The following is a 72089-nucleotide window of genomic DNA, read 5'->3' on the forward strand; positions in this document are numbered from 1 at the left end:
ATCTCTACATAGGTAGGTTCACAGGCATGGGTGAGCTTATGAGTGTTAAGGAGCTGATTTCCCCAAAACATCAGAGCAAATTCATTAACTCCTTGTCTGCTATCACATACATTTGAGCTCAGTCTGAACTCCTCAAAAATTCCAATTAGACTAAAGCACACAGGTTAACTTATACCATTCCGGTGAGATAGGACTGATTCTTATCTGAAGGATTGTCTCATTAACCTTCCTGGACCCTAAGATCATCCTCAGATGGCCTTCTCCGGCTTCCTGGAGGTAGTTTGCACATTTTTGCACATGCATATTGGCACAAATTCAGAAACAAAACAAATCTGATTCCATCAGTGTGTGGACGATGGAACAAAAAGGCGCCTGATAGTCTGAAAATATTGATACAATGGATTTTATGCAATTTGTAGGTCCCTAATTCACGCACGCACATGAGCACACACACACACACACACACACACACATACGTCTATAAGCTTGGGGGTTTTGTTGGTAGTGGTATCCTTAGCAAAGGAAACCCTTCCCTTATCTCCAATACCTCATCAGAGAGTTAAAGAAAGCCTGGGGTAAGAACATAAGAACAAAAGAAGAGCCATGCTGGATCAGACCAAGGCTCCATTCAGTTTGCAAAGTGGCCAACCAGCCAACCAGCTGTCAACCAGGAAACCATAAGCAGGACACGAGTGCAACAGCCACCTAGTTCTCTAGCCAGTGCTAGCAAGGAAATCATAGAATCGTAGGTTTGGAAGGGGCCTACAAAGCCATTGAGTCCAACCCACTGCTCAATGCAGGCACCCAAGTCACAACATCCCTGACTCATCCCAGCCGGGATACTCATTTTACTGACCTCGGAAGGATGGAGGGCTGAGTGGACCTGAGCCGGCTACCCGGGACCTGGCTTCCGCTGGGATCGAACTCAGGTCGTGGGGAGAGTTTCGGTTGCAAAACTGCCGCCTACCACTCTGCACCACACAAGGCTCTTCTAAATCCAACATTAGTTACATTAAAATTACATTTTTTATTACTTGAAGAGTGGAACTGTTGTATTTGTTTATTTTCCCCCACCCCCAAATCCTCTATATTAATTGGTTTTCTCAATTGGCATAGGGAGAGCTTCAGCACCCCTGCTGTGAACACCTTTGGCATGTTAACAAAGTGGTCACACAGCAAAAGCAGGATAATGAGCTTGGGGAGAATTTTGGGGGAGGAACGGAGCGCCTCCCTCCCACAGCGAATGAGCCCGGACGAAACGGTGAGTCAGTTTTGTACATCCCTACCATTAAAACATCTTGAGGCAGTGAATTCCATAAGTAACTGCATGCTGCATAAGGAGTTATTTACGTAGCCTATCACGGCTAACACAGGGACACCATTTGTGTCCCTATCTTTTGCCGTGATAGGCTACGTAAATATATACGTAGCGTATCACAGCAATAGGCAGGAACGCAAATGGCGGCCGCCATAGCAACCGCCATTTGCGTCCCTGTCTGTTGCTATGATAGGCTACATATATATTTATGTAGCCTATCACGGCAAAAGACAGGAGCGCAAATGGCAGCGGCTATGGCAGCTGCCATTTGCGTCCCTGCGCAGCCAGAGGCCAGATGTCCAGCTGCGGGCGGCCCTGGCCAGCAGCTCCGCAGAGTTGCTGCAGAGCGGAGCCAGCCAGGGGGAATTTGGGGGGGAGGAACGGAGCGCCTCCCCCCCACAGCGAATGAGCCGGGATGAAACGGTGAGTCAGTTTTGTACATCCCTACCATTAACACATCTTGAGGCAGTGAATTCCATAAGTAACTGCATGTTGCATGAGGAGTTACTTGAATTATCAGAAAGGATGAAACTTCAGGGTTCCAATACAGTATTAGACTGAGGCAATCGTAATTAGGGTCAGCAATTAATATGAACAATAAACATGCCTAGGAAATTCATAACATGTGCAAGATAGAGACCATCCTGCCAAAGCATGCTCAAATCCATCTTGCACCTTCTTTATTTTTTTATTTTGATGTAATATTACTACTACTATGTTTTAGGAACTAAGGAAGAGAGTGTCTCCCCAGCCCCCCTATTAAAAGTAACCCTTTATCCACCAGATTATATTATGTATGTACATTATTGCTGTTCTTTCAGGAAAGAAGGAAGAAGATGACAAATATTACACTTTCCACTGAGTTCATTCTTCTGGGATTTCCTGAATGATGTGGGGAAAACAAGGAGTGAGAACAATCCCCACCCAAAGGATTAGACTGGTGGTCATGCGTCTGACCACCAGTCTAATCCTTTGGGTCATGTGGTCATGTGGGTCATGTGGTCATGTGTCTGACCCCTTCATGGATCACTGCCTTGTTGTGGCGAAGGGGCTTGCGTAACTCAGTGAAGCCATAAGCTATGCCGTGCAGGGCCACCCAAGACGGACAGGTCATGGCAGAGAGTTCTGACAAAATGTGGTCCACTGGAGAAGGAAATGGCAACCCACTCCAGTATTCTTGCCAAGAAAACCCCATGGAACGTATCACAAGGCTAAAAGAGATGACGCCGGAAGATGAGACCCTCAGGTCGGAAGGTGTCCAATATGCTACTGGGGAAGAGCAGAGGGTATTTCCAAGTAGCGCCGGAAAGAGTGAAGCGGCTGGGCCAAAGCCGAAAGGACACTCAGCTGTGGATGTGTCTGGTGGTGAAAAGAAAATCCGATGCTGTAAAGAACAATATTGTTTAGGAACCTGGAATGTCAGATCAATGAATCAAGGTAAGCTGGAGGTGGTCAAACATGAGATGGCAAGATTGAACATCGACATCTTGGGAATCAGCAAACTCAAATGGACAGGCATGGGCGAATTTAATTCAGGTGACCATCATATCTACTATTGTGGGCAAGAATCCCTTAGAAGAAATGGAGTAGCACTCATAGTCAACAAAAGTGTGGGAAAAGCAGTACTGGGGTACAATCTTAAAAATGATAGAATGATCTCAGTACGAATCCAAGGCAAACCCTTCAACATCACAGTAATTCAAGTCTATGCCACTGAGGCCGAAGAAGCTGAGGTTGATCGGTTCTATGAAGACCTACAACACCTTCTAGAACTAACACCAAAAAAAGATGTGCTCTTCATCATAGGGGATTGGAATGCTAAAGTAGGAAGTCAAGAAATCACCGGGATAAAAGGCAGGCATGGCCTTGGTGTACAAAATGAAGCAGGACAAAAGCTAATAGAGTTTTGCCAAGAGAACATGCTGATCATAGCAAACACTCTTTTCCAACAGCACAAGAGGCGACTCTACACATGGACGTCGCCAGATGGTCAATATCGAAATCAGATTGATTATGTCCTTTGCAGACAAAGATGGAGAAGCTCCATACAGTCAGTAAAAACAAGACCTGGAGCTGACTGTGGCTCAGATCATGAGCTGCTTCTTGCAAAATTTCGGCTTAAATTGAAGAACGTTGGGAAAACCACTAAACAGTTCAGGTATGACCTAAATCATATCCCTGATGAATATACAGTGATCTGTATCTGATGAGGCTTTACAAGTAGCTCACGAAAGAAGGGAAGCGAAAAGCAAGGGAGAAAGGGGAAGATATACCCAACTGAATGCAGAGTTCCAGAGAATAGCAAGGAGAGACAAGAAGGCCTTCTTAAATGAACAATGCAAAGAAATCGAGGAAAACAACAGAATGGGAAAGACTAGAGATCTCTTCAAGAAAACTGGAGATCTCAAGGGTACGTTTTGTGCAAAGACGGGCATGATAAAGGACAAAGAAGGCAGGGACCTAACAGAAGCAGATGAGATTAAGAAGAGGTGGCAAGAATACACAGAAGAACTATACAGGAAAGATCTGAATGTCCCTGATAGCCATGATAGTGCGGTCACTGAACTTGAGCCGGACATCCTAGAGAGTGAAGTCAAGTGGGCCTTAGGAAGCATTATAGAATCATAGAATAGAATCATAGAATAGTAGGGTTGGAAGGGGCCTACAAGGCCATTGAGTCCAACCCCCTGCTCAATGCAGGAATCCAAGTCAGAGCATCCCTGACAAATGGCTGTCCAGCCTCGTCTTAAAGGCCTCCAGTGTGGGAGAGCCCACCACCTCCCCAGGTAATTGGTTCCATTGCCGTATTGCTCTGACACTCAGGAAGTTTTTCCTGATGTTCAGCCGGAATCTGGCTTCCTGTAACTTGAGCCCATTATTCCGTGTCCTGCACTCTGGGATGATCAAGAAGAGATCCTGGCCTTCTTCTCTGTGACAACCTTTCAAGTACTTGAAGAGTGCTATCATATCTCCCCTCAGTCTTCTCTTCTCAAGGCTAAACATGCCCAGTTCTTTCAGTCTCTCTTCATAGGGCTTTGTTTCCAGTCCCCTGATCATCTTTGTTGCCCTCCTTTGAACCCTCTCCAGCTTGTCTGCATCCTTCTTAAAGTGTGGTGCCCAGAACTGGACACAGTACTCCAGATGAGGCCTAACCAGTGCTGAGTAGAGGGGAACTAGTACTTCCCGGGATTTGGAAGCGATGCTTCTATTAATGCAGCCCAAAAGAGCATTGGCCTTTTTTGCAGCCACATCACATTGTTGGCTCATATTCAGCTTGTGATCGACGACAATTCCAAGATCCTTCTCGCTCGTAGTGTGGTTGAGCCACGTATCCCCCATCTTGTAACTGTGCATTTGGTTTCTTTTTCCTAGGTGCAGAACTTGGCATTTGTCCCTATTAAATGCCATTCTGTTGTTTTCTGCCCAGCACTCCAGTCTATCCAGATCACTTTGAATTTTGTTTCTGTCTTCCAAAGTATTAGCTATCCCTCCCAATTTTGTGTCATCTGCAAATTTGATCAGCATTCCCTGCACCTCCTCCTCCAAGTCATTAATAAAAATGTTGAAGAGCACTGGGCCCAGGACTGAGCCCTGCGGTACCCCACTCGTTACCTCTCCCCAGTTGAGAAGGTCCCATTGATAAGCACTCTTTGAGTCCGATTCTGTAGCCAACTGTGGATCCACATGATCGTTGTTTCATCTAGCCCACTTCGAGCAAGTTTGCTCTTCAGGATATCATGGGGCACTTTGTCGAAAGCTTTGCTGAAGTCGAGGTATATGATGTCTACAGCATTCCCACGGTCTACAAGGGAGGTGACTTGATCAAAAAATGAGATCAGATTTGTCTGGCAGGACTTGTTTTTGACAAATCCATGTTGGCTTCGAGTAATCACGGCATTGTTGTCAAGGTGCTTCCAGATGGATTGCTGTATGATCTGCTCCAGAATTTTCCCAGGGATTGATGTCAGACTGACTGGTCTGTAGTTCCCAGGTTCCTCCTTTTTACCCTTTTTGAAGATAGGGACAACGTTAGCCCTCCTCCAGTCATCTGGCACTTCCCCGGTCCTCCATGATTTCTCAAAGAGAATAGACAGCGGTTCTGAGAGTTCTTCTGCCAGTTCCTTTATTACTCTAGGATGCAGTTCATCTGGCCCTGGAGATTTGAACTCATTCAAAGTAATGAGGTGTTCCTTGACCATATGCCTGTCGATCTCAAGCTGCAATCCTGCCCCTTCAGCCTGTACTTCGCCTTTGCCAGGGGGGTCATAGACCCTCTTTTGGGAGAAGACTGAGCCAAAGTAGGAATTGAGCACCTCTGCCTTTTCTTTGTCATCTGTTATCATTTTGCCATCCTTATTTAATAGCTGAACAACCATTTCTTTCCTCTGCCTTTTACTATGCACGTAGCTGAAGAAAGCCTTTTTGTTGTTTTTAGCATCCCTCGCTAACCTCACCTCGTTCTCCGCTTTAGCCTTCCTGACGCCATCCCTGCAATTCTGTGCTACCTGCCTGTACTCTTCCTTTGTTACTTGGCCTTCTTTCCACTTCTTATATGTGTCCTTTTTTGTTTTCAGGTCATCCCTAAGCTTTTTGTGAAGCCACATTGGCTTCTTCTGTTGTCTTCCACCTTTTCTTCTTGTTGGAATTGTTTGTGATTGTGCCTTGAGAATTTCCTTTTTTAAAAGTTCCCACCCATCTTGGACTCCTTTTCTCGCTAGCATTGTTTGCCATGGGACCTTACTGATCATTGTTCTGAGTTTATTAAAATCAGCTTTCCTAAAATCCAGGGTACGCGTTTGAGTACACTCGGCTTTTGCTTCCCTTAGAACCAAGAACTCAAGTACAACATGGTCGCTTTCCCCCAGAGTTCCTGTAACTGCTACTTTATCCACTAAGTCATCTCTGTTGTTTAGGATCAAGTCAAGGATAGCCGATCCTCTAGTTCCTTCCTCTACTTTCTGTAGGAGGAAGTTATCCGCCACACAAGTCAGGAATTTCCTGGAGGGGCCATGTTTTGCAGAATTTGTCTCCCAACAAATATCAGGGAAATTGAAGTCCCCCATTACTACTACATCATGCTTCCTTAAAACATTGGCTATTTGCTTTTCAAAAGTTTCATCCTTGGCTTCTCCTTGATTGGGTGGCCGGTAGTAGACTCCGACCACCAGGTTCCTTTTATTCTTTGCTCCATTTATTTCAACCCAGATGCTCTCGATGGGGCTACCAAGCTCCTCCTCCTGTATTTCTGTGCAGAGATACGTATTTTTCACATACAGTGCAACCCCGCCTCCCTTTCTGTTCCTCCTGTTCTTTTTGAACAAGTTATATCCTTCAACTGCTGTATTCCAGTCATGAGAGTCATCCCACCAAGTCTCAGTTATACCTATCAAGTCATAATTTCCCTCCTGTATTAAGAGTTCAAGTTCATTCTGTTTGTTTCCCATACTCTGGGCATTAGTATATAGACATCGAAGACCATGTGCTTCATAGTCTGGCTTTCTTCCTACATGTGTCTGAAGACTATTATTGGGCGCTATCAGCGCTGTTCTCTCCATTGCAGTGCATGCGCCTACGTCCATTGTTACCCCCAACATTACATCTCCCTTCCCCGTAGGATTCAGTTTAAAGCCCTCCTGATGAAGTTCTTCATGCTGTGGCCAAACACATTCTTCCCAGCCTTTGTGAGGTGCAACCCATCCCTAGCCAACAGCCCATCTTCCAGGAAGTATAGCCCGTGGTCCCAGAATCCAAATCTCTCTCGTCGGCACCACCTTCGTAGCCAGTCATTCACCCGGAGTATTTTTCGTTCCCTTTCTATCCCTCTTCTAACTACTGGAAGGATGGATGAGAAAACTATCTGGGCCCCAAAGTTCTTGAGTTTCCTTCCCAAAGCTTCAAAGTCTGATGTGATCTCTTCGTAGCTCCGCTTGGCGGTATCATTTGTTCCCACATGGATGAGAAGAAAGGGATACCTGTCAGTGGGCTTTATGAGTGCAGGCAACCTTTCAGTCACGTCTCTAATCTGTCCTCCCGGGAGACAACATACCTGGCGAGTCCACGGGTCTTCGCGACATACTTGGGTCTCGATCCCACGCAGCAAGGAGTCTCCCACTACTACCACTCTTCTCTTCTTCTTCTTGTAGGCCTGGGTTTCATCGCCTCTGTTTGACTGACCTTTAGCCTCTTGCTCACTCTCATGCAGGTTCCCCTGTGATTCTTCCTCTGCAGGCTGTCCTCCAGTCTCATCTGCAAGTACCTGGAATCGGTTCCACAGCTCCACCGCTTCCACTGGTGCAGAGTGGCGTCTAGTTCTTCTTCTCCTAACTGTCACCGTTTTCCAAGGAGTATCCTCTACTCCATTTTTCTTCTCCTCAGCATTTCCCACTTCTGCCTCATCTTGCTGTTGCTCTTCAAGCTTCTGGTCTGCCCTTTGCTGCTGTAGTTCCCCCATTCTGTCCAAGAACTCTTCGTGTTCTCTTATTCCCCGGAGGGTTGACAGTCGCCACTCCAGTCCACTTACTTTTTCCTCCAGCAGCGTGATCAACTTGCACTTGTTGCAGGTGTAGGCCATGTTGTTCTCAGGCAAGAAAACAAACATTGCACACACCTTGCAGGTCACCACCACTGGAGAGTCTTGTCCTTCCATAGCCCCTTTTCCCTTTTTGTGTCTAGCTTTGTGATTGTTCTAGACTAGCCTGTGCCTGCTCCTCTACTCAGTAGAGGTTAAAAGCAGAGTCCCACTGGTGTGGAAGTGTGTGTTACAAGACAAATAAATGGGAAAAAGTTAGTTAAAAAAAAATGTTAGGGGCCTCCCCCTTGACCTCCCCTGCAGAACTCCCCTGGCCAACTCCTGTTCGCTCCCCCTGTTCGCTCGCTCTCTGGGAGCTTGCCTGCTTCTGTAGTCCCTGGACCAGCTGGAGCAGCTTGCTCTGCTCTGCTCTGCTCAGCTGGGAGGCGGGAAACAGACTGAAGCTTCCCGCCCAGTCAGCTGCTGGGAGTACTCAGGCCACACCCCTCCAATTCAGTTGGAGCTCTCAGAAGCTCCTGGTGAGCTCACAGCCAGTCAGAAGGATAAAGGGCAGCGCCCTGGGCTTCCTGCAACCCACTTACCTCTTAGCCTCTGTCTCCTTTGTCTCCTTTGTCTCTTCAACCACTGCAACTCCCCTGGCCAACTCCTGTTTGCTCCCCCTGTTTGCTCGCTCTGTTCGCTCGCTCTCTGGGAGCTTGCCTGCTTCTGTAGTCCCTGGACCAGCTGGAGCAGCTTGCTCTGCTCTGCTCTGCTCAGCTGGGAGGCGGGAAACAGAGAAACATTAGTAACAACAAAGCTAGCGGAGATGACAGTCTCCCAGCTGAGCTATTTAAAATCCTAAAAGATGATGCTGTTAAAGTGCTGCATTCAATATGCCAACAAATCTGGAACACTCAACAGTGGCCACAAGACTGGAAAAGGTCAGTTTACATTCCAATTCCAAAGAAGGGCAATGCCAAAGAGTGTTCAAACTACCGCACAATTGCGCTCATTTCACATGCCAGCAAGGTGATGCTCAAAATCCTACAAGCTAGGCTTCAGCAGTATGTGAACCGAGAACTACCGGAAGTACAAGCTGGGTTTCGAAGAGGCAGAGGAACTAGAGATCAAATCGCCAACATTCGCTGCATCATGGAGAAAGCAAGAGAATTCCAGAAAAACGTCTATTTCTGCTTCATTGACTATGCTAAAGCCTTTGATTGTGTGGATCACAACAAACTGTGGCAAATTCTTAAAGTGATGGGAGTACCAGACCACCTTACCTGTCTCCTGAGAAACCTGTACGAGGGTCAAGAAGCAACAGTAAGAACCAGACATGGAACAACCGATTGGTTCAAAATTGGGAAAGGAGTACGACAAGGCTGCATATTGTCACCCTGCTTATTTAACTTATATGCAGAGTACATCATGAGAAATGCCGGATTGGATGAATCACAGGTCGGAATTAAGATTGCCGGGAGAATTATCAACAACCTCCGATATGCAGACGATACCACCCTAATGGCAGAAAGCGAAGAGGATCTCAAGAGCCTCTTGTTGAGGGTGAAAGAGGAGAGTGCAAAAGCTGGTTTGAAACTCAACATTAAAAAAACGAAGATCATGGCATCTGGCCCCATCACTTCCTGGCATATAGAAGGGGAAGAAATGGAAGCAGTGACAGATTTTACTTTCTTGGGCTCCAAGATCACCGCAGACGGTGACTGTAGCCATGAAATTAAAAGACGCTTGCTCCTTGGGAGGAAAGCTATGGCCAACCTAGACAGCATAGTAAGAAGCAGAGACATCACCTTGCCGACAAAGGTCCGTCCAATCAAAGCTATGGTTTTCCCAGTAGTAATGTATGGCTGTGAGAGCTGGACTATAAGGAAGGCTGAGCGCCGAAGAATTGATGCTTTCGAACTGTGGTGCTGGAGAAGACTCTTACGAGTCCCCTGGACTGCAAGGAGGTCAAATCAGTCCATCCTAAAGGAAATCAACCCTGAGTGCTCATTGGAAGGACAGATAATGAAGCTGAAGCTCCAATATTTTGGCCACCTAATGTGAAGAGAAATCTCCTTGGAAAAGACCCTGATGCTGGGAAAGACTGAAGGCAAAAGGAGAAGGGAACGGCAGAGGATGAGATGGCTAGATAGCATCACGGATGCAATGAATATGAACTTGAGCACGCTCCAGGAGAGAGCGCAGGACAGGAAGGCCTGGCGTGCTGTGGTCCATGGGGTCACGAAGAGTCGGACACGACTGAACGACTGAACAACAACAACATGTGTCTGAAATCGCACTTTATTCAAAAACGTGTACACAGGTAATTCACAAAGGAACTACAAGTTGGGAACACGTTACACATGGCTTTGATCAGAAAACACAGTACGTAGTAAGAAATACTGGGCAAGAGTTCTTAGCCAATAAAAACTTGCATACGTTATCTATATCCAATCACTTCAGAGATGATGCTGATCACACACACATCAGGCATTTATCACATGTACAGAGTGCTTCTTTCTATCCCTGAATACACTCTTAAGCATAACTGGGGCTCAATGATTTGAAAATTCCTGCAAGGCAGTACCTTATCTCATTAGGCAATGGGTTTCTGTCTGCCTATTGTCCTCATGAGATAGGAGCTGGAGTCTCTTTTATCTCAGTTCAGGAATGTTTATTCCACCCTCTTACTTAGTTATCTGTGTCTTATTTTCCTCAGTTACATTCTCTGTACTTGTCCATCCTGGGGACTTTGGTTAAGGCCTATGCTGAGGCCTTTTCCCCGCACAATGACATGTCCCGAAGGTGGCATTTTATACCACATGTCTACTTATGTCTCTTCTGTCAGTTACAAGTCACACCTTAATACCCACGACTGCTTCCATGGAACCCTTGCTCCATACTCCAGTGTACTTATCCCTCATCAACTTCTCTATAGCTATGATTTGTTCCCAAAGTGTAGAGAGACCAAGTATGCTAGCTAATGCCTAAGACACTGCTTCCAACTGACTGTGCTGGCTTGGGTCAGTGCATTAATATTTCCTCAACATGTAGTAGTGTAGAATTACCCAGATTGTGGAAACAATATCATCAACCACTTCTTCTGTGATGTTGTACCTGTTTTGAGACAGGCGTGTTCAACTACAAGTATGTTGGAGTTGATAGGTCTCATATGTAGTACCAGTTTAATGTGGGATTCCTTTTGTTGATCTCATAAACATGAATTATAGCCACCATAATTTGAATACCTTCTGCCACAGGCTGATCCATGGCATTCCTCCCATGTGTCTCACTTTCACATCTGTTACCATGTTCTATCTACTATCTACTTATTCAGATATACTTGAGGCCTTCAAGAAATAGTTTCTCATGAATCAAGAAAGTAGAATCACTTTTTGACACAAGTCTTGTACCTATGATAACCCCTTCCATCTATAGAAGCTGGAAAAAAAGACTTCAAAGTAGTTGTGGGGAGACATGAGGGTATTTTTATGTAAATATCTATCTTTCATTCTATAGTACCCACTTTACTCGTAAAATGGTTACCCTTCCAACAAAGTACTACAAAAAAAGTCTAGGAAATTCTCAATCCTTCCTCCTTATTAGTTGTTCCCTGCTGTTCAACTCAGGCCTTAGCATAATGATGTAGCATCTAGGGGAAAAGATACAACCCAGTAACCCAGCACTGGAGGACAAGATGGAAAAGATCTCCACAGCCACCATTTCTTTCCCTCTTGTGCTGAGGTAGGTTGGAACAAAGGAGACCCACACACTGCAAAAAACCAACATGCTGAATGTAATAAACTTGGCTTCATTAAAACTGTCAGGTAACTTATGGGCAAAGAATGCCACAATGAAGCTGGTGATTGCTAAGAGCCCCATGTAGCTCAGAACACAATAAAACATGGTAACAGACCCTTCATTACATTGCACAATGATTTCTTCCGTTTCTGAGTGCATGTCTAAATCAGGAAATGGGGGAGAAGTTGCCAGCCACACAATACAAATGCTTGCTTGATTAAGGGAACAAGAATCAACAATGGAATAAGCCACTCTTTTCCCCAGCCATTTCTTCATCCTAGATCCAGGCTTTGTGGCTATGAAAGCTAGAGAAACAATGGTTGTTTTTGCAAGGACACAAGAAATAGCCACTGAAAAGATGATGCCAAAAGCTGGTTGTCGAATGAGACAGGTCACTTTCCCAGGATGGCCAAGGAACAGCAAAGAGGAGAGGAAGCAGAGCAGGAGAGAGATGAGGAGAGTGTAGGTGAGACCCCGGTTGTTGGCATTGACAATGGGGCTGTCTTTGTGCTTAATAAAAGTTGCTAACACCAAGGCTGTGATCAGGGAAAATGAAACAGCAATTGAGGCTAAAGAACTTCCCAAAGGTCCTTGATAAGACAGAAATAGTACCATTTTCTGGATGCACCAACTATTGTTTTGGCTTGGATATTGATCTTCGGGGCACTAGAAACAATCATCCATATCTAATAAAAAGAAAAAAAAGAAAGAGGCCCTATTATGGTGCAAAGTCAGGATATGGACTGTTCTAAACCAATTGTTCAGGATTTGCTGTATGCAACTCATGCATTTGTATCCTAACAATTTATCACTTGTAAATGGTCAACTGACGCAAGAGTGTCAATTCAACTGGTATGACTGGGCGGCGGGGGATGGAGTGCTACATAACCTGTCTCATTTGAAATCTTCCCTTTGGGGCATGGGACACAATCATAGCAGCAAAACTTCTCCCCTTCCTTCCTTTTCTTCTGATGACCAGGCTGACAGTATTCACTGCACACAGAAAGGGGAAGCACCTGTCCATAAAATGAAAACAATTACAATAAGACATACATTTTGTTAATCTGCACATATGTTATGTTCATCATGTTTCACTCATACAGGAAATGTTTGTGTGAATGTAACATTTTGACACTGAAATGCAACATTATTCCCAAAATGAGAATGTAGATATTTGGGACTTAAATATTGCATCTAGTAGTTGAAAATGCTAGGCAATCCTGCCCCTGCAGTTGGACTATGGGGCACTATTCCAGGGTCCTGCAGCCAGGAGGGAAGTCATGGGATATATAGGGATGGCAGAGAATTCCGCCACGCATCTCGGTGAGGCCAAATGCCAGTGCATTCGGCCCCCCGAATTCAGTGGCGGTATGGCCTGCCACCACCCCCCCCCCCACGGATCCCCCCCAGGATGAGACTTACCTGGGGTGGATCTTCCGGGTGGCGACGGCGGCGGTGGCTGGTCTTCTGACCGGCTGCCGCCACCGCCATTTCCAGTGTTGGAAAAAAAAATACGTGATAGGCTACGTAAAGATTTACGTAGCCTATCATGGCTAGGTTTAAAAAACAAAAACAACGTGATAGGCTATGTAAATCTTTACGTAGCCTATCACATCTGACTTAAAACAAAAACAAAAACGCGCGTACGCAAATGACGGCGGCTACGGCCACCGCCATTTGCGTTCCTTATTTTGGGCCGTCTTATTCTACATAAACATTTATGGACACTAAGACAGCCCAAAATAACGAACGCAAATGGCAGCGGCCGTAGCCGCCATTTGCATACACACGTTTTTTGTTTTAATGTCAGACGTGATAGGCTACGTAAAGATTTACGTAGCCTATCACGGCTGACTACAGGGACACAAACAGCAGTGGCTACGGCCGCCGCCATTTTTGTCCCTGCTATCCAGCGGCCGGATGTTCCGGAATCCCCGCGGAGCAGAGCTGGCCGGCCAGGATTCCGGGGGGAGGGACGGAGCACCTCCCCCCCTCAGAGGAACCCGGCGGAGCCAGGTAAGGGCAATTTCGTACATCCCTAGGGATATATAAGAAGTGGGTGTTTGAGAAATTCATTTCTGTTTCTTTTGATCAGGAATTTCCCAGTTTGCACCTTGAGGACTGAATATGGACTCAGATGCAATCTATACTCAATGTCTATGGATTTCTGACCTTGCTATGTGATTCACAAACCCAGAAAAAAAAAGTTTGACACCATGTGTACATTTGAAAAATGTACATGAAAAAGTGTACTTTTGAAAAATGCAAAGAAATGTGCTTTAATCAATCCATCATCAAATAAATTAAAATGGGCATGAAAAAAAAAGTATCCTTTTGAGAAGTATGCCGAAGTACACTTTAATCAATGGGAAAAGGATGTGTTAATTCCAAAGATGTGCACAACTAATGTGTATATTTGGAAAAAAAAGTTTGGGTTTTGATCCCAAATACAACAAGAAGAACTACAAAGCACACAGTCTGGTATGGACTTGAGTCAGAATGAGGTTCGAGATAGAATTTTGAGAATTTTGGTGAGCTCAGGTTTTGCTGATTTGCACATCCCTACAGTCCAGGGATACAATCTATTTTCTATTTTCAGTATAACCTTAAACAAAACCCAGGTGTGCCATGGGGCAGAATCCTAGTCATATCCACTGTATTTGGGCCAGCTATGCCCAAGTCATACCCACTGTATCTGGGAGACCTATGCTCTGATCCATGTGGAAGGGAGACCAGACTAAATAGAGTGCCCCATTTCAGTTTGCCCTTCCCTTTGTATGACCTTTCCACTGCCACCAATATTTCTTTATTTTCCCAGCAGCCTCCACCAAACACCTTAAAAACCTCTGGATCTCTTGTAAATACTTTTTTGGTACTGGGGGCTTCTCTACACCAGGCTTTTATCAAGCACCTTTACCAGGGCTTCTGCTTCTGGATTCTTTGCAGGATTAAGATTGGCCCCATTACATGTGTGGTGTGGTGGTGAGAAAAGGAGGCAAGTTTGTGTGGGGCAGTGGGGGTGGGGGGTCAGGGGACATCTTGCTCAGGGCCCCGTGAGTCCTTGCAGCACAGATTTTATTTTAGAGCCTGAGAAATCATCATTGTGTCCTCATAGTCTTAGGCAGCAAAGGAAATATACTTCCAGGAAGTATACACGGGCTATACTTCCTGGAAGATGGGCTGTTGGCAAGGGACGGGTTGCACCTCACAAAGGATGGGAAGAATGTGTTTGACCACAGCATGAAGAACTTCATCAGGAGGGCTTTAAACTGAATCCTACGGGGAAGGGAGATGTTATGTTGGGGGTAACAATGGACGTATGCGGATGCACTGCAACAGAGAGAACTGCTCTGGTAGTGCCCAATAATAGTCTTCAGACACGTGTAGGAAGAAAGCCAGACTATGATGCACATGGTCTTCGATGTCTACTAATGCCCAGAGTATGGGAAATAAACAGAACAAAGTTGAACTCTTAATACAGGAGGGAAATTATGACTTGATAGGTATAACTGAGACTTGGTGGGATGACTCTCATGACAGGAATACAGCAATGGAAGGATATTTGTTGTTGTTGTTCAGTCGTTCAGTCGTGTCCGACTCTTCGTGACCCCATGGACCATAGCACGCCAGGCCTTCCTGTCCTGCACTCTCTCCCGGAGCGTGATCAAGTTCATATTCACTGCATCCGTGATGCTATCTAGCCATCTTATCCTCTGCTGTCCCCTTCTCCTTTTGCCTTCAGTCTTTCCCAGCATCAGGGTCTTTTCCAGGGAGTTTTCTCTTCTCATTAGGTGGCCAAAATATTGGAGCTTCAGCTTCATTATCTGTCCTTCCAATGAGCACTCAGGGTTGATTTCCTTTAGGATTGACTGATTTGACCTCCTTGCAGTCCAGGGGACTCGTAAGAGTCTTCTCCAGCACCACAGTTCGAAGCATCAATTCTTCGGCGCTCAGCCTTCCTTATAGTCCAGCTCTCACAGCCATACATTACTACTGGGAAAACCATAGCTTTGATTGGACGGACCTTTGTCGGCAAGGTGATGTCTCTGCTTCTTACTATGCTGTCTAGGTTGGCCATAGCTTTCCTCCCAAGGAGCAAGCGTCTTTTAATTTCATGGCTACAGTCACCGTCTGCGGTGATCTTGGAGCCCAAGAAAGTAAAATCTGTCACTGCTTCCATTTCTTCCCCTTCTATATGCCAGGAAGTGATGGGGCCAGATGCCATGATTTTCGTTTTTTTAATGTTGAGTTTCAAACCAGCTTTTGCACTCTCCTCTTTCACCCTCAACAAGAGGCTCTTGAGATCCTCTTCGCTTTCTGCCATTAGGGTGGTATCGTCTGCATATCGGAGGTTGTTGATAATTGTCCCAGCAATCTTAATTCCGACCTCTGATTCATCCAATCCGGCATTTCTCATGATGTACTCTGCATATAAGTTAAATAAGCAGGGTGACAATATGCAGCCTTGTCGTACTCCTTTCCCAATTTTGAACCAATCGGTTGTTCCATGTCTAGTTCTTACTGTTGCTTCTTGACCCTCGTACAGGTTTCTCAGGAGACAGGTAAGGTGGTCTGGTACTCCCATCACTTTCAGAATTTGCCAGAGTTTGTTGTGATCCACACAATCAAAGGCTTTAGCGTAGTCAATGAAGCAGAAATAGACATTTTTCAGGAATTCTCTTGCTTTCTCCATGATGCAGCGAATGTTGGCGATTTGATCTCTAGTTCCTCTGCCTCTTCTAAACCCAGCTTGTACTTCCGGTAATGGAAGGATAAATTCAATTCCAAAAGAACAGGAGGATCAGAAAGGGAGGTGGGGTTGCACTGTATGTGAAAAATACTTATCTCTGCACAGAAATACAGGAGGAGGAGCTTGGTAGCCCCATTGAGAGCATCTGGATCAAAATAAATGGAGCAAAGAATAAAAGGAACCTGGTGGTCAGAGTCTACTACTGGCCACCCAATCAAGGAGAAGATGAGGATGAAACTTTTGAAAAGCAAATAGCCAATGTTTCAAGGAAGCACGATGTAGTAGTAATGGGGGACTTCAATTTCCCCGATATTTGTTGGGAGACAAATTCTGCAAAACATGCCCCCTCCAGGACATTCCTGTCTTGTGTGGTGGATAACTTCCTCCTACAGAAAGTAGAGGAAGGAACTAGAGGATTGGCTATCCTTGACTTGATCCTAATCAACAGAGATGACTTAGTGGATAAAGTAGCAGCTACAGGAACTCTGGGGGAAAGCGACCATGTTGTACTTGAGTTCTTGGTTCTAAGGGAAGCAAAAGCTGAGTGTAGTCAGACGCGTACCCTGGATTTTAGGAAAGCTGATTTTAATAAACTCAGAACAATGATCAGTAAGGTCCCATGGCAAGCCATGCTAATGAGAAAAGGAGTCCAAGATGGGTGGGAGCTTTTCAAAAAGGAAATTCTCAAGGCACAATTACAAACAATTCCAACAAGAAGCAAATGTGAAAGACAACAGAAGAAGCCAGTGTGGCTTCACAAAAAGCTTAGGGATGACCTGAAAACAAAAAAGGACACATATAGGAAGTGGAAAGAAGGCCAAGTAACAAAGGAAGAGTACAGGCAGATAGCACAGAATTGCAGGGATGGTGTCAGGAAGGCTAAAGCTGAGAATGAGCTGAGGTTAGCAAGGGATGTTAAAAACAACAAAAAGGCTTTCTTCAGCCTATTCTATGATTCCATAATTCTATAAATCCCATGCAACCAAATGGCCCACATGCAGAAGAGAGGGTCTTCTAAGAATACCTACAGAGCCATACCTGGTTAAACCCTCTGTGCCACAAAATCATGTCTCTATGAATGATGAATTCTTTTCCGTCAGGAGCATTGGGATCAACCCTTCCAACTTTCACTCTCTGGAAGGAGGCATTTGGGAAAGTGACCAAATTAATGATGTCAAATCCACCTTTAATTTCCCTTCTGTCATTAAAGGACACCATTTCTCCACCTGAGTTGTTAAATGAAATGGCTTGAAGAAACAGATGAAGCTAATTAAAAAGAAAAAAAAGGGGGGGAGAAGGAGCAAAGGGAAATGAAAGAGAAGAAGAGAATGGGACATAACAAAATATTACAGATTTCATCTTTCCTTACTGATATCGTTTACATAGTTTCATATGACAAACATGAACATGTTTGGGAGGGGCCGTAGCTCAGTGGTAGAGCACTTACTTTGCATGCAGTAGGTTCCAGGTTTGATTCACAGCAACTCCAGGTAGGACTCGGAAAAATCCTGCCTGAAACCCTGGAGAGCAGCAGCCAATCAGTAGGAGTGTACGAAAGCCTGCTTACCTGGCTCTGCTGGGTTCTGCAGGTGGGGGGAGGTGATCCGTTCCTCCCCCCCGGAAAACTGCCTGGCTGGCTCCGCGCTGTGGCCAGGCTGCGGAGCTACTGGCCAGGCCAACCCACAGCGTGGCCTCCAGCCGCTGCCGGGCTGGTGCGGATGCAAATGGCATCCTGAGTAGGGGTAGGGATGGCAGAGAATTCCACCATGGATTTCAGTGAGGCCAAATGCACTGGCATTTGGCCCCCCAAAACCCATGGCGGAATGGCCTCCCACCCCCCACCCCCCCACAGAATCCCCCCTGGGATGAAGCTTCCCTGGGTGGCGGCTCTTGCGGCGGCGGCTGGTCTCTCAGCCAGCTACTGCGGACTCAAATGGCAGCCGCCGTAGCGGTACTTACATAGTGAATACTTACATAGCCTATCTGGCCAGGCTGCCATGATATGCTATGAAAGTATTTACGTAGACTATGACAGCAAAGGCAGCCACGCAAATGGCAGACACCATGCCATTTGCAGAGCTGCCTTTGCTGTGATAGGCTACGTAAATACTTTTTAGCCTATCACAGCAAGCTAAAAAAAAAAAAAAAAGCATACACAAATGGTGGTGGCTACGGCGGCCGCCATTTGCGTTCCCTTTTTTTCACCATTTTAGCCTACATAAATATTTACGTAAGCTATTACGGTGAAAAAAAGGGAACACAAATAGCGTAGTGGGCTCTATTTGTGTTCCCCTTTTTTTCGCCGTAATAGCTTATGTAAATATTTACATAGGCTAAAACAGCAAAAAAAAGGGAATGCAAATGGCAGCCACCGTAGCCACCGCCATTTGCGTATGCTGTTTCTTTTTTTCTGGAAGGCTGCCCAGTGGCCAGATGTCCGGCTGCAGGCAGCCCTGGCCGGTGGCTCTGCGGAATCTTTGCAGAGCGGAGCCAGCCGGATCAGAATTTCGGGAGGAGGTGTGGAGCGCTTCCCCCACCCACCACAAATCATCCCGTAGAAAAGATAAGTGTCTTTCGTACATCCCTAAGTGGGGGATGCCATTTGTGTCCCTATGGTAGCATGTGATAGGCTATGTAAATATTTACCTAGGCTATCACGGCTAAAGCAAGGACGCAAAAGGCATCCCCTACACCATTTGCATTCCCGTTTTATCCTTGCTAGGCTACGTAAATATTTACGTAGGCTACCATAGGGACACAAATGGCATCCCCTACTCAGGACGCCATTTGCATCCGCAGCAGCCCGGCAGCAGCCAGAGCCGCCGCTGTCACCACCGCTGGAGCTGAAGCCACAGCCGGAGCCACAGCCAGGTAGGCTCTGTTTCATGGGGTTTCACGGGGGGGGGAGGGGCGGGGGGCTCCGTTCCGCCATGGATTCCGGGGGGCCAAATTCACTGGAATTTGGCCCCCCTGGGCCCGTGGCGGAATTCTCTAACATCCCTACCAATCAGTGTCGACAAAATGGGCTAGATGGACCACATTCTGATTTGCTAGAAGGCAGCATCCCATATACCTATATTCCTGTAACGTCCAGAAGATTTTTTTTCTATTAAGTATTTGTTTGTTATTTGACTTGTACCCCCTCTCCCCTTCTACCAAGAAAAAGTCACTTAGGGCAGCTTACAATCATAAATGAAACTCGATTAAAACAATACTGAAACAAAAGCATCAAAACACAATTAAAATCACAACAGTATAAAAAGAGCATCCAGCCCAACAGACCTGCTTACATGCCAAAGGCTGGCTTGAATATGAAGGGGTCTTGCCTTATGGCAGAAGGAAAGCAGAGAGGGAGTAAACCTAGCCTCCCTCGGCCGAGGACTCCACAGCCTGGACGTTGTCACCAAGATGTTCCTATTTAACTTTGCCATGAAACACAGCTCTGAAGGCAACAGTCTTAAAAGAAGGGCCACTCCCAAAGATCTTCAGATTCAGGCAGGCTTGTATGAGAAAAGGTGGTCTTTCAGGTAGCCTGGCCCCAAGCAATATAGGCCTTTAGAAGTCCATAACCAGCACTTTGAATTCTGACCAGAAACAGACAGGTAGCTAGTGACACTTTTGTAACAAAGGAGTCATGTGCTCACTGTAACCCACAGTTGGTTGAGTGGGGTCCAGGAGGAATCCACCACCACCCCAGCTCTCACAACACCACTACCATTATTCATTTGGCCAGTCCCCAATGGCTGCTTTAATAAACCAAAGAGGGCAAGGGTCCAGTGGTAAGCCTAGGGATGTCAGAGAATTCCATCACGGATTCAAGTGAGGCGGAATCCATGGCGTAACGGCCTCCCCCCCCCAGAATCCCTCCAGGATGGAACTTCCCTGGGGTGGATGCGGCGGCAGCAGCAGCTCCAGCGGTGGCTCCGGCGGTGGCTCCGGCTGGTTTCCCAGCCAGCCGCGGCTGGGCTGCTGCGGCCGCCATTTGCGTTCTTTGCGTAAGTATTTACGTAGCCTATCACGGCATAGAGAACGGACGCAAATGGTGGCTGCTATGCCATTTGCGCCCCTGCTCTTTGTCGTGATAGGCTACATAAGTATTTACGTAGATTATCATGGTACAGGGAGCCACGCAAATGGCGGCCACTGCGCCATTTGTGTGGCTGCCTTTACCGTGATAGGCTACGTAAATACTTACGTAGCCTATCATGGCAAAGAGCAGGGGTGCAAATGGAGTAGCAGCTGCCATTTGCATCCCTGCTCTTTGCCGTGATAGGCTACGTAAATACTTACGTAGCCTATCATGTCTGTTTGCAAGGACACAAATGGTGGCCACTACGACGGCCACCATTTGTGGCTGCAGCAGCCTGGCCGTGGCCAGAACTCCAGCTGCGGCCGGCCCTGGCCGGTGGCTCCACGGAGCCGCCATGAAGCGGAGCAGAGCGGAGCTGTCCGGGGAGGATTCCAGGGGGGAGGGCGGGGCGCCTCTCCCCCACCGCGGATGCCCCAGGGCAAAGCCAGGTGAGTATTTTGTACATCCCTAGGTAAGCCTCAATTCTCCAAGGATCCTGTCCACATCCTTTGGATGTACAAATTGAAAAGTATCCATTGGATGAGCAGGGGCCAAAATTGAATTCACCTGACCTGTATCAGCGATGGCATCGAAGTCAGCACAATATGAGTGACTTTTTAGCTGCAATGTGTCATGCAAATTGGTCACAGTGGGCTATCAACTGGTCCACCTTTTCTTCTTGTGGGCCAGAGTGTAATAGGCCTCTGACCACCTGAGAAAGCTCTGTTGGGTGATTCTGTGCAGATGCAATGATGGTGGAGAAGCACAATTTCTTTGCCATCCTTGTTGGCATGGAGTAGGCTTTAAAATGAGCTCTAACCCACATTCAATTGGAATTGACTTGTTCTGAATTTTCTGCTAACATTACTCTAGTTGATGACCCACTCATTTAATCATTCACAACCCGCTGGAAAACAGAGGGACTCATTTGGCTCCAGTGCATGGCAGAGGACGCCCTGGAATGATAGTATCAAGCACTTGGACCATTTCTCCATTCCAGAGATCAACCAGGGCTTTGACAGAATCACCAGCCAAGGTGACATCAGATAACCATCCAGATCCAACAGTCTCATAAAATGGAAGCTGGGAATCTGGAGATTATGGCTCATCCAGGGGCTGCACCTGCCTCCCCTTGCACCTTCCTGCTGCAGTAGGGATGTACGAAAGTCACTTACCTGGTCTGGCAGCTTTTTTTGCGGTGGGGGGGAGGCGCTTCGCTTCTCCCCCCGAAGTTCAGGCGAAGGGGGGGAGGCTTCCCGCCTCGCCTGGCCGAAATTCAGGCTGGCGGGGAGGCTTCCCGCCTAGCCGAGCTGCGAACTACGAAAAAAAAAATAGACCATATGGCTGTGATAGGCTACGTAAATCGTTACGTAGCCTATCCCGGGTGACTTTGGGAAAAAAAAAAAAGCGCGTATGCAAATGGCGGCGCCCATGGGGCGCCGCCATTTGCTTTCCTTATTTGACCCCTGTAGTCTCCGTAAATCTTTACGTAGACCACGGCGAAAATAAGGACAACGCTATTTGCGTTGCCCTTATTTTCGCCGTAGTCTACGTAAAGATTAACAATTACAACGTAATTGTAAATATTACGTTGTGATTGCTTATGGATTTCCTCCATAGGGGGGAATCCGCCCGTTGCTTCCGCTGTACTCTCGCCATTGTGGATTGCCTTGGCCAGAACTTTTCCACTATTTTTGTAATTATTTACGTATTTTTTGTCATTGCTGCCCGAAATATGTTTACCGCCTTCTGTGCGCTCCCCCGCTGTCTTGTTTTCTCGGACAGGGACAGGGACTGTGATTTTATTAATTTCCGTGTATTTGTGTTTGATGATCCTCGCGTTTACTGGTCTTGTTAACCTAACCGCCTCACACTAAAAAAAAAACAATGGGGCTGCAGCTCCGCTTCCACAAAATCTGTCGTCAACTTCCTGCTAACTTCCTGAATGTCGTCTGCATTTGCGCTTGCATCTGCGTGGGGATTTGTGGGTCGAGTTCTGTTGTGCGGTGGTGGTGGTGGTGTGTTAGTGGTGGTGCTTAGTGGATTTCCTGTTGTTTGTTCATTGTTGTGGTTTTGTCTGGTCTCTCTCTGTGTGTGTGTGTGTGTGTGTGTAGTTGTGCATTGTGGTATTTTTGTATGGTTTGGTCTGTGTGTGTGTGTAGTTAAGTGGTGGTTGTGCACATGGCTGTCTTGGTGTGTGTGTGTTTGTGTGCAAAATGGCTGCACCAGTGCGTGGCAGGTGGTGGGACCATGAGGAGACCAAGGCCCTCCTCATCAACATTAAGAGCAGCGAGGCAGTGGCAGTGCTGTTTGGCAGCTCCTCCTGCCGCAATGAACTTTATTGGGCCCAGATAAAGAGGAGGATGGAGCGAGCGGGCTACAATTGGACAATTGAGGTCCAAATGGAAGGCACTCAAGCAGTCCTTCATCAGAGAGGGGATTGCTGCTGCCCAGAGGAAGGCACCACTGTCCAACCCCCCCACCTACTACTGGCGCATCCACAGAGTGTGGGTCAAGGCAGGCCAGCCCCCATTTTTGCAGAGGTATATGCCTGGTAAGTTATAGTTATCCCATCCCATCATCAAGCTCAACTAAATATGAAGACCAGGATGTGTACCGTAAATGAAGCTATCTCTTTGTGGTCTCATGCAGAAACAATCAAATCCTGACATTTAGCCTGCAATCCTATGCTTGCTGAACTTGGACAGAAAAAGTTCCCATCATCTTCTGGCCACTTTGGCTGGTTGAAGAAGGGATGCTGGGAACTGCATTGTTTTTCCCTGTACAACCACATGCATAGGATTATGCGGGCCTGGCTACTACAACTCATATTACACACTGACACGCTGTCCATTTCCAGGGAAATGCTGCTGCTGCCGGTCTCTGCAGTGCACACAGGAGGACTGGCACCAGCCCAGCAGCAACAGGGCCAGCCTCTCAGTGTCGTCTTCCTTCTTCATGTAGTGATTGCTGAATTTTTGCACCCCACCCACCCCACCTTTCTACCAAGACATTGGCACTCAAGTCAACTCATGAGCAAGTGTTCATCTGAGAGCTTGGAGATCTGGGTATAGTCCACTCAGCCACTGAAGCTCGCTGGGTGACTTTGGCCCAGTCAGAAAGCCCCAGCCTACTACCTCAGTGTTGTTGTTGTCAGTGTTAATGGAGATGAAGAGGCTAATGTGAGCCGCCTTGGGTTCCTTGCGCTAGGGAAAAAGGTGGCATTTATGCAGTGCATCACTAGAATAAACAGATACCATGGCATTGCAAATGTAGAAGTGGGGTGACTAGAAGTGCAATCCTGTGCATGTTTACAGAAGTCCAACAGTCCCCATCACACCAAAACTGTCAGTACTGTATAATCTGCCTCCCTAATTATCCCCTCATCATTAGACCTTGTGGTGGGAGGACAGAATCGGTGGTTCTTATGGTAGTGGGGATGGTGATAGACAGATCAATCAGTGACTGTGGTTTTGTTCACTCACCACATATATAAATGCATTCATTCTGTTCCTGTGACATCCCACAGCTGTGCATCGTGCCTTGCTGGTGGAGGAGGCACTGAGGGCCGCGGAGAGGGAGAGGACAGACGAGGGGGAGGAGGAAGAGGAGGAGGAGGAAGAGGAGGAGGAGGAAGAGGAGGAGGAAGAGCCAGCAGCAAGAGGAGCAGCATCTGTGGAGGAAGGCCACCCTTCTTCCACAGATGAAGCCCCTCCTCTTGTGATCCTGACGCGTCTGATAAGAGACGTCCGGATGCTCAGGAGGACCTGTAAGTAGTACTACAGAATGGCACCTGACCTGAGCTAACACCTCTGCCTGCAAGATGCATATTACCATTGTGCTTTATTCTTCTCTTTCTTTCTACACACAGGTGATGACCTTCGAAGAAGGGTGGAGGCCCTGGAGCAGGAAAGCCATCCTCCTCCTACGAGCTGAGGCCTGCAGCCACAGCCAGCCAGCCCAACGTTGTTTTTGAATTGTTGAATTGTTTCTGTGTTTTGTTTTGATCTGTTCTGTTTGTATATAATGTTCTTTCTAAAAAATAGGTTACAATTCCTTGGTTCAAGTCCACAGATATAATTTCTTAAATCTAGATCATTGTACACAATGATCTCTGTGTTTGCTTACTGTTAACCGCAACAAGAATGCCTCCTCAGAATCCCGGCCAAACAAGAACAGCTGCTGTAAGCTTCCCTCATAGGGAGATGGCCAGCCCGCATCCCTGATGTTATGAATGAATGCATTCAAGACGAGGCTGGACAGCCATCTGTCAGGGATGCTCTGACTTGGATACCTGCATTGATCAGGAGGTTGGACTCAATGGCTTTGTAGGCCCCTTCCAACCCTATGATTCTGTGGCTCTACGATTCTATGAAGTATGCTTTGTTTTATGTGGAGGTGCATATCACATACATGTAAACTGGACGCATACCAGAGGGATCTTTTCATATAGAGCTCTCGGTGCTTAGGATAACCCAAAAGCTGAGGGAGTCCAGGGAGAGACCACAACAAGGTCTTTGAAAGCAATTCCGTGATTTATGAAAGAATTTTAAATGAATTAAAAGCACACATCAACATCAGGAGAAATAGAACTATACATACATTTGGGGAATCAGAATCATACTAACATTCAGAGCGGTAAAGACACACGTATACAGTCGATAGTGGAGTACACTGGGATGCATAGAGAACTCTGTGTGTGTGTGTGTGTGTGTGTGTGTGTGTGTAGTAGGGATGTACACTGTTGCATAGTCCGCCACACACAGTTGGGTAGCGCAACTGGACTCTGCATGTGAGGTATTATAAAGCTCCGCCACATATCGCCAGTGCTTTGGGCTCTGCCCAGGCCAGACAGGGACTGCAGGTTTGGACAAAGTTCTGAGGGACACCTCAGTGTGACCACACTCACAAATTGTATCATTCTGCCTCATTGTCCCTCAGAACTCTGGCTCACATTAGCAGCAGTGTCATCATCCCAGGGGTCCTCCTCATCATTTGATGACTGCTCTACTCTGCTGACAGCTGGTGGGGGGGGGGAGGTGCTCCTTGGGAATCCATCCCCTGTTGGAGCGTATGAAGGCAAGGGTGGAGACATGTTGTGGTGTGAGTCTGCTTCAGTGGGCGGTGACAATGTTGCCAGTGGTGGAGAAAAGCCTTTCAGAGGCCACACTCGAGGGAGGGCAAGATAGATGCCAAATGGCGACTTTGGTCAGATGTGGCCAAACGCCACGTTTTGTATCCCAGTATAGGAGAGGATCACTCTCTGGGCTGATCTGTGTTCCCGAGAAACTCTCTCTTGAATAACCTTCCAGTTCCTGGACAGCCACATCATAGGCTGATGCTTTCCTGGCTGCTTTGGCACATTCCCCCTGCCTGCGCCCACTTACAGCAAGCTCCACTGCCACTGAGGAGTAAAAGCTGAACTTGAGACAAGATGCCCCTGTGTCTGACTCTGTTTGTTGTGTTGGCAGTGCAGTAGTAGTCCTACTAGCCTCACTCTTCCCCAGCTCCTTCTCATCCAGCCCATCTCTCTGGCAGCACTCCATGACTTTCTCAGTCAAATATGTTTTTACACTTTGGAAGTAAGGGTTGTCGTTTGGAGGCTCCGCCCTTGTTATGCTATCCATGAACCATGGTTCAAGGAATGCAGCAGCAACGTATTTCATGTCCCCCCTGTTTGAAGTGATGTGTTTGTTGGTGCCCAGCTCCTGCAGAAGGAATTCTGCAAGCCTAACTGCAGGATTGGGGAAGAATTGACTGCCTCCAGCACTGGTGCGCTCACAAATCTCAGCATGGCGTTTTCTTAGCACCCCCTCTATGATCCTCAGAACAGGTAGCACTTGGCCCAGTGTGGCATAGTCTGCACTCAGTACCGCTGTGCATTCATCGAAAATTTTTAAAATGTCCACCAGGTCTTGCATCCAGAGCCACTGATGTGGTGTGACAAAAAATTTGGAGTGGTGTTGTTTCTCAGTGATGTAGTCATTTATAGCTGGTCTCTGCTCACAGAGTCTCTGAAGCATATGCAATGTGCTGTTCCAGCGTGTGCACACATCCAAAATGAATTTGTGTTCTGGAAGGCCATGGCTACGTTGGATGGCGCCGACTGCCTCCATTACTGAGCAGGACTGCCTGAAGTGGGTGCAAATGGATTGGGCCACCTTAAGTAGCTTGCCTATTTTAGGAGAGGCGTTGCTCAATCCAGAACGCATCACAAGGTTCAAACAGTGCACAACGCACGGAACATGGTTTAGCCGTGCGATGCGGGCTGCTTTTAGGTAGTTTGAGGCATTGTCTGTTGCTACACAGCCCACTGTTAGACTTAAGGGGGCCAACCAGGACTGAACAACACCACTGATGCTGCTGCTGATGTTTTCCGCTGTGTGTGTCCCTGAGAGCATTGTGAGGGACAATGTCGCTGTTCTACGACTCAATCAGCTGCTCGCACTGATGGGTACCCAGTGCGCGGTGACACACAGATAAGACTTTGTTTTGTTACTTGTCCATGTGTCACTCGTTAAATGTACACTTCCTCCAACTGCACACTTCAAATCCTGTTGGAGCACCCGTCTGATTGCAGAAGCCATTCCAGGCTGGAATGGCTATGCCACTAATGTAGTGATGAGAGGGGACATCCCACCGAGGGCAGATGCTCTTAATGAAGGTCAAAAAGTCTTCATCTTCCACCAGGGAGAAGGGAAGCATACGTGCTGCAATGGCCACTGTCAGGTGGTGGGTCCACATTCGTGCCTGGGTGCTGTCAGAGGGTAATTTCTGTGTCAGCGTGAGGCATTTCTCCAGTGACACCTGCCTCTTAGCGAAGCTGCCTTCTGTGCCCTTCCCACCCAGACCACTTTGCATGAGGTCTTTGGAAGATGAGGCAAAGGTGGTACTGTTCTTTTTGGATGGTTGTGGCTTCCCGTTGCTATCTTTGGGCACAAGAAGCGGATGATGCACCTCCATGTGTTGCCTCATGGCAGACGTGCCCACTCGTGGACAGCCCCCTTCTTTTCCTAGCCGCACACGGCTTCTACAAATATCGCACATCACGACATAGCAGTTGTTCTCTGCATATTTGAAGAAGCGCCACACATAGGAGCTCACCCTGCCACCACCATTTCTTCTTTGGGGAATGGGGGTTTCGGTTCCAGATGAAGTGGCATCTGGAGCTGCATGTTTCCACTCATCTGTGGATGGTGTTGTTGATGGTGTTGTTGATGGTGCTGACCAGTGCTTGGCAGGGGACGTTTGTTCCTGAGGTTTGGGATTGCTCCCTCAGAACCCAGAAGGCTGGAAGTGGAGAACAGAGTCAGACCCAGTCTCAGCAGGGACATCATTGATATAGAAGAGCTCCTCATTATCTTTGCTGTCCGGATCACTGATGACTCTAAGTCCTCCGGCCTTTTTTTTCAAAATCACATGAGCCGCCGCCCACGAGGTGATTATCAGCAGGCAGCTGTGGGCCTCACCCAGTATCAAACCCTGCTGTAAGAAGCCATGAGGGCAGAGATGAAGAAGTCAGTTAATATGACTAAAGTGTCTGAAGTCCTGCAAGGTGCCACTGAAGCCCCCAGAGCATACTTGGAGAGTCTTTTAAATGCCTATCGCCAGTATACCCCCCTCGACCCAGAGGGGTCGAAGACGTGGAAGAGGAAAAGAAGAATACCTGGCAGAGGCGGAGGATGCTTGAGAAAGAGCCAGTGTGCCCAGTGCAGACAAGATGGACATTAGTGGCGTGAATGCCCAAATAAAATGAATCAAAAACACAAAGGGGAGAACCAAAGAGGCCAGAATGGGTGAGAGAAGATACAGCTTAGTTAGCAACCAAACTGGCAAAAGCAGGGGTCTATAAAAATGTATAAAGAAGCCCCCTTCATTAAAATGGCTAAAGCCAAATGTCTTAAATAAGACAGACCGGGCCCCCTTAATCTCGGCCCCATGAGGCCCCTGGTCACTGCCACTGTGAGGGGCCATGACATTGACTTCATGATTGACACTGGAGCAGCATCAAGAGCAAGCGAATGTTAGCCTTAAACAAGTAGTCCAAACACTGGGCAAAGTTCTTCAAGCCCAGCGTCGCTTTGTTTTAGAAAACAGGCCCCCAATTCCCATCACAGAAGTTCATCCTTTCCAACCAGGAGATGAAGTATGGGTTAAAGAATGGAAAAATGACCTTTTAACTCCAAGGTGGAGAGGACCCAAAATTGTCATACTTTCCACCCCCAGAGCTCTGAAAGTAGCTGGGGTTAAACCCTGGATACATTGGACACAAGTCAAGAAAGCAAAGGGGGGAGTAGACTGTAGCTAAAAATACCTAAAAAATCATTCTGAAAAAGCAGTAAGAAGACTCAGGCTAGACCTTACTGTGGGCACACAGGGAGACTGTCCACCCTGCATACGGTCAGACCTGCAACTGGAGAGAATTGAAGAAGGGGAATAGACCCTACTGCAGCTAGCCAGGTGAATAGCTGCCCGAAGTATGGTCAGATCCCAAAGAAAACCAAACATAAATGTTGTAGTGTTAGTACTGTTGCATTGTGTTTCCTTAATAATGTGTACTTAAGGGGGGGTCTGCCCCTAGAGAGGGAAATCTGTGCCAGCAATTCGCTGATAATTAATTACTGGCTTCATCTAGCTAACATCACTGAGGTAAAGCATTTTTGTTTGCCAAGAGATATACCTGCAAACAGGTTTTTTATCTTTTCCTCCTCCATCATTTAAGCTGTGAAGTACACCAGACGCTTTGTTGTTTTAATTGGACTGATAATAGTAATGCTGTAGATGTTCAGATCACTAATCTGCATAATATAGTGGCTGACATAACAATTTGTTGTTGTTGTTCAGTCGTTCAGTCGTGTCCGACTCTTCGTGACCCCATGGACCACAGCACGCCAGGCCTTCCTGTCCTGCGCTCTCTCCCGGAGCGTGCTCAAGTTCATATTCATTGCATCCGTGATGCTATCTAGCCATCTCATCCTCTGCCGTCCCCTTCTCCTTTTGCCTTCAGTCTTTCCCAGCATCAGGGTCTTTTCCAGGGAGATTTCTCTTCACGTTAGGTGGCCAAAATAGTTGAGCTTCAGCTTCAGTTTCTGTCCTTCCAATGAGCACTCAGGTTTGATTTCCTTTAGGATGGACTGATTTGACCTCCTTGCAGTCCAGGGGACTCGTAAGAGTCTTCTCCAGCACCGCAGTTCGAAAGCATCAATTCTTCGGCGCTCAGCCTTCCTTATAGTCCAGCTCTCACAGCCATAGATTACTACTGGGAAAACCATAGCTTTGATTAGACGGACCTTTGTCGGCAAGGTGATGTCTCTGCTTCTTACTATGCTGTCTAGGTTTGCCATAGCTTTCCTCCCAAGGAGAAAGCATCTTTTAATTTCATGGCTACAGTCACCATCTGCCATGATCTTGGAGCCCAAGAAAGTAAAATCTGTCACTGCTTCCATTTCTTCCCCTTCTATATGCCAGGAAGTGATGGGGCCAGATGCCATGATCTTCGTTTTCTTAATGTTGAGTTTCAAACCAGCTTTTGCACTCTCCTCTTTCACCCTCAACAAGAGGCTCTTGAGATCCTCTTTGCTTTCTGCCATTAGGGTGGTATCGTCTGCATATCAGAGGTTGTTGATAATTGTCCCAGCAATCTTAATTCCGACCTCTGATTCATCCAACCCGGCATTTCTCATGATGTACTCTGCATATAAGTTAAATAAGCAGGGTGACTATATGCAGCCTTGTCGTACTCCTTTCCCAATTTTGAACCTCTCAGTTGTTCCATGTCAGGTTCTTACTGTTGCTTCTTGATCCTCGTACAGGTTTCTCAGGAGACAGATAAGGTGGTCTGGTACTCCCATCACTTTCAGAATTTGCCACAATTTGTTTTGATCCACACAATCAAAGGCTTTAGTGTAGTCAATGAAGCAGAAATAGACATTTTTCAGGAATTCTCTTGCTTTCTCCATGATCCAGCGAATGTTGACGATTTGATCTCTATTTCCTCTGCCTCTTCGAAACCCAGCTTGTACTTCCAGTAGTTCTCGGTTCGCAGACTGCTGAAGCCTAGCTTGTAGGATTTTGAGCATCACCTTGCTGGCATGTGAAATGAGCGCAATTGTGCGGTAGTTTGAACACTCTTTGGCATTGCCCTTCTTTGGAATTGGAATGTAAACTGACCTTTTCCAGTCTTGCGGCCATTGTTGAGTGTTCCAAATTTGATGGCATATTGAATGCAGCACTTTAACAGCATCATCTTTTAGGATTTTAAATAGCTCGGCTGGAATACTGTCATCTCCGCTAGCTTTGTTGTTACTAATGCTTCCTAAGGCCCACTTGACTTCACTCTCGAGGATGTCCGGCTCAAGTTCAGTGACCGCACTATCATGGCTATCAGGGACATTAAGATCTTTCCTGTATAGTTCTTCTGTGTATTCTTTCCACCTCTTCTTAATCTCATCTGCTTCTGTTAGGTCCCTGCCCTATTTGTCCTTTATCATGCCCGTCTTTGCACAAAACAAGACATAACAATGGGACAAAACAATTGGCTAAATTAGTTAACCTCCTGGCTCCCAAATTTCAGCTGGCTCAAGGAATTGTTCATCCTAATTCTACCAGTGTTGTTCTTAAAAATACTGTTATGCCTTTGCATTCTTTGTCTTATGCGCTGTTTAACCATTCTGTTTTATGTCTCAGCTAATAAAACTGCTGCCCTCCACGCTCTAATAGCCCAACAGAAGGTCAAGTGATATGTCTGCTATAAAAAGTTTTGTATTGTGCTTTGAAGAGTATAATGAGCATTCGCTTATCAGAAATGCTATAATTGTAATAAAATTATGCATTTAAGGGGGGAATGTAGTGGCCATATCGGGGGTCAGACTAAAGAGACTAAATAAGTCTCTGACTCAGATTTCTGCAACATTTTAAAAACCATCCTCAGAAATGTAATTGCTTAATCAATTCACATCGCAGCTCTAGTTAAAAGAGATCAAGGCCAGACAAGATAGCAAACTATGATGAATGGCTTTGGAAACAAAGCAAGCACAAAACACTGAAGTGTTTTCCCACCGAAAAGGTGTATCGTTTGAGAAAGTATTGCAGTTCTTTTCAAGACTTGGGGTTTTCTTTAGTACTGGAGCACCAAGTAACATTTAAATAATATGAAATATGTTCACAGCAATGAATATGAATGAATGTAAAACAGTCGTGTATGTTTTGTTGTGTTGAAGAAGAAGATCCCTGCCCCAAATGGTCCCCTCCAAAGGTTTTGGACTTCAAGTCCCATCAGGCCCAGCCGGCATGACCAATGGTCAATAATGCTGGGAGTTGTAGCCCAAAACATCTGGAAGGCTGCAGGTTGCAGAAGGCTAATGTAGGGACTATTCAAAGATATTTATTTGTATCCAGATATTCACAAGCACCTGTGGTGACAGAGTCTTACCAGATTCATCCTTTGGAATGAGGTTTATAGATTCATAGATTCATAGAATAGTAGGGTTGGAAGGGGCCTACAAGGCCATCGAGTCCAACCCCCTGCTCAATGCAGGAATCCAAGTCAGAGCATCCCTGACAAATGGCTGTCCATCCTCGTCTTGAAGGCCTCCAGTGTGGGAGAGCCCACCACCTCCCCAGGTAATTGGTTCCATTGTCGTATTGCTCTTACAGTCAGGAAGTTTTTCCTGATGTTCAGCCGGAATCTGGCTTCCTGTCACTTGAGCCCATTATCCCGTGTCCTGCACTCTGGGATGATCAAGAAGAGATCCTGGCCTTCTTCTCTGTGACAACCTTTCAAGTACTTGAAGAGTGCTATCATATCTCCCCTCAGTCTTCTCTTCACAAGGCTAAACAGGCCCAGTTCTTTCAGTCTCTCCTCATAGGGCTTTGTTTCCAGTCCCCTGATCATCTTTGTTGCCCTCCTCTGAACCCTCTCCAGTTTGTCTGCATCCTTCTTAAAGTGGGGTGCCCAGAACTGGACACAGTACTCCAGATGAGACCTAACCAGTGCTGAGTAGAGGGGAACTAGTACTTCCCGGGATTTGGAAGTGATGCTTCTATTAATGCAGCCCAAAATAGCATTTGCCTTTTTTGCAGCCACATCGCATTGTTGGCTCATATTCAGCTTGTGATCGACAACAATTCCAAGATCCTTCTCGCTTGTAGTGTGGTTGAGCCACGTATCCCCCATCTTGTAACTGTGCATTTGGTTTCTTTTTCCTAGGTGCAGAACTTGGCATTTGTCCCTAAATGTCATTCTGTTGTTTTCTGCCCAGTGCTCCAGTCTATCCAGATCACTTTGAATTTTGTTTCTGTCTTCCAAAGTATTAGCTATCCCGCCCAATTTGGTGTCATCTGCAAATTTGATCAGCATTCCCTGCACCTCCACCTCCAAGTCATTAATAAAAATGTTGAAGAGCACTGGGCCCAGGACTGAGCCCTGCGGTACCCCACTCGTTACCTCTCCCCAGTTTGAGAAGGTCCCATTGAGAAGCACTCTTTGAGTCCAATTCTGTAGCCAACTGTGGATCCACCGGACCGTTGTTTCATCATCTAGCCCACTTTGAGCTAGTTTGCTCCTCAGGATATCATGGGGCACTTTGTCGAAAGCTTTGCTGAAGTCGAGGTATATGATGTCTACAGCATTCCCACAGTCTACAAGGGAGGTTACTTGATCAAAAAATGAGATCAGATTTGTCTGGCAGGACTTGTTTTTGACAAATCCATGTTGGCTTCGAGTAATCACAGCATTGTTGTCAAGGTCCTTCCAGATGGATTGCTTTATATCTGCTCCAGAATTTTCCCAGGGATTGTTGTCAGGCTGACTGGTCTGTAGTTCCCAGGTTCCTCCTTTTTACCCTTTTTGAAGATAGGGACAACGTTAGCCCTCCTCCAGTCATCTGGCACTTCCCCCGTCCTCCATGATTTCTCAAAGAGAATAGACAGTGGTTCTGAGAGTTCTTCTGCCAGTTCCTTTATGACTCTAGGATGCAGTTAATCGAGCCCTGGAGATTTGAACTCATTCAAAGTAATATCTTGACTTTAATCCCTCCACTGCAGAGTCTCCTTGGGAACATCTTCATCCGCTTTGGGTTTGGAGACACTGCCCTTCCACTCACCATCCAAGAACTTTCTTCCTCTTTCTCTGGAGTTGTGGCCGGCTTTCTGTAGCGGAAATTGGTGGTGTGTGCTGCTTACGGGTGCAGGGTGGACTGGGGCTGGGGCTGCTGTCACTGCTGGTCACACCTTGGGCTTCCTCCCCTTCCAGCTCATTATTAAAATACTGCTGAAATGCAACCTCAGCGGTGTATGTTCTCGCCGGGCGTCCACGCCTCTTTTGAGTGCTGGATTGACCACGGGTTCCTCTTTTCTCCATGTTCATATCTCTGGGCAGAAGGAGACATAAATGCATGTGGAAAAGCTGAAATCATGTGAACAGCCTACAATCGCAGATATAGTACAGTGTAGAAATAGTTACCCACCAGTCCAGCCATTCAATGCTAACTAAATAGGGGCATATTGTACAGCACACTAGGCTGAAAAGCCCAGGATGGAGGATTTGGTCCATCCATGCCCAGGAGGATGGGGGATGGAATCCTTGCCTTGCAGACTAGCAATGGCTGCTGCCTGGAGCATGGCTTCTCGCCAACCCAGGCCAGGCCAGGCCAGACCAGGCCAGGCCAGTCCCCCCCCTCCACCCGCCCCAGAAAGAAATACATAGGCAGGCACATGGGTTAATCCTGGAAAGCCCAGGAGGATGGGGGATGGAATCCTTGCCTCGCAGACTAGCAATAGCAATGGCTGCTGGAGCATGCCTCCCCCCCCTCCCAGGCCAGTCCCCCCAACCCAACCCACTCAGAAATACATAGGCAGGCACATGGGTTAATCCTGGAAAGCCCAGGAGAATGGGGGATGGAATCCTTGCCTCGCAGACTAGCAATAGCAATGGCAGCTGGAGCATGCCTTTCCCCCCCTCCCAGGCCAATCCCCCCAACCCAACCCACTCAGAAATATATAGTCAGGCACATGGATTAATCCTGGAAAGCCCAGGAGGATGGGGGATGGAGTCCTTGCAGGATGCCTTCCCACCCAGTTCATTGAGAGAGGGACGGGGGAGGGCAACCCTGTTAATTCTGCTTGATCTCTCATTGGCTTTGGATACCATTGACCATGATATCCTCCTGCATTGGCTTGATGGGATGGGAATTGGAGGCGCTGCACTACAGTGTTTCCAGTCCTACCTACGGGGCTGATTTCAGAAAGTAACATTGGGTGACTATTTCTCGTCCCGTTGGCAATTGAGCTATGGGGTGCTGCAGGGTACCATCCTGTCCCCAATGTTGTTTAACATCTATATGAAGCCACTGGGAGTGGTCATCAGGGGATTTGAAGCTAAATGCCATCAGTATGCTGATGACATGCAGCTCATCTCCCTGTGACATCTGAATCAGGAGAGGCTGTGCAAGTTCTGAATCAGTGCCTAGACTCAGTAATGGGATGGATGAGTGCCAGTTAACTCAATCCAAATCCTGGCAAGTTGGGTGAGTGAGTGAGTGAGTGAGTGAGTGGGTCCTGAGTCCGGGAGTCGTCCCGTCATACTCCAAGTAAGGTTTGTTGTTGTTGTTTATTCGTTCAGTCATTTCCGACTCTTCGTAACTTCATGGACCAGCCCACGCCAGAGCTTCCTGTCAGCCGTCGCCACCCCCAGCTCCCCCAAGGTCGAGTCCGTCACCTCCAAAATATCATCCATCCATCTTGCCCTTGGAAGGCCCCTCTTCCTTTTGCCTTCCACTTGCCCTAGCATCAGCATCTTCTCCAGGGTATCCTGTCTTCTCATGATGTGGCCAAAGGACTTCAGTTTTGCCCTTCATATCATTCCCTCAAGTGAGCACTCTGGCTTTCTTTCCTGGAGTATGGACTGGTTTGATCTTCTTGCAGTCCAAGGCACTCTCAGAATTTTCCTCCAACACCACAGTTCAAAAGCTTCTATCTTTAGGGATGTCAGAGAATGCCGCCATGGATTCCAGTGAGGCTGGATTCTTTAGAATCCGCCCCCGCGGAATCCATGGTGGAATGGCCTTCTGCCCCTCGCCACCCCACGGAAACCCCTTGGGACGGAACTTACCTGGGGCAGATGTGGCGGTGGCGGCTCTGGCGCTTGCTCTGGCAGCAGTGGCTCCAGCTGGTCTCCCAGCCGGCCACAGCCAGGCTGCTGCAGCCGCCATTTGTGTTCTTGCAGCTGTGATAGGCTACGTAAGTATTTACGTAGCCTATCACAGTAAAGGCAGACACGCAAATGGCGTAGCGGACACCATTTGCATGGCTGCCTTTACCGTGATAGGCTATGTAAACACTTACATAGCCTATCACGGAAAAGAGCAGGGGCACTAATAGCATAGTGGCTGCCATTTGCACCTCTGTTCTTTGCTGTGATTGGCTATATAAACACTTACATAGCCTATCATGGCTGCTTGCAAGGAGTGCATCAACATAATCCGCTAAAAGTAAGTCACTTTCTTACATCCCTAATGCAGAACACCCTTCCGTTTATTTCTTCTTCCTGAGGATTTATATACTACAAAATTCCCAGCACACATCTTCTTTCTCCCACATTCCTCCACATTCAGAAGCCACACACTCCCACAGGGACCTGTACAGAAGTTAATTGTATCTGCATAAGTAATTCACAGCCAAAGGGAAGCTAAAATTAAGGATGGACGAAAGTCCCTTACCTGGTCCCGCAGCTTGCTTCGCAGTGGGGGGGAGGCGCTTCAGTTCTCCCCCCAAAGTTCATGGCGGGGGGGAGGCACCCCACCTCACCCAGCCGAAATTCGGGCCGGGGGGGAGGCGCCCCATCCCTCGCCGCTGAAATTCAGGCCGAGGGGGAGTGCTCCATCTCCCCGGCTGTGAAATGAGCAAGCTCAAAGAAAGATGATGGAAGACAGGCAGGCATTTGGGGTGGGTTAGGGTATTTTAGAAAATGTTTTTATTGTAGAATTTTATTGTTTTAAACTGTTTTATTGTACGTTGTACATCGCCCAGACTGGCTGGGTGACCAGCCAGATGGGCAATTAATAAATTTAATAATAAATAAATAAATGAAAGACTCAGATACAGGAAGAAGGAGGGGGGAAAGGAAGTGAGTGAGGAAAGGGAGTCATTGTGATCCTGCATTTAAAATGGAAGCAGAAAGCCCCATTTTAAATGGAGGGTTTTCAGCTGGTGTAGAGATGCCATTTTAAGGTCAGTTAAAAGTCTGTTGCAGACAATTAAAGTCTGCTTGTGTGGTGGATGAGAGGAGGGCTGGTGGCTGAAGAGGGAGAGAGAGCTCACAGTGGGAAAAGAGAAAGCTAGTCTCTTGGAGAACTCTTCTAGAGGAACACTTGGAAGCTTTAGCCAGGAGCTGTGGAGAGCAGGAGGACATGCTGTGAGGTTGGTGGTGGTTGATAGCAGAGACCAACAAAGGAAGGAGTCAGTCTGAGGTCTGATAAAAGGGGTCCTTAGGAAGAGTTCTTGAAACTCAATTAATCCAAGAAGCCAGAGGGAACAGGAAGACCTGGAGGCAAAGGAAGACTGCTCTATAGCTTCTCTTCTCGGTTGTGTGGGGTTGGTCAGGTGGTGTTTCAGGGAATCTGATCTGAGGGAAATCAAAGCAACTGACAGTTTATTAGCATGGAAGAATCTCGTATGATGCATGGTAACTGAGGACATTTAGCCTAAGTACAGGAAAACAAGCTTAACCTATGATTCCAGAGGAGGCATATTATTACCATATGAAAATAATTATCTCTATAAACATGAACGATCAGAGAGCCTTGTGGCAGGGAGTTTCATAGTTCCAAATATCAAAATTTTAAAAGGGCAACAGTGGCAGGAAAACCTGGAGAGATTCCTCCACATATGGTGGGATAAGGCATGTGACTATCCCTTGGCAGGATAGCACAGTCAATCAAAGATCTTCTTTCCTCTTTTGGTCTAATACTAAAGAATGTGCCTTCAAAGATGTTCAAAACTGGTGCTTACATAGGGGAAAATATTCACAAAACACACACATTTTCTTGTAAATAGAAAAACAAGGATCACAATGCAGTCTGGAAAGACCAGATTGAGTTTTGATGTGGAATTTAGAAATCATTGAAAAGTTTCATTTTTGAATTAATGCTCATCCCTAAACAACATTTCTTCAGTCAAGCTCAAGCCTTCATCTTATGCTCATAAACTCCTGCTGGTATTTCCTCACAAGGTGAAACCCATAGAATTGTTCACACACTAAGTAAAGAAAAATTATCTTCTGATCTGAAAAAAAACATCAAAAAACACTAACAAAAACAAAAAATAATGTTTGTGATCCGAGCTGCTATTCAGAGCCAAGAAATAATTCTCATCCCTGTTATTATCCTCTCCACTGTAATTTGTGTTTACCCCTGAGAAAGGAACAGAGGATTTGCAGAAGGCTAGAAAACAACCATGAAGCAAGAAGGAAAGTGGTGACATTAACCCCTCCTTTTGTGCCATTCGTAGCAAGAAGCTGGCAGGGCTCTGTCACTTTGATCTCTGACACTCGTTTCTTCAGGCCTTATAAGCCAGAATTCAGGAATGTATTGGCATTCTCTGTTGACTGTCTGAGGCATGGATTTTGGCCCCTGTTGCTGCTGTAAAGAAAGGAAATTGGTCTCTGTTGATGAAATATATTGGCAAAATCATATGCCAGCCAAGGGAGCCTCCAGAACCAAGCAGAGGCTGTAGATGGATGCAGGTGCTGTTGCATCTAAAGAGAAGTTTTGCTGCCAGAATACTGGGCTGGTAGTGCTGTTGTTGTTGCTTCTGCTTCTTTATTGGGTGTGTGAAGTAGATACCATGAAATGCCTCCTCTCTGATCCTATCCCTGTTCTACATGAGTCAAAGCTGTCTGGGGACCTCCTTATTGGTGGGATGGTTTCTGCAATCAATTTCTATTTTGGAGAATTTTCATTCAAGGAACATCCTTCGCAGGAGTTCTCGGAGTGTATGCGGTAAAAACAAAAACAAAACTTCCGTGCTTGCTTGCTTGCTTGCTTGCTTTATTTATTTATTTACTTATTTATTTATTTTCTTAATCGCCCATCTGGCTGGTCACCCGGCCACTCTGGGCGATGTACAACAGTACAATTTAAAACAGTGGAATTATACATTACAACATTGTTTAAAATACTCTAACCCACCCCATTTGAAGCTGGCCAGATGATAACCGTAATTACTGTAAACAGAAGCGAATGCTGAAGGATCATAGAGCTTTTCCTTTCAGACAGACATCGTTTTGACTGGTGGTAACTAGGGATGTACGAATCCCTTACGTGGCTCCATGCAGGGGCATCCACAGTGGGGGGGAAGTTCTCCGTCCCTCTCCCTGGAATCCTCCCTGGCTGGCTCTGCTCTGTGGCGGCTCCGCGGAGCCGCCGGCCGGGGCCGTCCACAGCCAGACTTCCGGCCACAGTCGAGCTGCTTCAGCTGCAAATAGCGGCCGTCGTAGCGGCCGCCATTTTCGTCCTTGCAAGCAGCCGTGATAGGCTACGTAATTATTTATGCAGCGTATCACGGCAAAGAGCAGGGACACAAATGGTGTAGTGGCTGCCATTTCCATGGCTGCCTTTACCGTGATAGGCTACGTAAATACTTACATAGCCTATCACGGCAAAGAGGACCATTTCCACCCCTGCTCTTTGCCCTGCTCTTTTATGTAACATAAATACTTACGTAGCCTATGATGGCTACAAGGTGCAAATGGAGGCTGCAGCAGCCTGGCTGCGGCCTGCTGGGAGACCAGCCGCCACCGCCAGAGCTGCCACCGGAACCACCGCCGGAGCTGCCGCCGCCGCCATGTCCACCCCAGCTAAGTTCCGTTGTGGGGGGATTTTGGTGGGGGGTGGGAGGCCATTCTGCAACAGATTCCGGGGGAGCTGGATTCTTTAGAATCCAGCCTCACTGAAATCTGTGGCGGAATTCTCTGACATCCCTACTGGTAACACATGTACATATTCTACCCTGCATATCCATGACTTCTTCCTCTCATAATGAGATATGTTACTGTGGTGTAACACTATGCCATTTGCACCCCTCCCTTTTGCCATAATAGCCTACGTAAATATTTACGTAGGCTATCACGGCCAAAAAAAAAAGGGAACACAAATAGCGGCCGCCGTAGCTGTGATAGGCTATGTAAATACTTACACAGCCTATCATGGCTATAGTGATGAAGCTAATGGCGGATGTGGCCACCATTCGCAAGTCAGTGCGAAGGGCAGCAGGTCGTAATCCCGTTTCACATGCCTTTTGTGTGGGGGCAGGGGGGCCTCGTTCTGCCATGGATTTCGGGGTGCCGAATGCATTGACATTTGGCCTCACCGAGTTCTGTGGCAGAATTCTCTGACATCTCTAATAATTAGATAAATGAAACCACAATGTCCATTATGGATAATGTTGGCACACAAAAATGGCCAGGGCATGGCAGATGTTTTGAAAATTAGTCTCTCTAATAGTGAACAGAAATGTACGCCTACAGAAAATGAACTAAAATGGGGTCACTGAGAAATAGCAGGGAGGAAATAGTATGCTTGCAAGACTGAAGGTTTGCAGTAGTATAGAGCATCTTAAATCCACATGCTGAGAAGGCAAAAAATTCCACTAAATCTCAATGGTAATTGTGCATGCTTATGAGGAAATGTTGAGTGTCAGCTAGGGGAAGAAAAAAAAACTGCAAGCTTTGCAGAAATATAGAGCATTGTAAAATCCATGTTGGGAGAGGCGAAAAATTCCCCTAAATCTCAATGGTAATTGTGCATGCTTATGAGGAAATGTTGAGTGTCAGCTAGGGGAAGAAAAATAAAAGAAAAAAATAAAACAAAACAGGAAAACCAGTAGGTGGGGGATAATATCCAGGAGGAGGACATGGCTTTCTGACTGGCACCTTGAACAAGAGCTTGGAGGTGAGGATACACAGCAATATTTTATTGCAGAACCCACTTGTTCCTCCAAAAGATACATGTTACTGCTGCTGAAAAAATGTGCTTGTACATATGGTGGCAATCTTGCATATTTTTAAAGAAATGCATGCCAGAAATCTGGAATTGGGCATACATTTACTAGATTCAAAATAGATATCCCATATTGTATTTACCTTCTAAAATGCATTTCTTGAAATGCTGTGTAAATGATGTTTTATTAGATGAAAGGCTCTTTCATATCCAGAATCCACATCTCTCACCAGGTTAACTTCTGCATTTTACCACCTCATCTATGTCTCTGTGCTTTCTCCTGCCTCATCTATCAGAATACAAATGGTCATTTTCTTTCTACCTTGTAGCCACTCTAATATATTCTCCTGAATTCTCATATTAAAGACAGCTCACATTTGTATGTCTTACCTTCAAATTAATATTGCTGCACCTCCCCCCACTTAGTGGTCTTCTCATAAACTTTCTTTCTACTGGCCCACTTAATGGGTTCTCAATATTGATAATGCTCCCTCCGCAACTACTTTGATCTGATTTCATGGTTAAAGCAAACTGGGAAGAACTGCACTAGGATCATAATTCTTTAGGCCTTTCACTGCTGCATGAATTTGCTGCACAGTCTGAAGCACGAGCACAGAACTTGTGTCACTCCAGATGTTGTGGGACTCCAACTTCAACCATGGCCAGTCAGGAATGATGCAAGCAAGCAGTAGCACAACAACGTTTGGTGGGCAACACTCAAGCTCATCAAGCTTCTTTGAGTTCTGTTGCAAAGCTCGTTTGGGTTTGTATTGGTATCGGATTCTGAGATTTAAGCCATGGGTTCACAAAACATTTATCATGTCCTCATGATTCATCACTCATTGAAGTTCGGGGGTCCGATGCATTACATTGTCATCTTCCAGGGCAGCTCCTGCTCTTTGCAACAAACTCTTTGTTGTGGTTGTTGTGATTGTTTTCCATGATGATGGAAGTCTGGCATTTTCCTCCTCTGCCTATGAACCGTGGTAAATCTCCTGTATGGTGCACGGATGAGACGGTGGTTTATTGCAGCAATAGCACAATGCCATCTGGTGGCTTTATACTTGGGATGGCGGAGTATTCCGCCATGGATTTCAGAGAAGCCGAATGCCAGTGCATTCGGCCCCCCGAAATCTGTGGCAGAATGGCCTCCTGCCCCCCGTCCCCCGCGGAATCCCCCCCAGGACAACACTGACCTGGGGCAGATGCAGCGGATCCGGTGGTGGCAGCAGCGGTTCCGGCAGTGGCGGTGGCTCTGGCGGCAGCAGCTGGTGTCCTGGCCAGCCATGGCCGGGCTGCTGCTGCCGCCATTGCCATCCTTGCAGCCGTGATAGGCTATGTAAGAATTTATGTAGCCTGTCACGGCAAACCCCTCCCCCCAAAACCACTGAGCGTATGCAAATGGTGGCGGCTACAGTGGCCGCCTTTTGCGTTCCCTGTTTTTCGCTGATTTATCTTACGTAAATATTTACGCAAGATAGATCGGAAAAAATGGGAACGCAAATGGCGGTTGCCATAGCAGCTGCAATTTGCATACGCTCAGGATTATTTTGGGGGGGGTTAGCCGTCATAGGCTATGTAAATTCTTAAATAGCCTATCACAGCTGCCTGGCTGGATGCAAATGGTGGCACCTACGGTGGCCGCCATTTGCATCTGCAGCAGGCCGTCTGAGGCTGGAAATCCGGCTGTGGACAGGCCGGAGCAGGCTGTTGAGGATTCCGGGGGGGGAGGACCGGATCGCCTCCCCCCCATTGAGGATTCTGGGGGGAGGGATGGAGCGCCTCCCCCCCACCACAAAAGATTCTGCGAAAAGGTAAGTGACTTTTATACATCCCTACTTTATACTTAAACATATAGAACTTGCCCAGAAAGAAAGACAAATCATAAAGGAGAAGACCACATGCAAATGAGCTGATGGAAATTAGGGATGTCAGAGAATTCCACCATGGATTTCGGGGAGGCTGAATGCCAGTGCATTTGGCCCCCCCGAAATCAGTGGCAGAACGGCCTGGCGGAATCGGTGGCGGAACATCTGCTACGCTATTTGCATTCCCCTTATTTTCGCCATCTTAGTCTACGTAAATCTTGATGTAGACTAAGACATGCCAAAATAAGGAACGCAAAATAAGGAACCCATTTGTATATGCGCGTTGTAGTTGTTTTTTTAAGTCAGACGTGATAGGCTACGGAAACATTTATGTAGCCTATCACGGCTGACTGCAGGGATGCAAACGACAGAGGCTACGGCCTCCGCCATTTGCGTCCCTGCTAGCCAGCGGCCGGATGTCCGGCTGCTGGCAGAGCCCGCTGGCGGCTCCGCAGAATCCCTACAGAGCGGAGCCAGCCAGCCAGGATTCTGGGCTGAGGGACGGAACGCCTCCCCCCCACCATCAACATAATCCACGAACAGGTACGTGACTTTCATACATCCCTAATAATCCCAAAAGGAATCTGGAAGCAGAAGCCCTGATAAAGTTTGGGATTTATTAAAAGCCTTACTTTTACATAGATATTCCTCTATCCTTTCATGCAAACCTTCCCAAATGTATGAACCAATTATGTTCATTTTGAAAATGTGCACAGTTCTGTAAGCATTTTTCAAATGCACATATTCCTAGGGATGGCGGAGAATTCAGCCCCCCGAAATCCATGGCGGAACGGCCTCCCACCCACTGCACCCCCCCCCGGATTTCCCCCGGGTCAAAACTTACCTGGGGCAGATGTTCCGGTGGCAGCGGCTCCGGCGGCAGCTCCGGCAGCGGCTCCGGTGGTGGCTGGACTTTCGACCAGCTGCCGTGGCCACCATTTGCATCTGCTGTTTGCAAAAACAACAACAACAGCATACGCTTTTTGCAACAACAGAATACGCAACAGCAAAAAATCCAACAACAGCATACGCAAATGGCAGTGGTACGGCGGCCGCCATTTGCCTTCCCTATTTTCGCCATTTTATCCTTTGTAAATATTTATGTAGGATATTACGGTGAAAAAAAGGGGAATGCAAATAGCGCCCACTACATTATTTGCATTCACGTATGATAAAACAGCAAAAAATTAGGAAGGCAAATGGCGGCCACCGTAGCCGCTGCCATATGCGTACGCTGTTTTTGGTTGTTTGTTTTTTTGCCTGCCATGATAGGCTATGTAAATATTTACAAAGCCTATCACAGCAGCGTGGCTGGATGCAAAGGGCGGCCACTACATTGGCTGCCATTTGCATCCGCAGCAGCCCATCCATGGCCGGAACTCTGGCTGCAGACGGCCCTGTCTGTCTGCTCTGCAAAGCCAGCCAGGCAGAATTCTGGGGGGGAGGGCCAGATCACCTCCCCCCCATCAAGGATACCAGGGAGAGGGATGGAGCACCTCCCCCCCACCGCGAATCACATTTGCGAAACTGTAAGTGACTTTCGTACATCCCTACATATTTTTGAACCCATTTGTTGTTCTTGATTGAATTGCATTGTACATCTGGAAATGCACAGACTGCAGAGTCTGTGGACTGGATTCAGGTCCAGTCCAAGACACTGCAAATCAGTTACGTTTTGTTAAAAAAGAAGAACATAAATACATTTATCAACCATCCATTTCAAGTTTCCAAACCTGTGCCCAAAAAATATACAGAGGGTGTATGAAGCAGATGCAGTTTCAACAAGTGCAGAAAGATGGTAATGATTTCTGGATTTGCCTCAAAACCCTTGGGCATAGCTGTGGACGGTGCCTCCAACAGTGTGATAATGATCTAGCAGTATGTCCTGCACATAGGGATGTATGAAAGTCAAGGGACTTACCTTAGGCAGATCTTCCTGGTGGCGTCAGCTCCGGCAGCGGCTCCGGCGGTGGTTCGGCGGCGGCGGCGGCCGGTCTTCTGACCGGCTGCCACCCCCGCCGCCATTTCCAGGTAAAAAAAACCAAAAAAACAAAAAAAAGTGATAGGCTATGTAAAGATTTCCATAGCCTATCACGGCTAGATTTAAAAAAAAACACCGTGATAGGCTATGTAAATGTTTACGTAGCCTATCATGGCTGATTTAAAACAAAAACAAAAACATGCGCATATGCAAATGGCGGCGCCCATGGGCGCCGCCATTTGCTTTCCTTATTTTGGCACGTCTTAGTCTACGTAAACATTTACGTACACTAAGACGGCGAAAATAAGGGGAACGCAAATAGTGTAGCGTCTACGCTATTTGTGTTCCCCTTATTTTCACCGTCGTAGTCCACGTAAATTTTTACGTAGACTAAGACATGCCAAAATAAGGAATGCAAATGGCGGCGCCCATGGGCGCTGCCATTTGCGTAAGCACATTTGTTTGGTTTTTTTAGTCAGCCGTGATAGGCTACGTAAACATTTACGTAGCCTATCACAGCTGACTGCAGGGACGCAAACGGCAGTGGCTACGGCCGCCACCATTTGCGTCCCTGTTAGCCAGCGGCCAGATGTCCGGCTGCTGGCGGAGCCAGCCGGCAGCTCTGCAGAATCCCTGCGGAGCAGAGCCAGCTGGCCAGGATTCCAGGGGGGAGGAATGGAGTGCCTCCCCCCTGGCCAGGATTCTGGGGGGAGGGACAGAACACCTCCCCCCCTGCATCAGCATAGTCCGCGGAAAGGTAAGTACCTTTCGTACATCCCTATGATAGGGTGATTCGCGGAAATCCTAACCCAGCTGGCTTTGTTCCACGGCAACTCCGCGGAGCCACCGGCCAGGTACATTCTCAGGCACCATGTGGAGCCTGCAGACGCAAATGGCAGTGGCTGCCATTTGCATTCCTGTTTTTTGGCTGTCATAGGCTACACAAATATTTACGTAGCCTATCACGGCAAAAAAAACAAGGGCTCAAATGGTGGCCGCTACACCCTTTGCGCCCCTGTCTTTTTACCGTGGTAGGGTAAGAAAATATTTACGTAGCCTATCACGGCCTCTGCAGGGATGCAAATGGCACTGCTGTGTTAGCCATGATAGACTACGTAAGTATTTACATACCCTATCATGGCAAAAATAGGGAAGCGAATGGCGGCCGCAGATGTGGCCGCCATTCGCAAAGCAGAGCGAACAGCACCATGTAAGTGTCCTGTTTTGCGTGCCTTTTGCAGGGGGGGGGGCGGGGGCTTCGTTCCGCCACGGATTTTGGGGGGCTGAATGCACTGGTATTCGGCTTCACCGAGATCCATGGGGGAATTCTCTGACATCCCTACCTGCACGTGACTTTGTTTGTTCTGCTCCATACTTCAAAAGATTCAGAATTAGGAATGTCAGAGAATTTTGCCACGAATCTTGGGGAGGCCAAATGCCAGTGCATTCGGCCCCCCGAAATCGGTGGCGAAACGGTCTGCCACCCCCCCGTCCCCCTGGGACAGGATTTACCTGTGGCGAATCTTCCTGGCGGCGGCGGCGGCTCCGGCGGCAGTTGGGCGGCGGTGGCAGCTGCAGCGGCCAGTCTTCCAACCAGCTGCCGCCGCCACCATTTCCAAGTTTAAAAAAACAAACAAACATGATGGTCTATGTAAAGATGTACGTAGCCTATCATGGCTAAATTGTAAAAAACACCGTGATAGGCTATGTAAATATTTACGTAGCGTATCACGGCTGAGTAAAATAAAAAACACAAAATGCGCATACGCAAATGGCGGCGCCCATGGGCGCTGCCATTTGTGTTCCTTATTTTGGCACGTCTTTGTCTAAGTAAACATTTACACAGACTACAGTTAAAGTAAGGGAAACACAAATAGCATAGACGCTACTCTATTTGCATTCCCCTTATTTTCGCCGTAGTCTACGTAAATGTTTACGTAGACTAAGACATACCAAAATAAGGAACGCAAATGGCGGTGCCCATGGGCACCGCCATTTGCATACGCGCGTTTTTTGTTTTTACTCAGCCGTGATAGGCTACGTAAACATTTACGTAGCCTATCATGGCTACTGCAGGGACGCAAACAGCGGCGGCTATAGCCGGCCGGGGGCGCCGCACAATACCCACGGAGTGGAGCCGGCCGGCCAGGATTTGCGGGTTGGGAGGGACGGATCGCCTCCCACCCCCGGGCAAAATTTCAGGGGGAGGGACGGAGCACCTCCCCCCCAGCATCAGCATAATCCATGAACAGGTAAGTGACTTTCATACATCCCTATTCAGAATGGAACGTTTGGGAGGAATTACTGAAGGACAAGAAATGGAGGGAGCAATCTTATCGGGATAGGTGGCCACCTCCGAATTCAGAGGCAACCCTCTATCCAATGCATGGTTGGTAGAACATGGAGTGTTTTTTCTCCTCTGAGCCCTGGCTGACCTGCATTCGTGGCTAGACAGCCGATTTTGGCTGTCTTGCCATAGGACTTTGCAGTGCGGAGGCAGGGGGAGGCCGGATGACACATAGGAAGCATCAGAACATCACTTTCCACACTCCCACCCCTGCATGATCCCAGGAATGCCCCCTTTTGCCCCCTCCACACTGCTCATCCAAGCAGGGAGTGCGGGAATGATCCACACTGCCTGACAGCCAGTGGGGGAGGGGTGGGGGACGCTTTCTGGGAACCGATCTCAGAGTGTGAGCTCCAAGGTCAGTTGCCAGAAACCAAACAATCCTATGGCCTTCTAAACACTGTCTCGCGCATGCTATGGGTATTTAAGTGTAAACCATTTCCACTACATGTGTTGATTCCTTCCGAGTATCATTTCTCATGCACCAGAAATCTAATTTTGGCTTAAGAAAGAGAACAATATATTCTTTTAAAGCCATCTGTAACAACTGAAAGTACATTCTTAAAACCAAGACCTAATCTTGAGCAGTGTGGACAAAGGCTGTGGTAAAAGATCTCTGTGTTTTGTCCAATTCTCCAAGTAAAGAGTATTTCTCTCTATTTGCAGGATGATGACAAAGTTCTACCAGCAAATCTTGTCCTTGGCATTTGCTGTTAATGAGATCAATGCAAATCCCAAGATCATACTGAATGTCACACTTGGATTCCGCATCTATGACAGCTACAATAATGCACGGATGACCTATCGTACCACCATGGCTCTTCTCTTCAACACCCATCAATTTGTCCCCAACTATAAATGTGATACCGACAAAAAATTAATAGCCGTCATTGGGGCACTTGCCTTTGATACCTCACTCCACATGGCAAAAATCTTAAATCCCTACAAGATTCCACAGGTAGGATCTGTGCACTGGGGTTGTGAGACCTTCACGGCTCATATGTAATGCTTTCTATTACTTGACTATATGATCAAGGTTACAGAAGTTTAGAAAGAGAGAGACTGAAAAGCAAAGTCTTCTTTGATATTTAAATTACAACACAAAATGAGAGAAGCAGGAATGGGGGAGGAAGCAGAAAAGTCAGCTTCTTTTGTCAGATTCCTTTCTCAAATTTTCTATCATTCTCTCCCTATCGTGATGGCAGAAGAATCATTAAGTATGGATGTGCAAATCAGCAAAATCCAAGCTCATTGAGGTTCTCTGAATTTTACCTCAAACAAATCAGGTTTCTGTGCATTTTTCAAAGTGATGTATTTTTCCATGATTTTTCCATGTATCAATATCTATATCTATATATATAAGACAGAAAGACTAAAAATAGAGTATTCCAAAATATATTTAACCTAAATGTTTCTACATCCACCCTCATCAGTCTATATACTTGAATATATCTATTCAAATGTGCACATTTTCTAATTACATCACAAATGTGGAAATATCCCATCTTTGACCACAGACCGAATCTGCGTTTGAGATTGGAGGAGCAAACTAGGTAAATTCTAGTCAAACACAAGCTAAAATTAATTTCCTGAAGGGTGGAGCCCTGTGCATGTTTAGACAGAACAAAGTCCCAAACTTCCCAGCATTCCCCAAACAGTTATACTTGCTGGGAAATGCTGCGAATTGTAGCACTTTTTTTCTGTCTAAACATGCCCAGGATTGTACCCTAAACATCCCGTGCTTAACACCAGGGAAAAACTCCCAAGTCAAGTTAGGATTTGCCTTAGAAAATATCCATTGTTTTATATTACACAGACACACTCAGGCACCCACTTAACACCGCTCTACAATGAGACCATATTTTATTTCAAACACACCAGCTACATGAAAAACAACAAGTGAATTATCAGACACATGGTGAAACATTGAACTCTGACATGGAAAACAACATCTTCCCAGGACAAAAACAGCAGGACTCATGACAGGAGGAATTCCTGCTAGATAGGAGAAATGATTCTGAATGGCAGTACCACCACGACCACCACCAAGCCCCAACCCTTTGACAACACCAATGTTCTGGGCAGCAAAGAGAGGAGACCACCATTCCATTCTCTGTCTTCCCTTATACACACCCATTAAAACACTGAGATCTTTTGAGGAGGCCTACTGGTTGTTCTGTAGGAAACAAAACGTTGCCAGATAGTGGTGCGTAAGAGGGCCTTCTAGTCGCTGATAGCTCCCAGCCTTTGGAAGAGTCGCCGACGTGTGGTTCCAAAGACAGAAATTGTGCCAAATTAGTTGTTTCCTGATTTAATGTGAACCACGTAGAGATTTCAATGTATAAATTGGCATTGGAATATTTTAATAAATACATAAATAAAAATTGTGGGTGAACGCCAGCATATAAATACTGTGAAATTAAATACATTAAATAGCAGCTTTTCATATGGTACCTTATCGTATGGATAGATTTGTGTTTCTAATGTAACTTATCTCCCAGTATGAATGTTACATAAAATACACCTTTTGACAATTTATTTCATTGAAATCCTTTCTCTTCTGGTTATTTTTACTCCTTTCAGCTCACGTATGGCTCCTTTGCCCCAGCAGTGAGTGAGAGGATGCAGCTCCCTTCCTTTTACCGCATGGTCCCAAGCGAAGTCCATCAGTATAACGGCATTATCAGCTTGCTAAAGCATTTCGGATGGACGTGGGTTGGGCTCTTTGTGGTGGATGATGATCATGGAGAACTTTTCTTGCAGGCCCTGGAGCCTCTGCTTTCCCAAAATGGAATCTGTTCAGCATTCACAAGCCGAATCCCCAGCCAAGTACACTTGCGTTCTCCAAATGAAGATAATGCTGTGGCAAATAATCTCTATCAATTTATCAATTTTCGGAAATCCAGAATATTTGTCATCTATGGTGAAACTTTTACCCTTATGTATATATGGTATTTTACAATTGGTATAAGAACTCCTGGATATGAGCAAAATACATTGGTTGGAAAGGTGTGGATTGTAACGGCACAGATTGATTTTATTCTAGCAACCATAAGACGGGACTTTGATTTGCAGGTGTTTCAAGGTGCCATTTACTTCTCAATTCACGCAAATGAACCTTTGGGGTTCCAGAAGTATCTTCAGATCCTGAAACCCAACTGGGCAGAGGCAGATGATTTTCTCAAGGAGTTCTGGGAGCAAGCATTCGACTGTTCAGTTCCAGATCCCAGGGTGCTCTACAAGGTTGCTGGGAGATGCAGTGGGGAGGAGCGGCTGGAGAGCCTTCTCGGGCCTTTTTTTGAGATGCGCATGACTGGCCACAGCTACAGTATTTATAATGCTGTCTATGCTGTGGCATATGCTTTACATGCCTTGTACTCATCTAGATCGAATCACAGAGCAACACTGCATGGCAGAGAAGGTGAACTTCAAGATCTGAAGCCTTGGCGGGTAATGGCTCCATAACAGTATGAGTACATTCCCATGAATAGATTAGCACAAAGTTAGACAGTATCCAACTTTCTCTTCACTGAAGAATTGGTCAAAGGTGTAATACGCCTTGTTCATTCATAAACACATATTGGATCGCATTTCTCTATCCTTGCAGCCAAACCGGAAAGAAGTAGGGATGTCAGAGAATTCTGCAACGGATCTTGGTGAGGCCAAATGCCAGTGTATTCGGCTCCCCAAAATCCATCATGGAATGGCCTGCCACCCCCCTGCCCCCCGCGGATCCCCCTGGGATGAGACTTACCTGCGTCAAATGTTTCGGATGGCGGCAGCTCCAGCAGCGATGGCAGCGGCGGTGGCTGGTCTTACGACCGGCTGCTACCGCTGCCATTTGCAGTCAGTGGTTGTTGTTTTTTTCCCCCATAGACGTGATAGGCTACGTAAAGATTTACGTAGCCTATCATGTCTGGGTAAAAAAAAGAAAAAAGCGTATGCAAATGGCAGCGGCTACGGCCGCCGCCATTTGCGTTCCTTATTTTTCGCCGACTTAGTCTACATAAATATTTAAGTACTAAGATGAAGAAAAGAAAGGGGAACGCAAATAGCATACTGGGTGCTACTTGCATTCCCCTTTCTTGTCTTTGTCTTAGTCTACGTAAATATTTACGTAGACTAAGACAGCGAAAAATAAGGAACACAAATGCCGGCGGCCATAGCCACCGCCATCTGCGTACTCGTTGTTGTTGTTGTTGTTTTACCCAAAGCCCTCCACCAGATATCTGGTTGCGGACAGCCCTGGCCTGGGCCTGGCTGGCTGCTCCGCAGAGCCGCTGCGGAGCACAGCCGGCCATTGAGGATTTCAGGGGGGGGAGGACCAGATTGCCTCTCCCCCATCAAGGATTCCGGGGGGAGGGACAGAACGCCTCCCCCCACCATGGATGGAATCCGTGGAAAGGTAAGTGACTCTCGTACATCCCTAGAAAGAAGCAGTAATTTTTCATTAGTATGTCACAAAAAAATCTTCTTTTTTCTGATGAATTTGCATACAACAATGTTTGGGATCCAGCCCTAGTCATTCTTTGAATAGACACAGTGAAATCATTACATTAGTCATGTCTAATGTTTCCCATTAATTTTGGTGAGTGTGCTCTGTGTGTCCATGTCTGGATGCAACCACAGAACAGTAAGGGAAGGCATTTTGGTTTTCTATGTGAAAACATCAATAAGGCTTTATTCTGTTTTCCTTTCTTTTCCAACTAGCTCCACCCATTTCTTCAAGGCATTTCCTTTAACAACTCTGCTGGAGAAAGAGTCTCTTTGAATGATCATGGGGAAATGGAAGGGGGATTTGATATAACAAACTTTGTCACATTCCCAAACAAGTCCTTCCTTAAAGTGAAAGTTGGATGGGTAAATCCCAATGCCGTTGAAGGAAAAGTATTCAGCATTAATGAGGACACCATTATTTGGCACAGGAGTTTTAATCAGGTGTGGATTCAATGGTATTTAATCATCATGGGAGGCGCACTGTTATGAGGGTGTGTGAAATGGGATCCAGAAGCAGAGATACACTTCACTGTCTGAATTGACCCTGTCAAGTTAGAGCCACATGTTACACTACAGAGAGACATGGAGGAAGTCAGGAATGATGTCCAGAACCATGGTAATTATTTACTATGCCTTGATGAAACTTTGGTAAGGCTTAGAAAAGGCCAGAAAAAAACAAAATGTGGGATACAATAGGACTCTGGACCTTGAAATTACTCTCCAAATTGTCTGGAGGGATGTTGGAGAAATCCACAACACAACCAAATGATTTAGGATTTTCATGAATCTGACCAGCAGATTCCACAACAGACCAGCTTTCCCCTGTCAGGGGAATTCCATGGATTTGTGGACCTGTTTTCAAACTTTCTCAGATCTTGCACAAATATTGTGATAGAAAAATATGAGAAACAAACAAACAACGGGAAAAGATGTGCATTTTCCCCACAGGCTGAAGTGTGAAAATGCACCTTTGAGGGGAATTTGCAGATTTTTGGAGACCAATTCAGGGACCAAAAAATAAAATAAAAATCTAATTCCGGTGATGGGAGGATGACAGAACAAAAGGCGCCTGACAATCCCCAAAACACAGATGGAGCTGATTTAACACAATCCGTACATCACTAATTGGCTGTCCCTGAATTTCTGTGATGAGTCACGCAGCAAAGTTAGCCATTTCTTTCATTGAGCTTTTAAGTATTTCTCGGGGAACCATCACATGGTAAAAGTAATATTTGCCATGTCCCAGAAAGTTCTAGAAGATGCTTGCATGTACCATGTTCTGCATCTTCCATGCCAAGTGATCACTTTTTTAAAAAAGAAAGTTCTGTACCAGCTAACGTTCAATAAATGTTTCCAATGTCTCCTACTGTAAATGTTCTTCGTCTTTATGGATAGGTCCTGCCCCTTTCTCTCTGTAGTGACTCCTGCCAGGCTGGATCTCAGAAGAGAAAGAAGGAAGGGGAGAAATTCTGTTGCTATGATTGTAATCTGTGTCCAAAAGGGAAGATTTCAAACCAAACGGGTAGGTGATGTGATGCATGAAATGTTACACCAGTTAGGATTCATACTGTACTACCATTTTTGAACTTCTAGATTTCCTAGCCCACATGCAACCACTTGGTAAGGGTCAGGGCTATATATGTATCATCATGTCCATTTGCTAGAACTCCTGATTGTCATCTGAGCTCAGTAGTAGACCATGTATTTATTTGTTTGTTTGTTTTTCATGCAGAAGGTCCCAGGTTCAATTCCTGGCATCTCCAGGTAGGCCTGGAAAAACACCCACCTGAAACCCTGGACAGCTGCTTCCAGTCAGTGTTGACAGTACTGGGCTAGATGGACCAATGGCCTGACAGGATATAAGGCAGCTTCCTAAGATCCAAAGATCCAGCTGATGTCCAAATCTCAGTTAAGACTTTCCTCATTTGGGAAAGAACTTCTGATGGACGTTAACCATCCATTCGTCTAGGTTGTATCAATGTTTGTAGTCAGATCATCAAATAGCCAGTTATGAAGACACTAAATATTTGATTAATATGCTCTGATTTCTTAGAAGGTTATTATAAGAAATCACCATTGCATTTATTACAATTTATTTAGTTCTGATATTACTAGGCTGTCTTTCAAGGTGAGAGCCCTCCCAAGGGTGGGCTCCAACAGAAGACAACCCCCTCCCCCACACACATAATTGCACCTACAACCCAGAACAGTCTGATAAAACGTAGTCGGGGAATGCCAGGGAACACAAGTAAGTCTTCAGGGATTTCCTAAAAGCCTGCACTGTTGGGGTGGGATGGACAGTTGATGCTGACCCATTCCAGAGGTGTGGGGCCACATGGGATAATAAAGGGGAGGAGAGGAGAAGAGACGACAGGATAATAAAGGATCAGATAATAAAGCCAAGATCTGTCCTGTCCAGACACGATTACATCGGATTTGTCCTGTCCAGATAATAAAGGATAGAATAATAAAATGACAGGATAATGTGTCCCATACAGATAATAAAGGACAGGATAAGAAAGGCAAGATCTGTCTTGTAGAGGTAGGGCAACAGATGGCCTACCTGCCCAAGAAGGATTAAGCATTGTCCTGGGTCCTGTTTCCACAACAATGGAAGGAGAAGAATACAGTGGCTTACTTGCATTTTTCGGGGAGCCACTTTTGGTCCCGGCAAAGCTCCACGGGGCTGTGCATCGTCCCATTTTAAGTCGCTTCTCCAAACATTCTTCTGGGAAGGGTGGTGGTGGTGGTGGAGTGAACATCATCGAGTGGCAGAGGCTGTTCAACCAATAAGAGAGCCTTGCCCCCAAAGCCCCCCCTTTCTCACTAACACAGATGAAAATTAGAAATTACTTCGGATGTACTCAAGAGAAGCCTCTAATGAGCCACAGTCTTTCTGTTCTGTTGCTGTGCTTGATCGCTGCAACGGGGTGTGGGAAATGAATTGCTTCTGATTTGGAAGAGAAGGCTCATTGAGCAAAATGTTACTTCTGAGTAGACACTAATTGTTTTATGCTGGGAATCACAGGGATTGGAGACAAGAAATACCCATTGAGCAGGATCAGGGTAAAAGACGCACCTCTAGGCAGGGCTGGCATACCAGAGGTCAATGACACAGGTTGGGCACACAGCCACTATACCGGGGAGAACACAACTTGAAGAAAAGAATCAGACTTTAAACACTCTCAGGAAATCTGTGTTTTCCCTGATAAGCTCAGCGGTGGGGGTGGGGTGCTGGATGGCCATGACGTCATCTATCCCTAATGACCTCAATATGCATTTGGCTTGGAGTAAATCACTGGTCCCCTTCATGGATCACTGCCTTTTTGTGGTGAAGGGGCTTGCGTAACTCAGTGAAGCCATAAGCTATGACGTGCAGGGCCACCCAAGACGGACAGGACATGGCAGAGAGTTCTGACAAAATGTGGTCCACTGGAGAAGGAAATGACAACCCACGCCAGTATTCTTGCCAAGAAAACCCCATGGAATGTATCACAAGGCTAAAAGATATGATGCCGGAAGATGAGCCCCTCAGGTCGGAAGGTGTCCAATATACTACTGGGGAAGAGCAGAAGGAATTTCCAAGTAGCGCCAGAAAGAGTGAAGCGGCTGGGCCAAAGCCGAAAGGACACTCAGCTGTGGATGTGTCTGGTGGTGAAAAGAAAATGCGATGCTGTAAAGAACAATATTGTTTAGGAACCTGGAATGTCAGATCAATGAATCAAGGTAAGCTGGAGGTGGTCAAACATGAGATGGCAAGATTGAACATCGACATCTTGGGAATCAGCGAACTAAAATGGACAGGCATGGGCGAATTTAATTCAGGTGACCATCATATCTACTACTGTGGGCAAGAATCCCTTAGAAGAAATGGAGTAGCACTCATAGTCAACAAAAGGGTGGGAAAAGCAGTACTGGGGTACAATCTTAAAAATGATAGAATGATCTCAGTACGAATCCAAGGCAAACCATTCAACATCACAGTAATTCAAGTCTATGCCCCAACCCCTGAGGCTGAAGAAGCTGAGGTTGATCGTTTCTATGAAGACCTACAACACCTTCTAGAACTAACACCAAAAAAAGATGTCCTTTTCATCATAGGGGATTGTAATGCTAAAGTAGGAAGTCAAGAAATCACTGGGATAACAGGCAGGCATGGTATGGGTGTACAAAATGAAGCAGGACAAAAGCTATTAGAGTTTTGCCAAGAGAACACGCTGATCATAGCAAACACGCTTTTCCAACATCACAAGAGACGACTCTACACATGGACATCACCAGATGATCAATATCGAAATCAGATTGATTATGTCCTTTGCAGCCAAAGATGGAGAAGCTCTATACAGTCAGTCAAAACAAGACCTGGAGCTGACTGTGGCTCAGATCTAGGGATGGCGGAGAATTTCTCCCCGAAACTTCGGGGGGCCGAGCGCCAACGTGTTCGGCCCCCCGAACAAGTTTCGGGGAGAAATCCCCCGCCCCCTGCCCCCCCCCGGGACGGGACTTACCTTCCCTGAATGTCCCTCCCGGCGGCGGGTCCGGCTGGCGGTTCGTCCGGTGTTCGAGAGGGGCGGGAGCGGCAGCCAGTCTTTCGACCGGCTGCCGCCCCCGCCATTGCAATCAAAGAAAAAAAAAAAACTGTCCCCTGATAGGCTACGTGACGATTCACGTAGCCTATCACGGCTAGATTTGCAAAGTCAGCCGTGATAGGCTACGTGAATCGTCACGTAGCCTATCACGGGTGACTTAAAAAAAAAAAAAAAAAAAGCGCGTACGCGAATGGCGGCCCCCATAGGGAGCCGCCATTCCCATTCCTTATTTGGTCGCTGTAGTCTACGTCAATCTTTACGTAGACTACAGCGAAAATAAGGGCAACGCTATTTGCGTTGCCCTTATTTTCGCCGTAGTCTACGTAAACATTGACGTAGACTACAGCAACTAAATAAGGAACGCGAATGGCGGCTCCCTATGGGGGCCGCCATTCGCGTACGCGCTTTTTTTTTTTTTTAAAGTCACCCGTGATAGGCTACGTGACGATTCACGTAGCCTATCACGGCTGACTTTGCAGATCTAGCCGTGATAGGCTACGTGAATCGTCACGTAGCCTATCAGGGGAATTTTTTTTTTTTTTTTTTTACTTTCGTGTTCGCGGCCGGGCGAGGCGGGAAGCCTCCTCCCCGGCCTGAATTTCGGCCGGGCGAGGCGGGAAGCCTCCCCCCCCAGCCTGAATTTCGGCCGGGCGAGGCGGGAAGCCTCCCCCCCTGGCCTGAACTTCGCGGGGGGAGCAGCGAAGCGCTCCCCCCCACCGCGAAAAAGCTGCGAGAAAAGGTAAGTGACTTTCGTTCACCCCTACTCAGATCATGAGCCTGTTGTTGAAAATTTTGGCTTAAATTGAAGAACGTAGGGAAAACCACTTAACGATTGAGGTATGACCAAAATCATATCCCTTATGAATATACAGTGGAGGTGATGAATAGATTTAAGAGATTAGACCTGATAGACAGAGTGCCTGAGGAACTATGGACGGAGGTCCGTAACATTGTTCAATAGGCAGCAACGAAATCCATCCCAAAGAAAAAGAAATGCAAGAAAGCCAAGTGGCTGTCTGATGAGGCTTTACAAGTAGCTGAGGAAAGAAGGGAAGTGAAAAGCAAGGGAGAAAGGGGAAGATATAGCCAACTGAATGCAGAGTTCCACGGAATAGCAAGGAGAGACAAGATGGCCTTCTTAAATGAACAATGCAAAGAAATCAAGGAAAACAAGAGAATGGGAAAGACTAGCGATCTCTTCAAGAAAATCGGAGATCTCAAGGGAACGTTTTGTGCAAAGACGGGCATGATAAGGGACAATGAAGGCAGGGACCTAACAGAAGCAGATGAGATTAAGAAGAGGTGGCAAGAATACACAGAAGAACTATACAGGAAAGATCTGAATGTCCCTGATAGCCATGATAGTGCGGTCACTGAACTTGAGCTGGACATCCTCGAGAGTAAGGTCAAGTGGGCCTTAGGAAGCATGACTAACAACAAAGCTAGCGGAGATGACAGTATTCCAGCTGAGCTATTTAAGATCCTAAAAGATGACGCTGTTAAAGTGCTGCATTCAATATGCCAACAAATTTGGAACACTCAACAATGGCCGCAAGACTGGAAAAGGTCAGTTTACATTCCAATTCCAAAGAAGGACAACGCCAAAGAGTGTTCAAACTACCGTAGGCTTCAGCAGTATGTGAACCAAGAACTACTGGAAGTACAAGCTGGGTTTCGAAGAGGCAGAGGAACTAGAGATCAAATCGCCAACATTCGCTGGATGATGGGGAAAGCAAGAGAATTCCAGAAAAACGTCTATTTCTGCTTCATTGACTACGCTAAAGCCTTTGATTGTGTGGATCACAACTAACTCTGGCAAATTCTTAAAGTGATGGGAGTACCAGACCACCTTACCTGTCTCCTGAGAAACCTGTATGAGGGTCAAGAAGCAACAGTAAGAACCAGACATGGAACAACGAGTTGTTCAAAATTGGGAAAGGAGTACGACAAGGCTGCATATTGTCACTCTGCTTATTTAACTTATATGCAGAGTACATCATGAGGAACCCCGGGTTGGATGAATCACAGGTCAGAATTAAGATTGCTGGGAGAATTATCAACAGCCTCTGATATGCAGACGATACCACCCTAATGGCAGAATGCGAAGAGGATCTAAAAAGCCTCTTGTTTAGGGTGAAACAGGAGAGTGCAAAAGCTGGTTTGAAACTCAACATTAAAAAAACGAAGATCATGGCATCTGGCCCCATCACTTCCTGGCATGTAGAAGGGGAAGAAATGGAAGCAGTGACAGATTTTACTTTCTTGGGATCCAAGATCACGGCAGACGGTGACTGTAGCCATGAAATTAAAAGACGCTTGCTCCTGGGGAGGAAAGCTATGGCAAACCTAGACAGCATAGAAAGAAGCAGAGAAATCACCTTGCCGACAAAGGTCCGTCTAATCAAAGCTATGGTTTTCCCAGTAGCATCATATGGCTGTGAGAGCTGGACTATAAGGAAGGCTGAGCACCGAAGAATTGATGCTTTTGAACTGTGGTGCTGGAGAAGACTTTTATGAGTCCCCTGGACTGCAAGGAGGTCAAATCAGTCAATCCTAAAGGAAATCAAACCTGAGTGCTCATTGGAAGGACAGATACTGAAGCTGAAGCTGAAATATTTTGGCCACTTAATGCAAAGAGAAAACTCTCTGGAAAAGACCCTGATGCTGGGAAAGACTGAAGGCCAAAGGAGAAGGGGACGGCAGTGGATGAGATGGCTAGATAGCATCACCGATGCAATGAATATGAACTTGACCACACTCCGGGAGAGAGCACAGGACAGGAAGGCCTGGCATGCTATGGCCCATGGGGTCACAAAGAGTCGGACACATCTGAACGACTGAACAACAACAACAAATCACTGGTGGAAACACAGCCCTGGGCACAGCAGCCACCTAGGCTTCCTCGGTTGGAAATGGGAAGAAGAGCTGAATATTATCCACAGACTGATGACACTTCAGCCCAAAATACCAGGTCACTCCACCAAACAGTTTCATGTAGATGTTAACAATAATGGGGAAATGAACCCTTGCAATACATCACAGGTGAATGGTCAAGGGATGGAACAAATGTTTCCCAAAAGCACTTTCTCATACCGCTTGCTCAAGAAGGATTGACACCACTTTAACACTGTGCCCCTGAAGCCCAAACCAGACAAATGCTCTAGAAGGTTATTATCGTTGATGATATCGAAAGCTGCTGAGAGGTTCAGAAGAACCAAGGGGCTTTCCCTCCCCCCACCCCACATCCATTTTCTGGCATAAATCATCAACAGTGCAACCAAGGCTGTTTCCATCCTTTAACCGGCTTTGAAACCTGACTGAAATGAATCTACATAATCGCTATCATCCAGCACTCTTTGGACTTGCAAGTCCACCACGCACTCCAGACATTTTCCTGTCATGCCTGACCCTAACAACAGCTGGGATAACCCATCAGATGAAGAACTCAACCTGGCAGATTGTACCCTCCATGTGGGCCCTCCTGATGAAAGGGAGACCCAAAGCACGTCTGACATCTGGGGAGAAGATTCACGAGGCCCTTCTACAGAAGTGCATTCTGACGGACCTCAAGATGGCACTCCTGAGGCACTATTCCTCACCAATGGTAACAGAGGGAAACAACAACAATAACAACAACAACAACAACATCTACAACAACAACAACAACAACAACTGAATTTCCACCCTATCCTCAAGTGCATTGACACCAGAACGTGGAGGCACAGGCTGGCATGCAGACATGAAGGTTGAGCCTCAACGATCATAGTTGCTTGACTCATCCTGAGTAAAGGTCTACTGAGGAGTAAAGTTATGCTTCCTGAGTAAAACATCTACCCAAAGGAGGACTTGCTGCTGTCTCTGTCAGAAGGGCTCTGGAAACTCTGGCTATATCAGCACTTAGTTGCGTCACTTGGCAGGACCCTTATCATGAGCTCCAGTGCCATGAACCCTTGTTTCCCTAACCTTGTTCCTTGACTGAACCTCCATTCTACTGAACTTTGGACCTCTGCTTGACACTGCTTCTTGGTACCCACTCTCCCTTGCTGGGAATACTGTGACCATTGGCTCTTTACTGACTACTCCTACCTTGCATTGTGCTCTTACTGGACTGGTGCTTCTGTTCTTGACCCCGTGCCTCTTGGATTAGGCTCTCAAATTGCCCTACAACCTGGGTCTTTTCCAGGCAAAGAAAAACACTATTCAAGAATTTTTAGTTTGACACTGGACGGTAGTTATCCAGAACCAGAGGATCAACACTTGATTCCTTCAACAAGGGCTTCAACACTGCTTCGTTCAAAGCTGCAGGGATCATTTCACTGCCCCCAAGTAGAAATTGGCCACCTCACAGGTCTAAGTATCCAGCCCAGCTCCAGAGTATTCCACAAACTAGGGTGGAGAGGAATCCAAAAAGCGTGATGTTGGCCTAAGTCCTCAAAGCAATTTCTCCTTGTCTATAGGTTGCACAAGCTGAAAGGTATCCATAAAACAGCTAGCTGGTGCACTTCTGTATCCATTTCAGACTTTGTGAAAACAAGAACCTCCAAGTCGGCATGGATATGAGTGACTTCATCTGCAAAATGTCAAGATAAAATGGCAGGCCTTTGAGGGTTCAAGCTGTTGTATCCTATGCAGGGAGGAAGAATCCTGAAGATCCCCCTATTATGAATGACCAGGAATGCTCTCAGTCAGGGATGGGTGAGCTTTCTGGCCTTGAGGGCCACAGGCACTGAATGTGCTGGGTGACAAGTGCCTCCATACAGCCATACATATTCGTCCGTCCACCAACACAAATATCAATTCAAATGAATCTGGATGTTGAAAGGTCACTTTCTTGACCTGAAATCAACTGATGGTGTCCCCAGGACAAGTTTAAAGCTTCTTCCACTAACAGTGATCCTGATTCCTGACTTTGATAGCTAGTTCCTCAATAGAAAACAGTGATATCAGATAGCAGGATCATATCTCTGTAGCAACATAAGCCATCATTAGTTGAAGACGGGGAATGAAGTTTTGCTGAAGTTAAAAAAAAAAGTACATAAATAATAGGGATGTACAAAAGTCACTTACCTTTTCCAAAGTTGACATTCGTGGGGGGGGGGAGGCGCTCTGTCCCTCTCCATGAAATTCTGGCCAGGGGGGAGGCACTCCTTCCCTCCCCCCCAAATCCTGGCCGGCCTGCTTCGCTCTGTAGGGATTCTGCGGAGCCGCCGGCCAGCTCCTCCAGCGGCCAGACATCTGGTCACTGGCTAGCAGGGACGCAAATGGCGGCGGCCATAGCCACCGCCGTTTGTATCCCTGTAGTCAGCCGTGATAGGCTACGTAAATGTTTACGTGGCCTATCATGGCTGATTTAAAAGAAAAAAAACACGCGTATGCAAATGGAGGCACCCATGGGCGCCACCATTTGCGTACGCACGTTTTTTTTCTTTTGAATCAGCCGTGATAGGCTACATAAATATTTATGTAGCCTATCACGGTGTTTTTTAAAAATCTAGCTGTGATAGGCTATGTAAATCTTTATGTAGCCTTTCACATTTTTTTTTTTTTTTACTGGAAATGGCGGTGGTGGCAGCCGGTCAGAAGACCGGCCGCCGCCGATGCCACCACCGAACCGCCACCGAACCGCCACCAGAGCCACCGCCGCCAGGAAGATCCGCCTAAGGTAAGTCCCATCCCAGGGGGTGCGGGGGGTGGCGGACCATTCCGCCACCGATTTCAGGGGTCCGAATGCACTGGCATTCGGCCTCCCTGAGATCCGTAGTGGAATTCTCCGACATCCCTAATAAATAATAAAGTTGATAGGGTGAGTCATGATGTCTGGAAACTTTCTAAATGATTGGGATTTAGGACAGTATTTGACAAAGCTGAAAGTTTCTAATCATTAGCACCCATGAGAGTATAATTTTGGAATAGTAGTGTAACAAATAAAGGTTTGGGAGTTGGCCATATATACCTTGGGTAGGGATGTATGAATCCCTTACCTGGCTCCACGCAGGGGCATCTGTGGTGGTGGGGAGGCGCTCCATCCCTCCCCCTGGAATCATCAACGGGGGAGAGGTGCTCCGTGCCTCCCTCCGGAATCCTGCCTGGCCGTCTCCACTCCATGGCCAAGCCGCGGAGCCGCCAACCGGCTCCAGCCGCCCGCAGCCAGACATCTGGCTGCTGGGGTGCCCTGCAGGGACGCAAATGGCAGCTGTCATAGCCGCTGCCATTTGTGTCCCTGTATTGAGCCATGATAGGCTATGAAGAGGAGGAAGCGAATGGGGCCACAAGACGGCCGCCATTCGCAAAGCAGCGCGGACGAGAGAAGGTAAGTGCTCCATTTCACATGCCTTTCGTGGGTGGAGGGGGCAGGGACTTCATTATGCGAAGTGCACTGGCATTTGGCCTCACTGATTGCCGTCACAGCATTCTCTGACATCCCTAACCCTGGGGTGGGACGGGGGAGACAAAGAGGATGGGTATACATGAGCAAATTGGTTTCTTCCTCAAGATGATCCCATTGGGAATAAGGCAAAATCCTCTTACATTTGAAAAAAGCATATTCCAGAGAGAAATTAAATAGATGACTCCTCCTTCTTTCTTTTCCAGACACAGATGACTGTTTTCAATGCTCAGAAGATCAGTATCCAAACAAGGACCGAGATCGATGCATCCCTAAAGTTATCAGCTTTCTGTCCTATGAAGAACCATTGGGGAGAAGTTTAGCTTCTGTTGCTCTTTCCTTTTCCCTGATCACAGCTTTGGTGCTGCAAACTTTTATTAAGCACAGAGATACCCCCATAGTCAAAGCCAACAACCGGGGCCTCACCTACACTCTCCTTATCTCTCTCCTGCTCTGCTTCCTCTCTTCTTTGTTCTTCCTTGGCAAGCCTGGCCAACTGAGCTGCCTTCCCCAACAAACATTGTTTGGTTTGATCTTCTCCATGGCTGTTTCTTGTGTCTTGGCCAAAACCATCACAGTGGTTGTCGCTTTTATGGCCACCAAGCCAGGGTCCAGCATGACGACGTGGATGGGGAAAAGGCTGGCCACCTCCATTGTCCTTTCTTGCTCCCTCATTCAGGCTGGCATTTGTGTTGTGTGGCTCAGAACCTCTCCCCCATTCCCAGATTTAGATATGCACTCAGTCACTGAAGAAATCACTTTGCAATGCAATGTGGGCTCTGTCTTCATGTTTTCTCTTGCCCTGGGCTACATGGGACTTCTGTCCATCCTTAGCTTCTCGGTGGCTTTCCTGGCCAGGAAGTTGCCTGACAGTTTTAATGAAGCCAGGTTTATCACTTTCAGCATGCTGATATTTTGCAGTGTTTGGTTGTCTTTTGTTCCTGCCTACCTAAGCACCAAGGGCAAATACATGGTAGCTGTCGAGATCTTCTCCATTGTAGCCTCCAGTGCTGGATTGTTAGGCTGTATCTTTCTGCCCAAATGTTACATTATTCTCATCAAGCCTGAGATGAACAGCAGGCAGCAGCTAATAAGGAGAAGAAAATAAAGCATCAACCTGTTCAATTAAAGGTGTTACTTTCAACACATGGAGATAGTGGGGTTACTCTTCAGAGCTATGAGGTTGGGATTCCAGACATGCCAGTCCTGCCCATCTTTTTCATATGTCATCTTTGTGTGTCATCTGAAGGAAAGGTAAATCATCAAGTCCATTTTCTTTCCCCTGCCATTTCAATTGGATGAAGTGTCATTTCAATCCTCGTCCCCCAGAACCATGTCTTGCAGCCCTCAATTGCAACTCGCTGTGAAGCCCTCTCCAATGGGTCAACTGGGATCAACTCTCGTATTGGATTCTCCACTTCCTTAATTCTCTCTTCAGTGCCCATTCCAGATGACCACCACCAGATAAAATTGTAACTTTCAGACTCTGTACCTGCATTCCCTGCTTTCCTGCCCCTTTCCTTTGTATTGCATGCATTTGCTTGTCTAGATGGGTGTGAAGTATCTGTCAGCTCAGTTTTTGATAAGGATGTACCAGATTATCAAAAGTGTTCATGTTCTGGATGGAGTGAACCTGTTGTCGTCCTTTAGTGGTCATGGAAGTAAAAAAAAAATATCCTGCTGTTTAATTGTTCATCTTTCGTACACCAAGGAAAAACCACACTATATCTTTGGGTCTATTCATGTGACAGACAGCATCTGATGTCCTTCCTAAGAATTCTAAATTGAGGCCTTCTCTGTTATTGCACAGCCATGTTGGGCTTCATGGACAGATGTGCAGTGCCATTAGTAGAGATGGTGAAGGACATATCAGGGTAGAGTCACTGCAGTTCGGCATATGAATCACTCCTTAATTAGGGATGGATGGACCCATCTCCATGTGGGGCACAGGGGAGCCTGCTGAGCTGCCCACCCAGCTCACACAGCCTGGACCCACTCGGCAGCCCTCCTTGCTCTTTCTGCCCTCCGAGCCGCACTAGCCACCCCTGCTCTCCATGCCATGGGCTCTGGCAGTCAAGCCCTTGTGCACATAAAGCACAAGGGCTTGACTGCCAAGTAGGGATGGCGGAGAACTCCTCCATGGACCCCAGTGGAGGAACGGAGTCCTTGGCTAGACTATCGCATGAAAAACCACAGGTGGAAATGGCGTAGCAGACACCACTAGTGGCCGTAAAGCCCTTGGTTTAAGCGAAATGTGGCCATTTACAGCTGCATTTAGCTTAATCTAAGAGCTTTATGCCTGCAAATGGCGTAGTGGATGCCATTTGCATTTGTAGTCAGTCAGCCTCAGGCTCAGCCAGCGATATGGCAATGGCGACCATATTGCTGGTGCTTTGGAGCCTGCTGGTGGCTCCGTGGAATCGGCATGGAGTGGAGCTTGCCAGCGAGGATTCCGGAGGGATGAACAGATTGTCTCCCCCAAGGGTGGATTCCCTGGAGGACCAGCAGGTAGGGAATCTGCCCATCCCTACTGCCAAGTCCTCAGTGTCTGAAGACAGGAGGCCAGGGCAAGAGTACTGAGGTGCCACTGATCCCCTTCCTCCCCACACCGGCTGTTAAGGAAGCCCTTGACAGCCAGCAAAGGCAGGATGGGTCCCAGCGTGGCAAGCCCCCAGCACTCTCGCCCTGGCCTCCTTTCATCAGACTCCACCCCCTTTTCAGACTCCTGAACCTTCCCTATCCTGAATGGGAAGGTTGGTTGGGGGACACAGCCCCTTAGTAGGTAATGGTTCTTCCAACAAGTCTGGAATAAAATCAAAAGTAACAGGAGATCCTGGAGGGAGCCAGGGAATCCATTTACACAGTACAATTCCATCTTTCACTGCTGTCAACCATTATTGGCCTGGTTACATATTACCCTTCTCTTAAAGTCACAAAACAGTCAAATTCTTATGATAAATACAGAAATATCACCATAAACTGATTTAGGTCTGATGAGAGAAAATGGTTTGTGTGCATTTGCATTAATGCTTTCTAGTCTAGCAGTGCTATGGTACATGAAATACACTGTCATGTATGCACAAACAGGCATTAGTTAAGCAGAGATTCCACTTGTGTGGCATAGAATCAGTATAGTACTGAAATACAAATGTACAAGGTTATGAAAATCATGCTGATCAATGTCTGCAGTACCCTCGCAAGGGGAGATGTCACAGTATGACAGGGATGGGAACTACACTTTGGTGAGGGGGCCAGATGGCCCCCCATCCTGTCTTTGAGTAACATGATGTTATGTGCCACTTCCCATCTCATTTGGGAGGGAGAGTGGTACACAAAGATATCTCCACTGTTACAACCCATCTCTGTTTGAAGATAACAGCAGGGAACCCTCTCCCTATTAGCCCTAAAGGGGCAGGGAAAGAGGCTTCTGCCATGGCCCCATGGGTCCGAGGACCAGCCTAGTTGGCCCAATTGGCCTGAGAGCTGGAGATTCCCCATTCCTACAGTAAGGATCAGAGGAATCTGAAAAGAAATAATGAATTTGGTGTTAATGCCACATCACAGACTTATGAAACCTGAGGGCAGACGTTCTCTCAGTCCAAGGGCCAAATTTCCCTTCAAATATTTTTTTTCAAGGACTGAATTCCAGTGGTGGATGGATGGTGAAGGCAAAAGAGCTCTGGGCCAAAGAAAAAAGGCATGGAGGAAAATCCCAAACTACCAGCATATTTTCCCTTGAAGTTCTTTCTGCCAGTAGTGAGCCCCTGCAAGAGGCATCTCAACTACATAGAACAGAATGGGGGAGGGGGTGCCAAAACATAAATAAATCAGGAACCAATCAAATATTTGGCATTTGGGGAGGATGGTTGGGGCTGGGGAAATGGAAGATGGCCATTTGGGGAACCCAGGAGGGCTGGAATTGGGATGGGGTTCAGTGGAGAGAGGACACTCGGAGAAAGGGGTGATACAGATGATGTGAAGGGAGGGTGTAAGAGGATAGAAAGAGGTAGGAGAAAAAGGGTAAACAAATCACATCACAAATCATGTCTTTGTGTAAAAGCAGAAAACTAAAATGGTGACATTAGATGTGCTCAGTTGCCTCTACAAGCAGAATATTGGAACTGGTAATGTATGCATTGCATTTCCTCAATCTCATCTGTCACCTTTTCTCTGTATCCTTTACATTTTGTTAACTAGTAGTAGCGCAGGACCATCTTCTTTCCACAATTGTCCTGAATGCCTTTGCTTTCTGTCAGTCAATGCTATAAAATGTAGCTGTCGATGTATTTTTGTTTACAAATAGATGTTCAATCAAAAGAGCGGGGGGGGGGGAATACCACAAGATAGCTATGTCCATCTTGGGCAGGGTTGTAGGGACCTGTCTGAAATAAGACCCAAACATTTTAGCCTCCCTTTGGCTGTGAATTACTTATGCAGATACAATTAACTCCTGTACAGGTCCCTGTGTGTGTGTGTGGCTTCTGAATGTGGAGGTATGTAGGAGAAAGCAGATGTGTGCTGGATATTTTGTAGTAAATCAAAGGAGATCCTCAGGAAGAAGAAGAAATAAATGGAATGGTGTTCTGCTCAGTCCTGACTAAACAGCCTTTGATTCCCACCATTTATGTCAAGAGTCTGCATGATAGTATTTGGTAAGGAGAGATATTGGCAGTTTATCTGGTTGTTCTATTTTTCCTTTCACATTGGGAGATTCCACAGAACCTTTCCTACCAATTATTTCAATGTCAAGAAAATCATCACCCAACTATTCAAAAGATGAGGAAGGGCACCATGCAGGCATATGGGCTGTCTCTACACCCCACTGCTGATTCTCCCAGTGGCCAAACCCCTTCCATTAATATCAACATACATGCGCAGAACTCCTCCTCCTTAAATTGGCTATAGATCTCCCTCTTCTTGTGGTGTTAGTGTATTATGACCAAAAATGCTCTCATTTGCAGATGTGTGCACCTCTGTGTACATTCTCAGAACACACATTTGCTAAATCACATCATCTTTAAACAATGGTCATAGATTGTCTATTGCCTAAGAGGTGACCCCCAAAATTACCACACACAGAGAACTTCAGAGAAACCTACTTGGTACATGTATTAGTTACAACATGGATTTAAAATGCATGAGTTGATTCTGGGGAAATGGAGATAGTTGAGCAATACCACTTTAAACACATGGATAACAATGGCAATGAACCTGCAGGACTCCCATGACTACTACACTCTGATAGGGAAATAAGCTACATTTCTTTTCATATAGTCTTCTCACGGAACCATGACAAAGGGACAGATGTTAATTCCTCCATTTTCAGATCACCATCATAGAATCCTAGAATCCTAGAATAGTAGGGTTGGAAGGGGCCTGTAAGACCATCAATTCCAACCCCCTGCTCAATGCAGGAATCCAAGTCAAAGCATCCCTGACAGATGGCTGTCCAGCCTTGTCTTGAACGCCTCCAGCTTGGGAGAGCCCACCACCTCCCTAGGTCATTGGTTCCATTGTCGTATTGCTCTAACAGGCAGGACGTTTTTCCTGATGTTCAGCAGGAATCTGGCTTCCTGTCACTTCAGCCCATTATTCTGTGTCCTGCACTCTGGGATGATTGAGAAGAGATCCTTGCCTCCCTCTCTGTGACATCCTCCTGCCTAGTCAAGAAAAACAGATCAGGCTTGTGTCCTTTTACATGTGTTGGGCTGATGACATGTTGGGACACCCCATGGTTGTCGTGGTGGCCATGAATTCCTGAGCCACCCCAGGTGCATAGTAAAAGATGAAGGAAAGGAATGGTGGTTCAGCTACTAAATGAGGATGGCAAAATGATGCCAAATGACAAGGAAAAGGAAGAAGTGCTCCATTCCTACTTTGGCTCAGTTTTCTCCTGAAAGAGGGTCTATGACTCCCCTGGCAAAAGCAAAGTACAGGCAGAAGGGGCAGGATTGCAGCTTGAGATCAATAGGCATATGGTCAAGGAACACCGAATTACTTTGAATAAGTTCAAATCTCCAGGGCTCGATTAACTGCATCCTTGAGTAATAAGAGAACTGGCAGAGAAACTGTCAGAACCACTGTCTATTATCTTTGAGAAATCCTGGAGGACAGATAATGTGCCTGATGATGGGAGGAGTTCTAATGTTGTCCCTATCTTCAACAAGGGCAAAAAGGAGGAACCTGGGAACTCCAGGCCAGTCAGTCTGACATCAATCTCTGGGAAAATTCTGGAGCAGATGATAAAGCAATCCATCTGTAAGTACCTTGAAAACAATGCAGTGATTACTCGAAGCCAACATGGATTTGTCAAGAAAAAATCCTGCCAGATGAATCTGATCTCATTTTTTGATCACGTCACCTCCCTTGTGGACCGTGGGAATGCTGTAGACATAATATACCTCGACTTCAGCAAAGCTCCCCCAAACATAAGTTGATACTGGATGAACCTCAGCTGGAACAAAATGATCAATTTGATTATTTGGGAGTCTGTTTCAGTCAGAATGGATCCTGGACTGGCCACTCGTCAGCTACTAAGCTGAAAGCTCAAAAATCTATGCAGACAGTATTAACATTTCCCAAAGCCAAGGGACATAATTTATTTGTTCTGGCTGTTAGAGTTTTTGTTGTAAAGGTCATTCCACAGATTATATATGGGGCTGAGATATGGGGTTTCTCTGAGAGATGTCAAGAACAAATCTTGCCAGATGAATCTGATCTCATTTTTTGATCAGGTCACCTCCCTTGTGGACTGTGGGAATGCTGTGGACGTCATATACCTCGACTTCTGCAAAGCTCTCAACAAAGTGCCCCATGATATCCTGATGAGCAAACTAGCTCAAAATGGGCTACATGAAACAACTCTCAAGTGGAGCCACAGCTGGCTGCAGAATCAGACTCAAAGAGTGCTTATCAGTGGGATCTTCTCAAACTGGGGAGAGATAACGAGCGGGGACACCACAGGGCTCCGTCCTGGGCCCAGCCTACCTGAGTACCATGGGGACATACATGGTCACTGTTTATATATTCTCTACCTTAGCCAACAGTGCTGGCTAGTTAGCCAGCACGTCCCCCCCCCCAGTATTACACTATTGTCATCAAGCCTGAGATTGACAACACAGAGCAGCTAATAAGGAGAGAGAATTAAGCATTGTTCTCTCCACTTAAACGTATTATTTCTGAGGTGTCTAAACAACTGAGTCCATGGATCTACTCTTAAGAGATACCACATACCCCAGATCAACCTGTCACTTCAATCACGACAGGGAGGTATGAAACATTAACCCATTTTCCATTAGCCTGGAATGGAACAATTACTGTTGCAATCCTCCTCTGTTATAACTGCTTAAGTCAAAAACCATGTCTAGCTGGCTGTGCCTGAGGTTCAATAGCTGTGTCAACTTGGACTAGGGAAAGGCAAACTCTGCAGAACATTTTGTGGAGTAGACTTTCAGATCAGAGTGTCTACCTCACTTAACAGTTTCAGAGCCCCAGGATAGATAGATGGTGGATGGATGGATGGATGGATGGATGGATGGATGGATGATAGATGCAGACAGACCATTTAAAAGGAGGGGATAAAAAATAATTCTGATGTCCTGATTTTTCATTTCTTATACCTTGTACAACATGTTTTCCTCTGTCCAAACTCTATAGTCCCTTCCTCAAATTTTCTTCCTTGATTGAATGTGATATTATGAGGGAGATCAGGATTACAGGGGGAGTTTAGGAAAAGAAATATATTCTTCTTACATATGCAATTCTTCAGAGTCCATCACATTGCCTTACCTAATTACTGAAAAGGCAGGGCGTTTTCATTAGTGGCCAATGACTAGGGATAGCGGAGAATTTCTCCACGAATCTTTGGGCATTCGGTCCCTCGAAAGTGTTGGGGAAATTCTCCGCTGGCTCCCCGCCCCCCAGGGTTGGGACTTACCGTAGCCGAATGCCCCTCTCAGCGGCGGGTCCCGGCGGTGGTTCGGCGGCGGTTCGGCGGGGGTGAGGGCAGCGGCCGGTCTCCCGACCGGCTGCCGCCGCTGCCATTATAAAATAAAAAAGTAAAACAAAAACAAAAACACACACCTGTGATAGGCTACGGGACGATTTACGTAGCCTATTACGGCTAGATTTCCAAAGTCAGCCGTGATAGTCTACGTAAATCATCACGTAGCCTATCACGGGTGACTTTGGAAAAAAAAAAGCGCGTACGCAAATGGCAGCGGCCCATGCGCGCTGCCATTTGCGTTCCTTATTTTGGCACGTCTAGTCTACGTAAAGATTTACGTAGACTACGGCAAAAATAAGGGCAACGCAAATAGCGTTCCCTTATTTTCGCCGTAGTCTACGTAAATATTTAGGTAGACTAGACGTGCCAAAATAAGGAACGCAAATGGCGGCACCCATGGGCCGCCGCCATTTGCGTACGCGCTTTTTTTCCCAAAGTCACCTGTGATAGGCTATGTGATGATTAATATAGCCTATCATGGTTGACTTTGGAAATCTAGCCGTGATAGGCTACGTTAATCGTTACGTAGCCTATCACCGGTTTGTTTGTTTTTTTCACTTTTTCTTTCGCGGCCGGGGAGACGGGGCGGTTCTCCCCGGCCTGAATTTCGGCTGGGCGAGGGGGGCGCCTCCCCCCCGGCCTGAATTTTGGCCAGGCGAGGCGGGGCGCCTCCCCCCCCCTCGTCTGAACTTTGGGGGGAGAAGCGAAGTGCCTCCCCCCCAACATGAAGCAAGCTGCGGGACAAGGTAAGTCCCTTTTGTACATCCCTACCAATGACATGAGCCAATAATGTAATATTACTGAGAGCTATTCTGCCCTTGCCCCAGTCCTACACACAACTTGCATTCATCTAGGGTTCATCTAGTTATGATGCAGTTCAGTAACCTACACAATCCAAAGCTTGAATCCTTCCTGTGCCATAAACGCAAAGCATATTTAACTAGGGATATATGAACGTTCCGCCACGGATCTCGGGGATCCCGAATGCCAGCGCATTCAGCCCCCTGAAATTGGTGGCAGAATGGCCCGCCACCACCCCCGGGACTGGACTTACCTTGGGCGGATCTTCCTGGCGGCGGCAGCTCCGGCAGCTGGTCCGGCAGTGGTTTGGCGGTGGCGGCAGCGGCGGCGTCTGGTCTTCCAAATGGCTTCCGCCGCTGACATTTCCAGTTAAACAAAAAACAAAAAACAAATAAAGTGATAGGCTACGTAAAGATTTACGTAGCCTATCACAGCTAGATTTTTAAAAAAACACCGTGATAAGCTACGTAAATGTTTACATAGCCTATCACGGCTGACTTAAAAAACAAAAACAAAACGCGCGTACACAAATGGCGGCGGCGATGGCCGCCGGCATTTGCATTCCGTATTTTGGCACATCTTAGTCTACATAAACATTTATGTAGACTTAGATGGCGAAAATAAGGGGAATGCAAATAGCGTAGATGCTACGCAATTTGTGTTCCCCTTATTTTCGGCGTCTTAGTCTACGTAAATGTTTACGTAGACTAAGACGTGCCAAAATAAAGAAGGCAAATGCGTAGGCATTTGCGTACGCGCGTTCTTTGTTTTTTTTTAATCAGCCGTGATAGGCTACATAAACATTTACGTAGCCTATCACGGCTCACTGCAGGGATGCAAACGGCGGTGGCTATGGCCGCTGCCATTTGCGTCCCTGCTAGCCAGCGGCTGGATGTCCGGCTGCCGGCGGAGCAGGCCAGCGTCTCCTCAAAATCCCTGTGGAGCGAAGCCAGCCAGCCAGGATTCCGGGGGGAGGGATGGAGCACCTATCCCCCACCGTGGAAACAGAGCGGAACGGAAGGTAAGTGTTCTGTCCATCCCTATATTTAACTGTAAGGCACACTGTTTCTCTGGTTCTCGGCTCCTTTACTAATTCTGCATTATGGGGAATATTAACTTACTATAGGTGACCTTTGTTACAGGATTACAAAAGTAACCCAACCCTGGTGAAGGAGG

General features: G+C 46.7%; 1 protein-coding gene and 1 pseudogene across 1 annotated transcript; one reads left to right on the top strand and one right to left on the bottom strand.

Moving 5' to 3' along the window:
* Positions 1-11411: 11411 nt before the first annotated feature.
* On the bottom strand, positions 11412-17595 carry LOC146342852 (vomeronasal type-2 receptor 26-like; annotated as a pseudogene).
* A 20581-nt stretch (positions 17596-38176) lies between these two features.
* On the top strand, positions 38177-63215 carry LOC146342853 (vomeronasal type-2 receptor 26-like). The gene is made up of 6 exons (XM_084808038.1): positions 38177-38442; positions 47303-47594; positions 49220-50086; positions 51347-51574; positions 52529-52655; positions 62314-63215. The coding sequence occupies exons 1-6, from the start codon at positions 38177-38179 to the stop codon at positions 63213-63215; spliced, it is 2682 nt and encodes an 893-aa protein (XP_084664164.1).
* The last annotated feature ends 8874 nt before the right edge of the window (positions 63216-72089 follow it).

Source organism: Heloderma suspectum, chromosome 6 (genome assembly GCF_057233095.1).
Source record: "Heloderma suspectum isolate Gila_16-S chromosome 6, 16-S_ref, whole genome shotgun sequence".
NCBI classification, from domain to species: Eukaryota; Metazoa; Chordata; class Lepidosauria; order Squamata; family Helodermatidae; genus Heloderma; species Heloderma suspectum.

What these genes read in the sequence shown, in the direction of transcription:
- LOC146342853 (XM_084808038.1), top strand. Translation starts at nt 38,177, where the DNA reads ATGGATGCAGGTGCTGTTGCATCTAAAGAGAAGTTTTGCTGCCAGAAT. An exon ending in AAGATCTGAAGCCTTGGCGG is followed by an intron (nt 50,087 to 51,346) that starts GTAATGGCTCCA and finishes TTTTCCAACTAG; the next exon opens with CTCCACCCATTTCTTCAAGG. An exon ending in GGCACAGGAGTTTTAATCAG is followed by an intron (nt 51,575 to 52,528) that starts GTGTGGATTCAA and finishes CTTTATGGATAG; the next exon opens with GTCCTGCCCCTTTCTCTCTG.